The sequence below is a fragment of the Neltuma alba genome, unplaced genomic scaffold (genome assembly GCF_004799145.2).
Source record: "Neltuma alba isolate B1F8T4 unplaced genomic scaffold, ASM479914v2 tig00010471_pilon, whole genome shotgun sequence".
NCBI classification, from domain to species: domain Eukaryota; kingdom Viridiplantae; phylum Streptophyta; class Magnoliopsida; order Fabales; family Fabaceae; genus Neltuma; species Neltuma alba.
Window position 1 is genome coordinate 105,929 of NW_021635359.1, and position 72,089 is coordinate 178,017.

Below are 72,089 nucleotides of genomic sequence, written 5' to 3' on the forward strand. Positions count from 1 at the left end.
TTCAAAAATTTCATTTTCAATTTCAATGCTTCTAAACACATGTTCTTCATATATTCCTACACAAAATCACCTTCTAAATCTATTGAAAGTATCAAAACAACAAAAATCAAACTCTAGGACAGCATAATAATCTTGGCCAAATAGTACCTCAAGAATGCATAAACTGATATCTCTTAAACAACAACATTTAATCATCATCAAACAATTATTTCCTATCCTTTAATCAATGTATCAACTTAATATCAATCATGAACCATCAAGACAATTTGTGCAGCACCAACCCATGGGATTTCCAACCATTAAACTCCATCAAAACCAAGCTTAAAACCATCAATCTATAGAAAATCAAACACAAGATAGGATAGGCATGCTTTTACCTTGATTAATGGCTTGAAATCACTAGGATTCACCTTGTTTTTTCTCTCATTCTTCTCTTCTCCCTCTTGGGCAAAACCTTCTATCCCTAGACTCTCCAAACTAGACTCACTGCAAAAAAAAAGTAGAATTACCAGCGGAACATTTCTAGCGGTTAAATAAAACCGCTATAAATTAAGACGTTTCTAGCGGTTTTACCACAAACCGTAAGAAATTCGTAGCGTTTTGACCCAAACCGGTGTGGGCCCCATAACTTTCTAGCGGTTATCAGTAAACCGCTAGAAAGTAACCGCCAGAAACATTCGTGCCAAACTTCTCGCCTTTATTTTTTAGCGGTTCGGGTGACGAAACCGCTAGAGAATGCAAATCGCCGTTCCATTTTCTAGCGGTTGGATAAACCGCTAGTAATTGAACAGACTTTCTAGCGGTTTTAGCAGAAATCGCTAGAAATTTTTTATTTTTCCCGAGGAGTTGTGACACATGGTTGAATACTGGGGTGGCACGGGTAAAACCGCTAGAATTTTCTAGTGGTTCCTTTAAAACTGCTACAATTTTCTAGCGGTTCCTATAAATTTGCTAGAAAATCGGGACCTATATACCCTCCCACCGCGTCATTTTCACTGTTTGGTTTTTGAAGCGGAGCTCTGCCGAATACTCTCCACGAAGTATATCCAGATCCAGATCTAGATCCAGTTGCAGATTCATATTTTCAGGTAAGAATAGTAATTTATTTATAAATAATTTTTGTTTTTATTCTTTATTTTATTATATTTTTTATATTAATTTTGATAGACTAGCTTAATTTAGTTAGAGTTAATAGAAATTTTTTTATAATAGCCTACTTTTTATAGAGTTAATAGAAGTAGTTTTTTTTTTTGATGAGTTAACAGAAAATTTAGATATAGGAATATCTGTTTTTCAATTAATATTATTTGATATTATTACTTAGAGTTAATGGAAATTATTATTATTTTATATAATTATTTATTTGAATAATTGTTAGTTGTAAAATATATTTTTTAATTTCAATTACTATTTGCTATTATTAGGATGTTGTCGACCAGGGAAGGAGTTGATAGATCCTGATAGAGCAGGACCCAGCGAGGACTGTGGTGGTGGCAGTCATGGTACTGGTGAGCCATTCTCGAGTATTCATGACTACAATCTAAATGAAGAGGATATCTTGAGCTTTATAGAGCACGATGATATCCAGCAGACTGAGGAGGCTCATTTTTGGGAGATGAACAATCCCATAGTGATACTGGTGAGGAGGAGGAGGAGGAGGAGCAGGTTCAGGGGATGAACAATCCCACGGTAAGTATTTATTTAACTTCTTTAAATTTGGTAACTATTTAATTTATATAGAAATTGTTTTAATTCATTAATATATAATTAATTTGTTAATTAAATTTTGCAAACTCTAAGGGGAACAGGTCCTATAGGAGGCTGACTATCACATCCAATATTATGGTAATTAGGAATAAGAAATATTCCTAAATAATTAAGGGCAAAAAATGATAAGGAGAATTAGAAGAATTTTGGTGGAAAATAATTATTATGATTTCCAAGCCAATTATAGAAATTTGACTAATTAAGGAAAATTGGTCAAATATAATTATGAAATAATATTTTCAAGCCTTAGAAAATTAAGAAAAAATAAGGATAATATCCTTTGAGAATTATATGAGATTATAAAATTGGTTTTATGACCAAATTACCCTTACAGAAATTACAAAAGAATTTAAGGTTGATTTAAACCAATTTAAGGGATTTTATTTGGAAAATTCCAAATAAATATTTTTAAGGGGAATAAAATCCTAAGAAAATTCCTATGATATCCCAAGAAATTATAAGAGATTATGGAATTAAATGAAGACCCTCAAGTATCCAAGATTTTTTCCAATATCTTTGGAAAGTGGAAAAACCCTAAAGAAAAGGAATTTAGTTTTCCTTTTTATTTAATTAATGGGAAATTAATTTTGAGACAAAGAGGGCAACTTGGGAAGATAAAAATAAGGAGAATAAATTAGGGATCTGAAAGAAAATAATTACATAGGCCAAAATACTGTAATTATTGAAACGAAATTAAACCCGGAGTCGAAGTGCACCGATAAAGCAAGACTGAAGTCTTGCAATTCAAATGGTTCACAATTAGCCATGTGTCAAGCCCCTAATGGAGAGGATTTGAACTTGCCAAGTGTCATTCCTCAAATGGAGAGGATTTTGACTTTTGGTAATTAATTTCATTTGGATCTAGTTAATTATGAAAGAGAAAGTAAGATTAAAGAGGGTAATGACACTTGGAATTTCATTTATGATGGTGGTTGGGATATTTTGACTCATTAAACAAGCTCATCTCCCCTAATATTCAGATGTTATTTCATGCAAGAGGGGACCAAGAGAGAAAAGAGGGAGTTCAAAGGGAAATCAAGGGAAAAGCTACCAACTTGATCATACAACCAAGGATTCAAGGTTAGTTCTTGGTTCTAAATGGATCCTTGCCTTGTTTTCTTTCTTTGCATGGTTGAAAATTTCTGTTCCCTCTCTTCTTTGGGTGCTGGACAAAATGCTTCTCATGTGGGGAAAGAATTTTTGTTGATCATACTTGCTAGAACACTTCAAAACATGTTAGATCCTAGTAGTTGCAAGTGGTTGTGAGTTGATTTTTGAAGTGTTTTCTTGGTTGTGTACCATATGGACCATTTCGGCCAAGGTAATAAATGGACCTTAGGATGTGTTTTTCAATGTTTTAAGGCTTCCATGGTGCTCAAAATGAAAAATGGTGTAGGGTAAACCAAAAGGAACAAGTGTTGGAAGCATTAAAACAAAAGTTGTAAGTTTGGGTTAAAGAACCCTCTTGGTTCGGTCAAGAGCAACTGAAAGGAGGAGTTTTATTTTCTTAAATCTAAGCATATATTTGGAATCTACATGAAAAACCATGTAGGAATAAGTCAAGAAGCAATTTTTAAGGTTAAAAGGAAACAAGTTCAAAAATAAAGAACAAAGGTGGAAGCTTTAAGGAGCAAGAGTCATATTAAGTTGTGTTCTTGCTTTTACTTGGTTTGGTTAATGAATTTTGCTGCCTTTTTTTTGATGGATTGCCATGCTAGGGTTTGATATTTGTTAAGGAGAAGAAGAGAAACAAAGAAAACTCAAGCTTTTGGAGCAAGGTGGCAAGTTGAACCTAACTACTAACATTGACTTGGCATTATTGATTATTGCATGATTAATTGCTATTATGTGGATGAACTTTCTTGATTGTAATGTGGCTGCTCTTTGCACTTTCTTGCTTTTGCCTTTGCATGATTGAGTTTGCTAAATGATAAGCATGCTAGTTCACCAATAGTAGTTAATATAATTATGCATGTTGATGATGCTTATTGATGATATAGTTGGTTAATTTGCTATTGGGATTTCAATGAAATCTCATTCCCCAAATACAATCTAACATTTTAGGACCTGAAACATCCAAGGGAAAGCTGCAGATTGAGGGTTAAAAGTATGGTATCATACCATAAAAATTAGTGGACATTTGGGTTATGCAATATTATGCTGGGCAGTGCTATAAATTCACTGACACCGCCACCTTTACACCGACGTTTTATTTAAGTTTCCGAACACGTTTAATTACAAAATTTGGTATGTTTGTAGATCACATTCTGAGCTTCATTTTGATAGCTAAAACGTTAAAAATGGCCAACTATAAGATTTTTAATGATTTTTCAAAGTTAATGTTCAGAATCTGAAAAAAGGGTTTTTACCTAATAGACAGAGGTGATTTTTACAAAAACCTAACACTTTTTCCAATGGAATTAGTTCACAAGACTATTTTTTCCTAAAATACATTCAAAGATATTTTTATATAATTTTGAACCACTCTATGTTGATTTTTCTAGATTAAGTTATGAATTTTTTAAGTTAGGCCAGAAAACTGGATTTTTACCCGATGAACAGTGAAAATCCGAAATTTAGCATTTTTGAGATAAAATTGAGCCCAAGACCATCTAATGTGATCTAAACTGGTTGTAATTGAACTCTAAGACAATACGATAGTAAGGAGTAATACTGACAGCCAGAGAGCTATCTATGAGTGGTTGTGCCGCTGAATGAATTGGGACAACCGACCAAAAAAGGTGGCCATCTGTATAACAAGTATGTGCACCTTCTTAGTCAGCAGTGGAACCTGTTCCCCGTTTATGTGAAGGATTGGAAGAAAATCACTCAGGACAAGAAGCAGCAAGGTTGGGAAATGATGAAGGTAATATAAAATTATTATTTATAATTTTTTAATTTAAGTAAAAGAATATATATTTTGTTTTTAAATTATTTAATTGTTTGATTGTAATTTTTTTATTTGTTTAGTTAACTTTTTGTTTATAATATTTTTAAATTAGTTAAATGAATATATATATTTTATTTAAATTACTTAATTGTTTGATTATGATTTGTTATTGCTATAATTTATTTTTATTGATAATATTTTGAAATTAGTTAAATAAATATATATATTTTTTATTTAGATTATTTTATTGTTTGATAATAATTTTTTATTTATTTCATTAATTTATTACTTATAATATTTTTAAATTAGTTGAATGAATATATATTTTTACTTAAATTACTTGATTGTTTGACTATGATTTGTTATTAATGTAATTTTTTTTTATTTATAATATTTAAAAATTAGTTAAATGAGTATATATTTTTTATTTAAATTACTTAATTGTTTGATTATAATTTGTTATTTATTTCATTAATTTATTGTTTATAATAATTTTACATTAGTTGAATGAAAATATATTTTTATTTAAATGACTTAATTGTTTAATTATGATTTGTTATTGCTGTAATTTATTTTTATTGATAATAGTTTGAAATTAGTTAAATGAATATATATTGTTTATTTAAATTACTTTATTGTTTGATAATAATTTGTTATTTATTTCATTAATTTATTACTTATAATAATTTTTTATTTAAATTGCTTAATTGTTTTTCTTTATTTTTTTTAACTACAAAGTAAATTTATATTGGGAGAGGAGTTGAGGGCGGATACGATTAAGAGATTAGGGGTGGCATGGAAGAATAGGAGGGCTGAACTGTGGCGGGAGAAGAAAGGTGACTGGATGAGGCCCTTGCAGGAGATATTGGTAGATATACCTGGTGGAGTCTCGGAGCAAGACTAGTCGAGTTATATTTATTTTAGGATGTCGGCTGACCAGATGGTATGATAATATTGCATTAATTATAATTTTTTATTTTTTCCCATTTGACTAATTTAATTTAATTTTTTTATATTTTGTTTCAAGCTCTTTCCCAGAGAAATACTGGGAGCGTCAGGCATCAGACAATACGTCATAGGGCTGGATCCAGGAGCTTTACTATCACCTATGATGAGATTGTAAGTATTTGAAAAGAAATTGTTAAATGTGTATATTTATTTAATTTGTAATTAATAATTTCTTTCATTTCATTTGCAGAGGGAAAAGACTTGGTAGGAGCGGGGATATACGCCCACCTATGGTGAGATATGGGCGATTCTGTACAGACCTCGAGATGGGCCCGCGTCGGATGAGGTTGAGGAAATGGCAGTAAGTAATTAATTAAATATTAATATAATATCACAGTATAAATATTATTTCATACTAATTAATATCTTTATATTAATTTTGATAGACGCAGATGACTCGGGTCGATACCGAGCTACGTGAATTTCAGGGGTCTACCTTGGATCCCACCACTGCACTTTTAGCGGGTCATGGCTGAGCGCAACACCCTGGCTGAGTTAGCGGGCTCGGTCTTAGACCCACACCGACTAGGTTGCCCCATTCAAGTGGCCTGGCCCTTCATACACTATAGGGAGCTCTCAGGCGAGCACAAGAGCGAAGCGGCCAAGTTCCTCATCCTCAGACGAGCTGCCAGAAGAGCTCAGGTGAGAGATGGAGGCAAGGATGGAGGAGTGTGATCGTCAGTTCCAGTTACAGCTTGACCTGTTGAAGGCAGCTGCTATGGCTATGCATGATGTGGCGATCACTATCGCTCTAAACATCCCGATTCCTGAGATCCCTGACGTATGCTTGCCACCAGTCCCGCCCATGCACGACCAGTAGTCAGTCCCGCCCCAACACAATCAGCTACCTGCCCACCCCCAGCAGAACCAGCAGGAGGATCCAGCAGCCGATGATCACCATGATGCTGCTTCTGCCCCTCATACCTTATTTCCCCTATTTTGCTTGTGTAGGATTTTATTTGGATTTGGATTTTATTATCTTATGTTTTATATGGATATTTATTTAAATTTTATGTTTATTTGCTTACTTTTATTATTTCTTTCTATAATTTTATTTATATCAAGTATTACTTAATATATTGTTGCACTATATAAAACATGCTAAACATATATTCTTTTAACATTAAAATTCATTCTTAGAATATGTATTTTAATATTTAACATATCATGAAATTTTTTAAATTTTATGCATACATATATTATTAATACCTTTTAATACCTATTTATTATTTTAATATTTTTGTAAAAGTTAATACAATAAATATTAATTTATTCTAATAGATATTTTGTAGCGGTTACAAACCGCTACAGAACAAAAATGTTTTCAATTTCTAGCGGTTAAATAACCGCTAGAAAATTCAAATTTCCCTACTCACTGGAAATTCAAATTTCCCTCCTCCCATGAAATTTCTAGCGGTTTACAACCGCTAGAAAATAAACAAATTTCTAGCAGTTAATTGACCACTACAACATTCACTGGAAATTCAAATTTCGCGCTGCCTCGAAATTTCTAACAGTTATAAACTGCTAGAAAATATGTAACCGTTGCACGGCTTAAAACTTCTAGCAGTTTAGAACCGCTAGAAAATGTATAACTGCCTGAATGCAAATTTCTAGCTGTTAAAACCGCTAGAAATTTCTAGCGGTTTATAACCGCTACAAAAGGTTGACCGTTATGTAACTGTTGGCAGCCTCCTTTATAAGTTGAAGAACTCCATCTGAAATTCATTTTAACTTCTCTTTGAGCTTCCTATGTCATATGTTCACAAAATTTGAGCAACATTAGTGATGGATAAGTCGTGGATCAACTTGCACCATTCGACTCCACAATACTTGGCTGGTCTAGACTATTTCTTGGATTTTGCTTTCGCCAATGCCATTGTAAATGGTAAGATTCAATGTCCATGTCCTAAATGTAATTTCAAGAAGTGGCATCCCAGAGATATTGTTAGAGAACATTTGATCTTTAAGCCCTTCCCACAAGGGTATGTATTTTGGCAACTACACAGGGAACGACCAGATATGGTTGCTGAGTTAGTTTCAGTAGTTTCACAGATAGGAGTTTGAGTGGATGAAGCTGATGTCATGAATGATGCTGTGCGTGATGCTTTTGGCGTTCACGAAAGTGAGAATCCTAACGAAGATGAAGTAGAGGGGCCTCAACTGGAGTTTCTTAGAAATGAAACTACTTGGGAATTTATTGACCTCATGAATGAAGCTGACAAGCCTCTTTATTCTGGGTGCACAAAGTATTCTAAGTTGTCATTCTTGGTGAGGTTGTATCATATCAAATGCTTGTGTGGTATGACTGACAAGGCGATGTCCATGCTGTTGGAATTGCTGGGAGATGCTTTCCCTCATGCTGAATTCCCTCCATCTTTTTATGAAGCAAAGAAGATTATTAACAAGCTTGGCCTGAACTACAAGAAGATAGATGCATGCCCAAACGACTGTATGTTGTACTGAGGAGATGATGCAAACAAGGATATTTGTACGAGATGTAAGATGTCTCGCTATAAGTCAATACGAAAGGGGAAAAAGCAGAAGAAGAAACCAGCCAAAATTCTTAGTTACAATTTATTATAATGTATTACTTGTTCCGTCTCTAAATATTCAATATTTGAAATTCTCAATACAATTGATTATAATGTGTTACTTGTTTAGTATTTAAATATTCGATATCTGAAATTTTTAATACATTATTTCTTTAGATACTTTCCTTTGAAATCGCTGTTGCAAAGAATGTATATGTCATCAAAAATGGCTCAGCACATGAGGTGGCATATGACTAAGGAATATCCAGATGGCAGGTCAAGGCACCCACGAGATTCGGAGGCGTGGAAAACATTTGATGCGAAATTTCCAGACTTTGCCAGTGGTCCTAGAAATGTACGTCTTACATTGGCAACCGATGGTTTCAATCCCTTCAGAAACATGAGCACAAGTTATAGTATATGGCTGGTGGTGTTAATTTTATACAATCTACCACCTTAGATATGCATGAAGCAAAGCTCCTTTTTACTTTCCATGATCATTCCTGGCAAGAAAGTACTGGGAAATGATATAGACGTATACCTGTAACCGTTGATACACGAATTGATCGACCTGTGGGCGAATGGTGTTGAGGCCTATGACTCATATGACAAGTGATTATTCAATCTCCGTGCAGCCTTGATATGGACAATAAGTGATTTTCCTAGTTTGGGAACTTTGTCTGGCTAGAACGTGCATACTGGGTTAGCCTGTTCTGAGTGTAATTTTGATTCTATGCCATGTCGTCTTCCACATAGTCGCAAGTGGTGCTTCATAGGACATTGACGGTTCCTCGATTCCATGCACAGATTTAGATTGCAAGGGATTCACTTTGATGGGAAACAAGAGAAGAGAGATCCTCCTAGTACTTTGTCTGGTGTGGATATTTTATGACAGTTAGAAGATGTTAATGTTGAGTTTATTAAGAATGTGGATCCCGAACGACTAGGACAACGATCTTGCGGGACATTTGATGCGTAACCTATACAATGGCCGAAGAGAAGCATATTTTTCACTCTTCTTTATTGGGAATCTAATTTGCTATGACACAGTTTGGATGTTATGCACATTGAAAAAAATGTGTGCGATAATGTGCTATATACATTGCTCAATGAAGCTGGAAAGTCCAAAGACCATCTCGCAGCTAGAAAAGATTTACGGGCCTGAGGAATTCGTGAAGAGGCTTGGCCTGATGAAAACGACAAGTTTCAACCAGCTAAATTCACCTGGACAAAGCAGAACAAGCATATCTTTCTTTCGACGCTAAAGAACATAAAAGTACCAGATGGATATTCTAGCAACATCTCAAGGTGTATTGATTTGCAGGCTCGAAAAGTTACTGGGTTAAAAAGTCATGACTCCTATGTTCTTATGCAACAGTTACTTCCATTGGCCTTGAAAAACACACTTCCTTCTGATGTATCAGTGGTTTTGGTGGAATTGTGTTCATTTTTCAAGAAGTTGTGTGCGAAGGTCTTGATAGCGGAAGGGCTTGATCAGCTGCAAAATAAAATAATTCTTACACTTTGTTACTTGGAGATGATATTTCCTCCATCATTCTTCACTGTTATGGTTCACTTGACTGTCCATCTTGTTCGAGAAACAGAGGTTGCAAGCCCAATTCACTATCAATGGATGTACCCTATAGAGAGGTATAATTGATTATCTTTTTATCCCCGGCCGCCTCTTTAAATTTCACATTGTTATTTCATTTGCTCGTAATTATTAATGGAATATTAACCTGCAGGTACTTGGAAAAATTAAAATCATACGTTAGGAATAAGGCGTGACCTGAGGGGTCAACAGCAGAAGGTTATTCTGGAGATGAGGTCCTAACATTCTATTCAAGGTACTTTGATGACATGGAGACATCTTTTAACTGCCCGCATCACATAGATGATTCTCCTTCTGGTCCTTCCACGTCAACTTTATTTCCTCCTATCAGGAAACCAGTTGGAGGATATGAATTCTTCATACTCACTCCCACAGAGAAACTCCAGGCACACAGATATGTTTTGATAAATTGCAGCCAAGTTGAACACTTCATACAATACGTATTATATAAGCTCACTAACTTTTACACTTTATATTTGTTTCTCACTGACTTTTCTAACAAAATCACTTCACTGTAGTGAGTTTAGAAGTTACCTTAGGCAGCAGCTATGGGGGCATGCGCGTTCCGCTAACATTGATAAAAGAGTCCATAAAGAGTTTCCCGGTTGGTTTACATATCGAATACGTAATGACAACAACCCATACATAGATGAATTCAAAGCTCTTTCCCTCGGTCCGTTTGACCATGCACGAAGGTTTACTGCTGTCAATGGCTTCAAGTTCTGTACGGTTGGACGTGATCAGGGATTGCTCACACAAAACTTTGGAGTTTGCGGGACATTCGGGATGAGATGTTATGCTAGCAGCAATGACAGCGATATGTGCTTTGGAGTCGTCACTTACTATGGAAAGCTAATTGACATCATTGAGTTGAGTTACCAGCTTTTCATCGTAACTCTGTTCAAGTGCTCCTGGGCAAATATGACAACTCCATGGGAACTCGCTACTGACCACTTAGGCATCACCTCTGTTAATTTCTCAAGACTTATTCATATGGGGGAATCTGAAGATGATGAGCCATATATTCTTGCTTCCGAGGCAAACCAGGTTTAATATGTTGAGGACGAGAAACATAAAGACTGGAATATGGTCGTTCACCTCAAGCCACGGGATCTTTATGATATGGGTGATAGTGACATTATTTATGACAACGAACCCTTCCAACCCTCGAATTTTGAAAACTTCTTTTCTCAAGGAGACGATAATTTGGCAATTATCAGGTATATATTTTTTCTTAAATTATTTAAATAATTAACTACTAATTACTAATTTTTTCTAAATATATTATAATTCTAACATAATTTTTTTAAATATCTCTTTTCAGGCAGGATGAAGATCAAGAATAGCAGTTTCAAAAAATTTTATCATTCAAAAAATTTGCCTTTCATAAATAAATATGTATAAATTAAAATTGGTTCAGTTTTTTAAAATGTAAAAAATTACAATTTGTAGCGGTTACATAACCGCTACAAAATTGTGAAATCGCTACAAATACTAGCGGTTTTATAATACGATAGAAAATATAAGGCCGCTACAAAATGAATAAAACGCTGCAAAAAAACCGCTACAAATGTCTCGCTGATCTCTATAAATACCACATCACCTCTTCATTCATTTATCCCATCTCTTTTCCTTCCTCTCCCATTCTTCTTGATAATTCTCTCTTTTTTTCTTATTCTTTGATGTAGTGGTTTTTTTCTCTTCATTATATGGCACGGTGATTATTATTTTATAAGTATTAATATCCTTTATTTGGTTTTATTTATAATTTACTAACATATTTATTTCTCTTCTTCTTTCAGATTTTTCTTCTTCACATTTGTCATACCTTCGTCAATTGATTCAAACACTTCTCAACATAACAGTTTAGGTTCAATATTATAAACTATCTCATCTTTAATTCATCTATCTTATTAAATTTAATTCACTTTATTTGACACAACCATAACTTAATTACTTATTATTCATTACAAAATTCAAATGTATAACATGTAATACATTAGTAATTATACATATTAACAAAAATTCTCTAATATAATCTACTTAATAGTTTTTAAATTTATAATATTATATTTTTTTAATAATCAAACATCTCAATTTATTTTTTTTGTCTGAAATAAACTTTCTAGCGGCTTTCAAACCGCTAGAAAATAAATAAAAGAGGGACAAATTTCGTAAAATTGAAATACCTGTAACATTTTTAGTGGTTAATAACCGCTAGAAATGTTTTAGGGACAATTACAAAATTTCGACTCCCAGCAAAATTTGATTTCCTCTGAATTTTCTAGCGGTTAATAACCGCTAGAAAATTATGGTGCCAAAATGAAAATTTTTATTTCCCGGCAACATGAAATTTCGCTCAGAATTTTCTAGCGGTTAATTAACTGCTATACATTTTTCAGATCTTTCTAGCGGTTCGTAACAGCTAGAAATTTCCACTTCCAGTACTTGTTTTTTCTAGCGGTTATTCTAACAGCTAGAAGTTTTCCGGCGTTTTAACCACACTATGTAGCGGTTCACATAACCGCTAGAAATCCCTTTCTAGCACTTGATTTTCTAGCGGTTTGTATAACCGCTACAAATGTTATTTGCAGCGGTTATAACCGCTAAAAAAAGTTATATTTTAATCGCTACAAAATACATTTTTTTCGTAGTGACTAAAAGAGTAGCCTAAGGGTAGAGGAGAAGATATTTATAAAATCTTCTTATGTCTTAGGTTATGTGGTAACTTGTTTAACCCTTGATTTTTACTATAGGACACATGGCTTCATCTTTTCTCTTCTTCCCTTCCAACACGCCATTTGTCCCTCCTAGATGTCCACCAAATTGAATGCCTCGTAGGGCATATAAGCTCCCATGTATAAAAATTCACATATTTTATTCATAATTCCAATCTTTCAATTCTATCATTCAACAAATTGTATTATTCCATATAGGTTCTCACCCTCCTTAAATGGCCCCATATAGATCAAAAGAATGGGAAAAAATTTGGCCCCACTAAGCTTATGGCTATTACACTGTATAATTTCATGTTATTGGTTAAATTTTTCTTGGATCTTGTTAAATTCATTGTCTCTGAAATTCATTTCCTTGTGTAATAACTTCCTTTTGATAAGGAGAGATTTCTCAAATTTTGTCACATTTTATTTTGCATTATAACTCCTTCAATTGAATTTTTCCTAAAATAAGCCTTTTACCAATATAATTTTCAGATTTAAATAATTTAAAACTAACCTCTACATCTTTAGAGGTTAGGAACAATTTTAAAATTTATAATAACTTCCCAAATAATTTTTCTATGAGTAATTGAGGCCCCTATATATTTTAAAGAATTCAATTTAGCCAATTTTCTCTTAATTAGCCAAAATTCTAAGAAAATACAAAAAATTCCAAAATAAATTATTTTAATCTTATCTTCATCTTCAAATACTGTTCTATATCCTTTATTCTATTTTTCATGAACACCACCAAGAGAGAAAGACTTGATAATACTAGTCTCCTCATTTGGGCTATGAATATTAAGGTTGAGCAAAAACCCAAGGGCCTTGCATGATTCTTTGGTCTTTCATATACAAGTTCAAATTCTTAGCATTTTTATCAATATCCTACATCACCTTCTTGAAATCAATTTGCTACAAATATGTTTTAGTATGGGATTAGATGATAGCATCCTAGGAGGTAGTCAATATTGAGGTCCTAAGGAGATACTCTAAGAATCCCTCTTCGCCTTTTCTTCTCAAAATCCCATCTCCACTATTATATCAAATAATGGATGGTTCAGATTTAATGCTTTATGGTTTTAAACCTCTTCAGTCGTCTCGGGGTTAAATCAAGATAAAACCAAATATAAATGCAATATAGTACACAATCCAGATCGTCTCTCTTGTGGACCCTTTTTATTTGAAAATCTAAGCTAAACTAAGTACCAAAAACATTGAGAGGGTTTTAAAATTGATTTTATTTTATAAAACTACTTTTTAAACAATGCAAATTAGGTAAATCCTAATTACTTTTTTTTTGGCTTTTTAAGAAAATGATAAGTAAAAATATTAATTTGGATTTTAAGGAATTTAATGATGAGATGCTCTTTAGAAATGAACCAATGACTATTCTAACTTGATTAATGATGTGGGAGTAAATCAATTGATAAGGATTGGTTTAGAAAAGTTATTCCTTTTAAATTAATGCTCAACTAGAATACTAATTATTTGTTAAATTCAATTCAAGCATAATCTCTACACAACTAGTATAAAAATCATACTAACAATGAATCAACAAAGGCAAAAACATATAATTAAATATATATTCATAAACACAAGTACTCAAACTTAAAATTACCAATCTAAATCTCAACAATTCTAATCCAAACCAAGAATTACAACTAGCAATTCCAAGTTTTAAACTGCACATAACAAATTTTAAACCAAAAATCATCAATATACAGTTTAAACTAAAGATTAGAATGAGACCCCCCTTTGTAGCTCCCAAGCTCAAGTCATTAAATTCAATCCCAAAAAGCACAGTGAAACTAAGCCGCTCGTTGCTTTGAATCCGGTCACAACGATCTCCATAGATTCAGCAGCCATGAAGAAGTGGTGAGAGTAAACCAGTGAAGCCAAAGGAAATCTGAACAGGACGAAGGAGGAAGAAGGAAGTCTGGTGAAGGAAGAGGGAGCGCTGACAGTAAGGAAGATGAACGGTGATGGTCGATGGTTTAGGGACGTGGAATGGAGAGGATCAAAGCTTGTGAATGTACAGTGTTCCCCGAGGTTTGTGTGTGCAGCGTCCTCCTTTTGATAATAGAAGAAGAGTCTTCAGAGGTCCCACTAGACGACTTGTGTGGCGTCCCTCTCTGCCTTCTTCTGCACAATGGAATCCCCTTTTTTATAAACCAATCCAATGACCTCCAAATTGCAATCTCCCAAAACGGTGTGCAGTGGTCCTTTATTCTTTGACTTATTTTTTTTATTTTTTTTCAGCCTCTAATTTCAATTTGTCCTCATTAACTACAAGATAATTTAACAATATGTAATATCATGAAGCCCCAAAATAATTATTTAAGAATAAATATAAATATATGACAAAAATACGTTTTTTGCTCTATTTTAATAAAATTATTCATTAACTAAAAATAGTAATAATAAATGCAAAATAATATTTTACTTGATAAAACCCCCCAAAAGATACAAAATAACAAGACAAAATAGAGGTTTATCAACTCCCCCATACTTAGACCTTTGCACTCCTGAGCAAAGATACATTAAAACCATGACAAGCACCAAAAAACAATTAGGAAGCTATACAAATTCATGATAAAAATATATATTCCAATCAATGATATCCAACAAGTTAGCAAAACTCATAGTTAAACCAATGCAAAGGATTATTCAAGTATGCAATCAACCATGAAAGTGAATAAATGAGAGAGAGCACTCAAGGATAATAGTGTTTCACTCTTTCTTTCGCTTTTCTCATATGCTCATCTCTTTTTCTTTTTTTTTTTACACTTTTCTTTTCTTTTCTTTTTCTTTTTTTTTTGGTTTTTTTTCTTGAGTTGGCATTCTAACACATTTGTAAAATCAGTAGCAATATCTCAACATAATAGGCATAGATGTGTTAAGATGCTATGAAAATACAATTAAGATGCACATGTATTGTCACTTGCCCAAATAATAACGAAAAGAAAGTGAAGGCTCGAAAAAGTGTGTGCAAGTGGTGTAGATGAAAGTGTTTTGTATTTGAAAAATAGGGATATGAATAAGAATGTCTCAATCATATTCATCATATATCATAATGTAATTAGACTAAGAGTTGAAACAAGTTCTACAGAAAAAAAAACTATGTGGATAATCACACAAGAAAAGGAATTTAGGCTAAATTTCTTCCAACAAGGTTTACTCTCTCAAATTCACTCACACTGGTCAATTAGACACCAAACTAACCACCAAAGCTTAATAAAACTATTCAAACTGCTTCAAACTGCTAACTATAAGAGTATCATAAATCTAAGCATTACATTAAATCATAAACAAGTATAACTCCAAATTGAAATAGTGAAAGTCATTTTCTCTCTTTTCAAAACATAAAGTAGCAAAAATCCAAATATAAGGTATAATGAGCAACAGAATCATCACAACTAGCAGCAAAAACAGCAAGACTCAACGAGTTATAAGACCACAGCAAGCAACAGAAGGACGTAGAAATACAAAATCTTCCCCCACATTTAAATCATGCATTGTCCCCAATGTATAACCCAAAATGTGGAGTAACGACAAGAGAGAGAAAACTATAAGAAGAGATTTTATTGAATTAAAAACAACTACAGCTACCTTTTCCTACTGGATTACCCCTTCCCCCACACTTAAATCAAACAAACATGTTAAACAGATATCACAAGCAATCACAAAACATGGAAAAATGAATCAAGGGAAGGAAGGGGACAACCTAACAAGTTATGGAGGCTTATAACTCGAATGGTAAAGTTGAAGCTAATCTAACTTCACTCGCATCTACTGCTCTTTAGCAATCTTCACCACTGCTTTCTTTTCATGTGGGCAAACAGAAGTGATCACCACAAGTTTGATCCATCGTGCTTTCCTCTCATGGTCTGGGGTCTCGAATTTAGATAACTAGACCCAAATTGACTCATCAACAGCCAATAATTTTGCTCCTTCATCTTTTTTGAACTTCGGATCATCAATAGGAATATCAAGTATTTGGAGATGGCCAATAAGGTGCCTAATGTTAGAAGATGTGAGTCTATACTTTCCTTCTTTTGCCCTTATTTCTTGAGACTCTACACTCTGTACTTCAACACTATTAGAATCACCAGATAAGCCAGGGCTAACTTGCAAGATGGATTCAACAAGTCTGGCTTCTTTGATCCATCGTGCTTTCCTCTCATGGTCTGGGGTCTCGAATTTAGATAACTAGACCCAAATTGACTCATCAACAGCCAATAATTTGCTCCTTCATCTTTTTTGAACTTCGGATCATCAATAGGAATATCAAGTATTGGAGATGGCCAATAAGGTGCCTAATGTTAGAAGATGTGAGTCTATACTTTCCTTCTTTTGCCCTTATTTCTTGAGACTTACACTCTGTACTTCAACACTATTAGAATCACCAGATAAGCCAGGGCTAACTTGCAAGATGGATTCAACAAGTCTGGCTTGCTTCTGCTTCTTTTTGTTTTTCTCGTTGGCTTTGGAATGGGCAAGAGCTGTTATAGTATCTTGTAGGGACTTGACTTCTGTGATCAATTATGTTGTAAGCTCAGATGAGTTCTCAATCCTTTCAGTAGTACCTGCAACATTAACACCTACAATACCTTCCTCAAGATAATTTGAGTTAGAAACAAGAGCAACATCTGATGTAGTAATTTATAAGTACGTGGTGTGGAAAGAGTACAATCCACATGAGCAACTGTGGAGTACTTCACATCACCACCATGCATGGGGAAGGGAGAAGAAAGAATCACATCACCACCATGCATGGGGAAGGGAGAAGAATGGGGTGAAGAAGTGGGGATAGCATATAACCATCAGCATGAGCATGTGTAAGAGATCACCCATGTTCACTAGAAGCATCATCAATCAAAGCATCAATAACACTAACACCAAACAATGAATTATCTTCATACAATCTTTTCATAGAATCTTTAATGTTGAAATGAACATAATGATCTCCCACAAACATAGTAATAGTCCCTCTTGGTAAGTTGATATTAGTATTTGCAATCATCAAGAAGGGCCTACCTAGTATCAAAGAACCATTACCTCTAGACTCACTAGCTATATCCAACACATAAAAATCAGTTGGAAAGACTAGGTCTTTCACTTTCACTAAGATGTCTTCAAGTATTCCATATGGATACCTAATGGTCTGATCAACAAGTTGGAGTACTACATTTGTTGGCTTAAGAATATTAACCCCTAGAGACTCATAAACTGACTTAGGCATCACATTGATAGCAACTCCTAAGTCTAATAATGCATGGGGAATAGTACTCTTACCAATGGTACAGGGTATGGTAAATAAACCAGGATCCTAACACTTGACTGGGAGAGGGGATTTAAACGTAGCAGACACATTCAATCCCAACTGAACCTTATCATATGGCTTAAATTTTCTTTTATTAGTGCATAAATCTTTTAAAAATTTAGCATATTACGGCACTTTCTTAATCAATTGAAGTAAGGGAATGTTAACCTCTAACTTGCTAAACATCTCAATCAATTTATTATCATGTTGTTCATCATGCATTTTCTTTTGTGATCTAAGAAAAGATTGAGGGAAAGGAATATCACTAATTTTTACCTCCTTACCTTTATGTATGATAGTTCCCTATTGGCTTGATTCACCATGCTCCAATGTTGTGCACTTGTCATCTGGAACCACTTTAGTATGGTTCTTCTTCTTCTTGCCTTTCAGTAGGCTCTTTTGTGTTAGCCAACAGTGCTCTTTCTTTAGAGCTCTATGATTTCTTGCTTCGTGTAGTAGATGTATGTAGAGCAAGATCAGCTTCTATTTCTTCATCCACATCCTCTTCATCCTCTTTGGTAAAGCATACTTCCCTTCTGCTTCTCAGAGTAATGGCATTAAGGGCCTTGGGATTGATAACTGTCTTAGAGGGAGGGTATGACTCCACCTCTAGCTCACTCACAGTGTTAGCTACTTGAGTTAGATGAGATGTCACAATATTGTTCTTCAACTCTAACTCTTCCAACTTCTTACAAATGGTTGCATTATCACCTTGCATCTTTTGTAAAATTGTGGCAATGGATGAAAATTGGCTATCATTCAAGGCTTTATCTTCTTTTAACCGGTTATCCATATTGTTTAGTTAGGCAGCCATACTTTTCAACAGTTGTTGGTCTCATTACTCTTTGGTTGAGAAAGTGAATTGTTCTAGAGTGGAATAACCATCCTTAAAGGTTCTTGAAAGTGGCTTGAAGAAGCACCAAGTCTACCAGTTCCCTCTTGAAATTGTTTCAACCCTCTGTTATCATTATCCCTCCAACTGAAGTTAGGGTTCTGTCTCCACCCTTCGTTATATGTGTTGGAATAGGGATTCCATTTTTGGTTTGTAGGGTGTCCCTGAAACATAGCAGAAACTTCTTCATATCTTGAAGGACATGTGTTGCTTATGTGTATAGGAGAACCACAGTAATCACAACTAGGAGCTACCAATGCTTGGGAAGTTCCCATTGCATTACATTGTCTAGGAACCCTTTCACTCTTTAGTTTCTCTAATGTCCTATCAATCTTCTCCATAAACTGCTTAAGTGTATCATTAGAAAAGGATGAAGCAACTTCTCTAACACACTGTCTATCTATAGTGCCATATTGTTGGTCATTTGTGGCAGTCTTCTCAAAGATGTCCCAAGCGCCTTGAGGAGTAAGATCAAGAATTAAACCATTAGCAGCAGCATTAACAGTCCTTTAATAGTATGGCAAGAGACCCTTATAGGAATACTGACCCAATTGTGACTTAGGCAACTGATGATTTGGACACTAAGACATCATGGCTAAGAGCCTAGTCCAATATTCATAGAATGACTCCCCTTTATCTTGTTGTGCTTCGAAGATAGCTTTCTTAAGCTTGGAAGACCGAGAAGCAGGAAAGAATTTCTCAAGAAAAGCGTTCTTGAGTTGCTCCCAAGTAAGTGTAGCATAGTGCTAGGGCAAAGTTCTTAGCCATTCCTTGGCTTTTCCTTCCATGGTAAAGTGAAACGTTCTCCTCAAAAGTTCCTCTACATTTGCACCCTATGGCTTCATAGTGGAGCATACCATCATCATAGTTACAATGTGTCCATAGGGATCATCACCTGAAAGACCAAAAAATTTAGGCAAAGTATTAATCAAGTTACCTTTGAATTCAAAATTAGCATCAAAATTGTAAAAACCATGAGGATCAAAATTCACAGTAGAGTTATTTATTTCTCTAAGACTCCTCTAGTCTTCACCATTATTCCTAGGCATATGATTTTCCCCATGACCATTGTTATCTCCATTACCCCCATTTTTGTTTCCATCATTTTCACCATTATTACCACCATTACCAGTAGGATTAGCCATGTCTAGATTTTGGTTAGGTGCACTAGGAGTATGGTGTTCTAAGGCAAATTCACTTGTACTCTTTTGACCCTTTTTCTTTTTCTTCTTTAATTGTCTCAATGTTATCTCAAGTTCAGGATCGTAGGGTAAGGTTTCTTTATCTCTGGGCATGCAACAGAGAAATTCAGAGCAACAAAGTGCAAAAGCAAGACCCAGAAAATCAAAAATTCACAAGTGTGAGACCAAAATTAAGTGAATCTCAAAGAACCAAATACTTCTCAATGAGTTTTAGCAAAGTATATGTCTATACACTCAAAGAGATTTCAAAGTATCAATTATGAATGCACAAGTATGAATAAAATCCAAAACTTGTCTTTACACTCAAAATTTTGCAATTCAAAACTATCCAGAATCAAGAACCAACCAATTCAATCTTATAAATGCAATAATAACTCACAAGCAACTTGGAGAAATGGTGAGGTAAATCAAAAGCCCAAAATTTCAAGTAGAAAGCACCAATGCAGTAGCAACCAAGTTAGAGACAGCAAGTCAATTGAGAAATTCTAGCACAAAGCAAAGATGCAAAATGCAATGCAAAAGATATGTAAGCAAATATGCTAAAGTCAAAATAAAATTAAGATATTTGTTTGATTTTTCAAAAATTTTCAATGCAATGTGAATGCAAATTAGACTAGACAAACTCAAACACTAAAACTACCAAAAAGTGGCACACGCAAGATTAACCCAATCAATATAAAATTGACACTTAGTTTACTAGAGAGTCAAATAAATTGACTCCCTAGCAACAGCGCCATTGATTTTAAACCTCTTTAGTCACCTCAGGGTTAAATCAAGATAAAACCAAATGTAAATGCAATATAGTGCACGATCCGGATCGTCTCTCTCACGGAGCCTTTTTATTTGAAAATCTAAGCTAAACTAAGTACCAAAAACATTGAGAGGGTTTTAAAATTGATTTTATTTAATAAAACTACTTTGTAAACAATGCAAATTAGATAAATCCTAATTACTATTTTTTCAGCTTTTTAAGAAAATGATAAGTAAAAATATTAATTTGGATTTTAAGGAATTTAATGATGAGATGCTCTTTGAAAATGAACCAATGACTATCCTAGCTTGATTAATGATGTGGGAGTAAATCAATTGATAAGGATCGGTTTAGAAAAGTTATTCCTTTTAAATTAATGCTCAACTAGAACATCAATTATTTGTTAAATTTACTTCAAGCATAATCTCTACACAACTAGCATAAAAATCATACTAACAATAAATCAACAAAGGCATAAACATATAATTAAATATATATTCATAAACCCAAGTACTCAAACTTAAAATTATCAATCCAAATCTCAACAATTCTAATACAAACCAAGAATTACAACTAACAATTCCAAGTTTTAAACTGCACATAACAAATTTTAAACCAAAAATATCAATATACAGTTTAAACTAAAGATTAGAATTAGACTCCCCTTTGTAGCTCCCAAGCTCAAGTCATTAAATTCAATCCCAAAGAGCACAGTGAAACTGAGCCACTCATTGCTTTGAATCCGATCACAACGAGCTCCATAGATTCAGCAGCCATGAAGAAGCAGTGAGAGTAAACCGATGAAGCCAAAGGAAATCTAAACAGGACGAAGGAGGAAGAAGGAAGTCTGGTGAAGGAAGAGGGAGCGCCGACAATGAGGAAGATGAACGGTGATGGTCGATGGTTCAGGGACGTGGAATGGAGAGGATCAAAGCTTGTGAATGTACGGTGTTCCCTGAGGTTTGTGTGCGGCGTCCTCCTTTTATGATGGAAGAAGAGTCTTCAGAGGTCCCAATAGACGGCTTGTGTGGCAGCGTCCCTCTCTCCCTTCTTCTGCACAATGGAATCCCCCTTTTTCTAAACCAATCCAATGACCTCAAAATTGCAATCTCCCAAAACGGTGTGCATTGGTCCTCTACTCTTTGACTTTTTTTTTTTAGCCTCTAATTTCAATTTGTCCTTATTAACCTGCAAGATAATTTAACAATATGTAATATCATGAAGCCCCAAAATAATTATTTAAGAATAAATATAAATATATGACAAAAATACTTTTTTTTGCTCTATTTTAATTAAATTATTCGTTAACTAAAAATAGTAATAATAACTGTAAATTAACTTATTTTAGTTGATAAAGCCCCCCAAAAAGATACAAAATAACAAGACAAAATAGATGTTCATCACTTTATAAAACTATTATTATAGTATTACATAAATAGGAGAGAGAAGATAAACATCCACTTTTTAAAATATTAAATCTTAACCATCCATTTTATAATCTAACAGTGGAGATGAGATTTTAAGAAGAAAAGGAGAAAAAGGGATTCTGAAAGGACCTTGATCCCATCCAGTTGAGGCTTAACTGGCCTTCCAAAGTTTTCAAGGAATTGATAGCTTCAAAGTGCTTACGTAGCAGAGGACATAGATCATTGCTTGAATGATAATATGGATTATTACATATGTCAAGTTAGACATAGTATATGCTAAGACACTCCCAAAACCATCATGGCATGAATTAGTGAGCACAAGAAGAGTCCAAGTTGATGTACAAGGCCCATATGGATTCTAGATTGAAGAATTCAGTTAAAATACCATGTGACAAGCATATACTTTGAAAGATGATCATAAATAACATCCAAGAACCTTCAAGAAGCATTGAGAAAGCATCATTATGCATTAAATATGAATTTAATTTCATTTTTTAAAAATTGTCCTTTTATTTGCTTTGAATAAGACTTTTTGACCAATGATTGTTTTAGAAGATTATGTTTTGATTTAGTTTCTGATTTTTAGATAGTAGACTTGTCCTTAAAGTTTAAGTAATTTTCTTTTCTCTTTATGTATAAATAGTGCCTTCCGTAGTCAAATAATTATTAATACAGTATCATCCCTAGTATTTATATCTTAAGATACTGATTCTAAAGTGTTGTATGATTGCCTATGTATAGACTACATTTTTGTACCTTTATTTTCAGACTTGAATGAATGAGAATTGAGTTTATTTCTCTTTGTATGAGCCTTGCTTGCATCCTTATATTCTTGTGCGAATACTCTAACAATATCAAAGGAGTGATCAACCTTATGGTGTTGTAAAGCTAGAGTTATAAGAGATAGGTTCTTTTAAGGTCCTACCTCAATCATATGTCCCTTCTTTACTTATTTCTAGTTGATATGTTCCCATCCTATCATATCATTAGCTATGAGCTTTGCCCACATCTCGAGTCTAGAGAAAGCATCTCTGAAAGGATTACCAATAGGTGGTATCGAATGGAGTTATCATCAATACCATATTTAAGTGGTTCACTATTAACATTGATTTCAAGGCCCTTCTCATAAGTAGCAACAATATTGCTGTGTTGGCTGAGACTAATTGAGCCTGAGCTCAATAGTTGGCATCGATTAATGCTTCAGAGTTTTTATAAATGGAGGCATAAGTAACAAGTCGATTAGAGTTTTATGAAGGGACACTTCTTCTATCAGTAGTTGTGATCAGATTCACAAAGAGAAAGTATTATGGTACAATACTTTAAGGTATCCTCAAGTCATTATGCCATGCATTATGTCATAAAAGAAAACAAGCTCATAAACAAGGGCAAGGAGATAGTTTTGGGATGATGAAATTTTATGGACTTTATGACAATGTATTGTATTGTATATTGATGAACTTTGATAGAATTTTGTAATGAATAATGAATGAGGAAAACTTGAGATCATGTAATTATGAGGTAGTATTTATGCTTATGAATATGATTTGGTATGGTTGGTTTGTTGTGGCATGAAAAAAAAGAAGGAAAATTCAAGAAATTAGAGTTAAAGGGAAAAAAAGGCCTGAAAATGGACATTTTTATAACACAAAATAATGAGCAAATGGAAGAGTTTGGACCTGAGATTTTACAGACTTATAGATCTTATTTTCATCTTTAAATCAAATAGTAGATCATCAAATTTGGAGTTTTGTGCTAAGAGTTATGCTCTTCCAAAATTGGATTAAAATACTGAAAAATTAAAAAAAACCAAATGAACAGTACAATTTTGCAAATTTTCTGACTCTGTTTCATAAGGATATGATACCAATGAGTATTTTTTTTCTTAAAGAACATACTGCAAGCTTCAAATAGAGCTTGAAACCGTCTCATTTTGATTTTTCTACCAAGTGTTATAAAATTTTCAGTGTTTTGGTTTGGTTTGGTTTGGTCAAGTAGGTTTAGTTTAGAAGACTTTTATATACTCTCCGGTCCTTAATATAAGACCCATTTAACTAATTTGATTAGATTAAGGAAGTTAGGTAAGTTAGTTAATTATAAGAAATATGACACGTTTTTTCCTAAAATACCATAATCATATTTCTTAATACCTCATCTTTCTCTTCTACTTGATTATGGTTGAAAGAATATCCATAGGGGTAATTAAAGATAACTGATAAATATGATAAATGGGTCTTATATTTAGGATCAAAACTAACTAATTGGATTCCTATATTAAGGACCGGAGGAGTACTTAGATTTGCATAAATATTTACATCGGCCGTCCCTTAATCTGTTAGCCACGTTAGGAGCTACCCTATTATTTAGTCTGTTTATCAAGTCTCATCAAATGCATGAACCCAAATAATAATAATAATTATAATTATAATAATTATAATAATATGATTAACATGTAAATTTATTCTAAAAGTTTTTATTTAGAATATTACCTTAAAAAAGTGTTAGATAAAACAATAGTACTCCTTACCGGTAAAAATGCTAACGGCACAATATTATTATATTCTAAAACTTTCGAAGCGACACTGAACTCGATAAAAAATTCAGGATATCATTAATCTGAGCATAAGCTTCGAAGATTTTTTTTTTTTTGGGCCAAGAACTACCAAGAATATCTTCACATAAACGCAAATAACGGTGGTGGTGGTGTGATGATAATCTATTGAATGAAACTTTCATATATTTAAACAAGCATATAACTTTGTACAAGCTACATCAGTGTGGACAAGACGGTGGGCCATTGGAAGGCACATCTCAAGACACCACCCTTTCTCCTCATTCTTCTTCATCTTTTGTTTTTCTTTTGACCAAATTTTCATTTTAAATTTTTCCTTTTGCATTTTCTTGCTTTGATATGACCTATCCATGTAGCAACTGTGTGTGGTATGTAAAGAAGCAAAGCATCAAAATCTTTTCCAATGAATAGAAACGTATTTGTTCCAGCTCTACACTCACAAATTGCTTTGCATCATAATTAATTAGGTCATGATGATCCTTTTTTATATGATTTTGTTCTTCTAGTTATTTCTTTCTCCAGCTCTTCTGCCCCTCCCACTTCTTTTACTTCCTGCACCAATCGTAACCAACTATGGTTAACTCATTGTTCAGCCACAATTTATTTTATTTTCTTTTCTTGTTAACGTTACTTTTGAAATTATATTAAAAAAAAAATTAGCTCAGAACGATGTAGAAAAAACCACCTTTAAGTCTGTGCAGATAACTTCAGACTATTAATTTTATAATCTTTAAATTTCATTTTTGTCTGTATATAACCTCTCATACTTTGAGCTATACAAAGATTAATAATGAAGAAAATTAATAATATGAGAGTTACATGCATAAATGTAAAAATTCAGACAGGTTTAGTTTAAAAATTCTAAAGTCAGAAAGCTTATCTATGTCAGAAAGAAAGAAAAACAAGCGAATATGACCTCTCAAATAGATAAACAATATGGCGCTAAAATTATTGTACTTCCTATTTAATCTTTGAAGATTAATTCATGCATTTCAATATTAAAAATTAAGTTTGCTTAACTTCAAAAGAAAATTATCAAAACAGATGGGTAACTTACTTTCTTCAAGATAAATTTGTTTAAGGTTTAGTTTAAAAATTCTAAAGTCAGAAAGCTTATCTATGTCAGAAAGAAAAAACAAGCGGAATATGACCTCTCAAATAGATAAACAATATGGCGCTAAAATTATTGTACTTCCTATTTAATCTTTGAAGATTAATTCATGCATTTCAATATTAAAAATTAAGTTTGCTTAACTTCAAAAGAAAATTATCAAAACAGATGGGTAACTTACTTTCTTCAAGATAAATTTGTTTAGATTATAAAAATAGAATGAACGTTATATAATTCAATGAAATTTTAAAAAGGTTGAAGTACTTTATTTTTGTCAATAAGGACACCTTTCTAAATTTTAAAAATAGAGGATAAATTTATAGACTTTTAGAAAATAAATAATTCATATGCTAAAGTTGGAGCAATAAATTTTTTTTTTCCCGTAGTGGGATTAATTTACTCATAAGCATCAATATAATATATCTATATAAAAATTATAAGAAACTATATTGTTTATAAATACGAGTTATTTCATACATTTATAAATACGAGTTATTTCAAGTTCTATGCAAATACTTAAAGTCTACCATAATTTTCAGACCTAAAAAAGAAAAAAACAAATGATGGGGCAGCTTACTTACCCTTGGTCCCAAAAATAGCCCATATGGAACCCATTGAATTGAATTTGTCTGTATGGTGAAGCTGAAGAAACAGACACAAAATCAAAGATTGTGAGATCTTGATCCCAACGATCACAACACAATTTTATTTTTATATTTCAGTAAATAAATAAAAATACTCTTGTAAATGCATATGATACCGCTAGGGTAGGATCGCTTACATGGTGAGCAGCGGCCACCCTTCTGAAGTAAGGCACGTTGGCAATGGGCCCCACAGGGAATCTCCTATGCACCAGCCCATCGTGGACAAACATGTAGGCCATCCCGAACACGGTAATTCCCAAACCCTACAGTACGAACAATAATGTCATTACGCTGACTGTTTCGGGGCACTTTCGACATTTCTCATGGGACATAGCAAATCCCAATTATACCGTTAAATTAACGTGATTAAAAATAATTAATCAGAGATTTGGAACATGATTTGTATGACACTTACAGCGCCGAAACACAGACCGGGAACCAAACCCTTGTGGAAGAATCCGTAAGAGAGGAGACCGATCGCTGGCACTGCGTTTATTATTGCGAACACGTCGTTTAGCTCGAACGGCCCTTCTCTCGCCCTATGGTGGGACTGTAATTCAAGTTCAAGTTTCTCAGAGACTTAAGAACTAGTCTTTGGTTGGTGAGAATTTCACAGGAGAAATACAAATTAGAAGGAGGACGAGGGGGAGGATTGTGATTATCTTTTTGATTTTCGAGTCTATTGAGTAATTAATTAAATTGAAATTGGTCAGATAAGAGAGGATTGGAGAATCGAGAGGATAAGAAGCTAACCTCATGCATATGCCATAAGGAGGCATGCCATAGAGATCTATGGGCCCATCTTGCCCAGAACTCCATACCCACCTGAAAATCAGATATACACAGTTGAATTTAGGAACCAGATTTCCCGAAGAACGAAGTTAATTTCAAATTCTTAACCGTCGAGTGATGAATTGGGAAAGAAAAACGGACTCACAGACTCGATTATTAGGGTCCTTTTCTTCCCCAGCTTCGATCTGGATGCTCTGTTTGGGATCCTCCATGAGGACGCAGACGGTGAAGGAGGGAAGTCGTGGGCTTCGACGGGTTGCGGCCCGACGAGGGAAACATCTCAAGGAAGTGAAGAGAAGAGGCGGAGCGGCCTTGGGGAGGCGGTCTGAGGTGTGGAAGAAGCGGATGGGTTTCAAGGTCATGGCGGTGGAGAGTCCTGCCGCCATGGATGAGAGCTCGAAGCTTTGCGAGAGACGTATGTGTTGGGGGGCTTATAAAGCAGAAGCGGATGGGTTTCAACTTTCAAGGTGTGTGATTGTGAATGCTGGAGGGGCCTTATAAAGCAGAAGCTGCATAGACCACAACTTCATATCACAGTCTTTTTGAACAGAAGGTCTGAACGTGCGTGAGTGAATGTATGTGGACTCATTTAGAATTGTAAATTAAAATTAAATATTAATTCAGGCAAAAAAAAAAAAAATGGCTTACGTTGCAACCGAAACAAGTGCCATGATCATTAGCTTAAATTACAATCAAGCCATTCTGCTTTGTTCTTGAAAAAAGGGAGAATTTCAGTAGTCTTACACAAGTCTTTTTGTTTTGTTTTTTTTTTTGACCAGACAGTATAGTCTTGCATAAGTCGCATAATTTTGAATAAAATACGCTAAACTATCTTTTTATTTATATTTAACTTCTAAAATTTACATTAAATGTTAGTTTAATCTTTTAAATTTAAAAAGTACGTTTTTAGTTCTTTAAACTTCACAGCATTAATCTCACTTATGGAAAAATAAGGATAAAGATATGATATGATCAGTATGCGAAGGCTTGGATCTTTTTGCTACTTTCTTTAAGTATAATTCCACATGATACACATTTGACCTAAACAATTCACATTGCTTTTTATTTTTATTGTTAATTGTTATACTTGATCCTTCTCACACTACACCCAATTTTTGTCATGAGTTTATCACTATTTTTAAAAGGATAAGAGTTAGGATTATTATTTTTATTGTGCAGTATGCATCTGTTAAAATGAAATACATGAGCAATAGACCTTACTATTGCTTCAATTAGGCAACCTTTTGATAATTAACTTTAAGAAATGACACTTCTTAAAAATTCGACTTTCCAACAAGTATACATAAGTTGCGTGGCTTATTTTTTGTAGTTTTTTTTAAGTTATCTTTTAAAAAAATTACATTTTCAATTTAAAAACAAAAAATGATAGGAACTAGATTTTATTTGGGTTCCTTTATTCTGAGGAAAATGTGAGACTTAACTTATCGAAAAGTAAAATCTTTTTAAAGAATTAAGTTTTATTTCACTTCAGAAATCCAATTTCCCCTTCCTACCTACCTACTCCCAATTAAGCCAGGCGTATATATGCTTTATGAATTATACAGGAAAAATAAAAAAAATGATAAATGAACTTCTTAACGCTAAAAATATTTCCTGAATTTGAGAAATCCTAATTTAGTCACAAGTGACTAATTTGGCATTTATAAATTTACTAAAATAACTATATTGCCTTTTATTTTATTTATTGTTTTTAAAAAACCAAAGCCCTCATTGGCCTGCCAGTTTCTGGAGTTTCAACTACTGCGGTGACGGTAGTCACCAGAGCTTCGACGATAGGCCGATAATTGGTTGCCAAAATTCCAGTGGTTGGAAACAATTTTTTGAAAAAATTTTACAATTTCAGTATAACGGTTAATAACTTTTGTAACGCTATTAATAATTTCAATATAACAGTTAACAACAAGTTTTTCAGAAAGTTCAACAAATAGTCGCCGAGCTCAGGCGGTCAGAAATAATTTTTTTGAAAATTTTTACATTTTCAGTATAATGGTTAAGAACTTTTGTAACACTATTAACAACAGGTTTTTCAGAAAATTTAACAAATAATATTTTTACAACTTCAATAATGCCATTAACAAGTTCCGTAACTTTATTAACAATTTCAGTATAGCATTTAATAACATGTTTTCTTAAAAATTAAAAAAAATGGTATTTTTACAACTTTAGCAACTACTTTTTTTTTTGAAAATTTTTACAATTTCAGTATAACGGTTAACAGTTTTTGTAATGTTATTAACAACTTCAATATAGCAGTTAACAACAAGTTTTTCAAAAAATTCAAAAAGTAGCATTTTTCCAACTTCAATAATGCCGTTAACAAGTTTTCTAACTTTACTAACAATTTCGATATAGCATTTAACAACAGGTTCTCTTAAAAATTCCAAAAAAAAAAAGGCATTTTTATAACTTTAACAACTACTTTTTTTATTAAAAAAATTTACAACTTCAGTATAACGGTTAACAACTTTTATGACGCTATTAACAATTTTAGTATAGCAGTTAACAACAGATTTTTTGAGAAATTCAAAACATAACATTTTTACAATTTCAGTAATGCCATTAACAAACTCAAAAACCTATTATTAACTGTTATATTGAAGTTATTAATAGCATTACAAAAGTTAACCATTATATTGAAGTTGTAAAAATTTTCAAAAAAAATTGTTTCTGGCCACCAGAGCTCCAGTAACCAATTGTTGAATTTTCGGAAAAACCTGTTGTTAACTGCTATACTAAAGTTGTTAATAGCATTACAAAAGTTGTTAACCGTTATACTAAAGTTGTAAAAAATTTTGAAAAAATTGTTTTTGACTGTCGGAGCTTCGGCAACCAATTGTTGAATTTCTCAAAAAACTTATTGTTAATTGCTATACTGAAATTGTTAATATCGTTACAAAAGTTATTAACCGTTATACTGAAATTGTAAAATTTTTTAAAAAAATTGTTTTCGACCGTTGGAGCTTCGCAACCAATTGTCAACCGGTCGCCAGCTCTGGTGACTGCCGCCGAAGCTTTGGCAACCGGTCAGCTAGTATGGGCCTGGGTTTTTTTAAAACAATAAATAAAATGAAGGCAATATGGTCATTTCAGTAAATTTATAAATGCCAAATCAGTCACTTGTGACTAAATTAGGATTTCTCAAATTCAGGAAATGTTTTTAGTATTATAGAGTTCATTTGTTATTTTTCTGTCATTTTCCCAATTATCTATTTTATTGAAAGAACTTTAATATTTTCCTCTAAGACATCTGAAGCATTTCTAGTTACCGGCATATAATTATTTTCAATCGAATAATAATATATTATAACTATCAATATATTAAGGAAGAAGGCCAAAAAAATTAAAATTTAGCAAGATGTTCCAAACTAGCAATCTAATATAATTATCTAACTTATTTTGGTTGGCAAAAGAATTATCTAACTTATTTTGACTCGCAATCTCCAACGGGGAAGTGGATTGGAAAATTATTCACTTATAATAAATATTATTTAGAAAAAATTGTAAAAATTGTGAAAATTGCAAAATTACAAATCAAGTATTTTGTCAAAAAATTATGGTCATTTCCCATTTAATTGTTGTCAAAACTTGCTGGACCTCCTAATTTGCCACGGAAGGGATTGGGCTTCCAAAGACCACCCTATTGCTCTCATCTCTCTTGATAAATCATCTTATCTAACTTATTTGGTTGGCAAAAGAATTATCAACTTATTTTGACTCGCAATCTCCAACGGGGAAGTGGATTGGAAAATTATTCACTTATAATAAATATTATTTAGAAAAAATTGTAAAAATTGTGAAAATTGCAAAATTACAAATCAAGTATTTTGTCAAAAAATTATGGTCATTTCCCATTTAATTGTTGTCAAAACTTGCTGGACCTCCTAATTTGCCACGGAAGGGATTGGGTTCCAAAGACCACCCTATTGCTCTCATCTCTCTTGATAAATCATCTGCTACAAAGAGCAGAAACACCAACACCCACGCCATTGCTGCTGCACCCCATAATAAGACAAATTGACCATCAATATTGAACAACATAGAGACTCCCAACCATCGTTTCCAATCTTTCCCAACCCAAAGCCACAAGATCACAGCAGAAAAACTAAGAATCCTTGCCAATCCGACCAGATCAGAGTTAATGGATCTAAGAAGCTTACCAAATCATGCTTGACATCAAGAGATAAAAAACCTTTAGAATCATCGATTTTCTCGCTTTTCGTTCATCGCACCATCACCATCAATCTTGAGCATCCTTACTTGATTATTAAATAAGCAATATGTGCATTCTCTTTCTTCATCCACACTACTGATAGTTGCCTCATATCTTATCTTTCTTCTCTTACTACTACACGGATCATTTGACAATCATCATAAAAGGAAAATCGAAAATCCTAATCCCTCCAAAACGAAAATCCCCAAGCCAAACAACCTCCCCTCCAGCTTAAGCGGGGAGAGGAGAGAGAGAGAGGTGCTAGAGAGCAAAGCGCATAAAGGCCCAAACACTCATAGGTAACGGAGAGAGAGAAGCTCCCACACGAGAGAGAGGAGAAGGACGAATAAAAAACCAAGATATTTGATAAAAAAAATGGGAGTTAGTTTAAGAAATTATATTTTGGCTTATAGATATAAAACTTTAGGACTATACTTATATCAAGTTTTTCATAGCTATTATATCAAGTTCTCCAATCACACATTACTGTTTTATTTTTAAAAATATTAACATTTAATAACATTTTATTATAAACCTACAAGGAAAAAAATGACATAAGTATTTTCTAAACTTTAATTTACTTTGTCTTTGAAATTTTTTCCTTAATCTTCCTACCAATTGCAAATATCAAAAGTGGTTTTCCTTAATAAGGATATTTTACAATATAAATAATTAAAAAGGGTATATGCTAGTAAAGTCAACACGCTTTTTTTATGAATGACATATTTATTTAATTTCTTTTAAATCTATGTAAATTAGTTATTTTATTTCTTTTTTAATATTTTTACACTTTTTAATAATATTGAATAAAAAGCATAAATATATCACCAATATTAGTTAGTTTGAATTAATTAAAAAAGGACTCCATATTTCTCAAACAAATTTGACAGTTCAAACTTTGTTAATAAAAAACCAGATCTAAATAAAATTTTACTTTTTATCAAAAAATTTTAAAAAATCCCATAAAAATGCTCTTCCTTATTTGATGCATGTTTGTAGTCTAATTAATATTAAGTTCCATGTAATGCTAGTTTATACCGTTATATTATAATTTTGATAAATTGTGATTTCATACTTTATGTAGAATTTGATTTAATTTGACTTCAAGCTAATTAGGGAGCAACCCATATTTTTAAAGGAATCAAATCATTTAAATTGTTGACCGCCTTTTAGTTTTTGGAAGTTAACATCTCAAACTAGTTCTTTCCATATAGATTTTGTTGAACCGACAAATTTTTTATCCCCAAGAATCCGGTCGTTTTATAGGTCAATTGTGATTTAACCGACACAAGTTTGGTCAAGAATTGAATCGTTTAAGGAGCCAATTGCGAGCCGTATGTGTAGGAGGGATCGTCGTTTTGTGACCTGCCCGCATCAAAAACGTGGCTTCATTGAAGAGCCGCTTCAAGTAACTATAATGCCAACAAACAAGCGACGATCATCCTCATCTCTCTTTCAAGCAAAACGGAAATTTTAAATCACGAAAAGCCACACAAAAAATTGAGAAAGCTACATTTCAAACGGGACAAGACGAAAAGAACCCATCATCGAATTGAAATGAAAAATATCTCCACGGATTTAAGGAATTTCAAGATAATACGTTAATACTTTAGTCGGAGAAGATAGGTATGAATAATCACAATCATAAATTAAGTATATAAAATAAAATTGGAGAAATAGAATAAAAATAAATTGAGGATATATACAAAAGTGGGGCACATACATAACATAGATTATCGTTTATATTTATTTCAAAGTATATTACGGCATGAATATAAATGAGACATTTTGCAGCAAATGATAACAAATCTGATGAAAAAGAGTTGTTTTATTTATTTTTCATTGATATATCATATTGGTAATTGAATTTCTTTTGTTTTTTGTTTTGCCAAAATAGTGGTAATTTAATTTCATTAAACATTAATGCAAGGAATATATGGAAAGCATCAAAATAAGCGAGGGAGCTGCCCAGTTTCGTAAACTGCTCACTTACCTTTGTTTTTTAGCCTGAAAATCTATTTTCTTACTTCAGGTCCCCATTTTATTGGTAAACAGAAATACAAATAATCTACAATTTAATTTTATATAATACAATATATCGGAGATATCGAAAAATAATTATAAACACAGTCGTCATGCATAAAATATTAATTTTATACTGTTTTTATAATATCTTTTCCTGCCAATATTTCTTTAATATCTTACTCAATGAATCGTGGTAATATGAAAAAAACTATATACGAATATAAATCAAACATGGTTCTTTTACAAATTGATTGATGTGCATGTATAAATATATATATATATATATATATCGACATTCAATATATTGATATTGATCGATATCAATGTTATATTAATAGTATTTTACGTGGATAAAAGTGTATTTGGCTTTCTTTGCTTTTGGTTTTGGACACGCATAGTTACTACTACAGAATATACTTTTTATGTTAGTCATTTACATCGATTAATAGATAAAACAATATTAAAAAAAGTGGTGACATTTTTATAACAAATTTAATATTTTTATGTCAATTAAAGATGAAATCAACGTAGAATGAATAATCTATATTGGTTCAAATCAGCATATAAAATCATGTTCTTTAAAAGCTAATTGAAACACAATTTTTAAAACAAAGTTTTAATGTCGGTTATATTGAAAGGTGGGAATATAGGCCAGCCCTGCAAGGTTGGCGGGGGTTTTAAAGGGGGCCGGCCCTAAAGACCTGCAGGCTCTGGCTCGGTTCCGGTTTAAAAAAAATGCTATTTTTCATATTTCTCACATTTTTTATCCAAAAAAATGAAAATGAACCAATAAAATTATTAGTAAAAGACATAAATATGAATAAAATTATTTTACAAATACAAAATACTATTATATAAATATTTATCAACATCCAAAAACATCTAAAACATTAATTAATAAGATAACATCCAAAAGTTTCATCTATAGTGCAAATGTGTAATAAACAAACATTATCATTAATTTTTTAAAACTTCATTATCACTATAATCAATTACCCTTTTTCATAAGTACGCTTTTTTTTTCATAACAAAAATACCAAGTTTTTCTTGTTTATAGGAATTTCACTTTTAAATTTTACAATCCAACTATTAGTTTACTTTAATTTGAAAAACATTATTGAAAATCATAAATTTCTAATTAAATTATAGAATCACAAGTTATATAAGTATAAAAATACTCTCTTATCAAATATATATAGTTTAAAAACATCAACATATATATAATATAAATCAAATCATTATTAAAATCCAAATTAATCATTTTTTAAAAATCTAATTGGACAAATTATTGTCTAAAACTAAATAAATTAAACCATTATGTGAAATTTAATTTTAAAATGATAATAATAACTAAATATTTGAAATATCAATAACAATGTAAGAAATTAATAATATTAAAATTACATATAAATTTTAAAAAAAATATAAAAGGGCCTAAACGGGCGGGTCTTGTGGCCCTACAGGTCCCATTTGAGAGGAAAAATTTCAAGCCCAACCTGACGGACTCGGCTCGTTTTCTCAGCTCTAATTATATTTATAACTTATGTGATTTCTAAGAAAATAGCGTTATTAAATTATTATATTTATTTTTTATGATTTATTTATTAGTATACCAGATTCCAAATTAGTTATGAGTATATCTCATAAATAAAATAAAATAAATTTTATCATGTTACCGGTCTCCATTATTTTCTCCACGATTTACTCCATGATCTCTACTTTGTGAAGAAATAGCATCATTAAAACATTATATTTATTTTTTTGTTATTTATTTTATTATGTATTTATTTTTCAATTATTTATTTCTTAATATATCCTATTCCCATTAGTTATGAGTAGAACTAGTAAAGCAGCTGACCCATCAGTTACAAGCCAGCTTATCCCAAGCTGAGGCTCATGCAGGCTGATTCTAAAAAGATTGCTTCTTGGTGGCTTAACATTCAATCGACTTGAACCCATTAAGGGTGACTTGGCGAAATAGTCGGCCCGCCACATCTTTTTTTTAATTTTTTTTTCATTTTTAAATATTTAGTTTTAAATTTTTAATTAAATTACAAATTTTTATAGAGTAAATTTCCCTTATTTTTATATTTTCAGGCAACTATATAGTTAAATTAATCTAAAAACTTGCAAATATAAACATATAATCTATTTTTAATAGTTATTTTGTTGATATAAAATTGATAAGACAATAAAGAAAATAAGAAATCAAATTTAGAATCAAAGTCTTTAACAAAATATAAAACTATATTTAAATTGAGTGAAAATGATAAATCTTTTTTTTATTAAAATTAAAATGAAACTTGTAAAAAAAATTTTTTTTTCAAAAAGCAAGTTAGCCATGAGGTTGCCAGCTAAAAAAAACCGCATAAAAACAAGCTCACATTTTGCTAACTTAATCCGCAAGCTCAACCCATATTTCTACCTTATAGTTATGAGTATATCTCCTGCATGAAATAAACTTGATAATATCATGTTGTTGCTCTTCTTGAATTTCTCCACAATTTATTTCATGATCACTACTTTCAAATGACTACTCGAATTAGAATATATGTCGGCTTATATTGATGAGCGACGTAATAACTCTCTAAAATTTTAAAAGAATATCATCAGAGCACACGTATGACTATCACGACCCTTGATTATTTTTAATCTAACATTTTATTTTCTCCTCTCCTTCAGCCTCGAGTCTCCTTCCTTTCCTCACTTTCTTTCTCATCCTCTCAGCACACTATTGCCGTATGCGCTACCAGTCTCGACTCATTTATTCCTATGAGATAATTCTGTCCCACTCACACTAGCATTGTCATTGTCCTTAATCTACAACATCGCATGTCATATTTGATTTAGATCAAAGGTTTGACACTCTTGGTTCAGATATTTGGGGGGGGGGTGTTTTACTCTCACCTTTTTTTTTCTTGGCCAATGGAACAATCTCATCTTTAAATCTCTTCCTTCATCGTTTTGAGTTGCATTGTGGATTTTTTCTTCAGATCTAGTTTGCTCTGAGATTTAACATTCCTAGATCTTCATCTTCTCTGTTGACAATGCTTTTGAAGTCTCACACCTTAGATCATCGAAAACTCTTTAGCTTTGATTGTGTTTTTACATTCTATATTTGGTTCTATTTTTCATATGATGTTTCAATAATTTTGATGATCAAACTGCTAATTCTTTTCATTTGTTGTTGCTGATAATGGAAGATGGACTGAAAAATTATCTATATTTTGTTAATAACATTCTATCAGTTAAATTTTTGAACCATCGTATAGCATTTTTAAACTCTCACTTTTTTAACCGGTTCTATTTTTCATATGATGTTTCAATAATTTTGATGATCAAACTGCTAATTTCTTTTCATTTGTTTTGTTGCTGATAATGGAAGATGAGACTGAAAATTATCTATATTTTGTTAAATAACATTCTACGTCAGTTAAATTTTAACCATCGTATAAAGCATTTTTTACATCACTTTTTAACCGATATATATTTTGAATACGAACCACATCAGCTCATATTTACGTCTCTCCTACAACTGATGTGATTTTTTTTTTTTTGCAGTAGTGGGTAAATCTGTTGAATCATCATCGGTTATAAATGTAGGTACCTTCTAGTGAAAATATAACTCTTAATTTGTCACATTGTGACTTGTTAGGAACTAGCTTCCTTTTGTCAGATCCAACTCCTACTAGTCATATTTGGCTTGGTAACTATATAAAATGTTTCAATTTATTCTTTAATTTTATGAAGTATATATTCATTCCTCTAATCCTAACACTAATAATCTCATATCAAATGATGATTTTTTGAAATAATGTTGCATTTGTCAATAGTTGTCAACAATTAAAATTTTAATGTTAGCATTTTTTGTTAACAATGTAATTAAATAACCAAAAAGATACTTCACAAAATTGAAAAAACAATAAGATGAAACTATGTTAAAGGATTAAAAGTATCATTTTGCCTTCTATATATTGCTATCTTCACATATGTGAATAATTGATACATGGAAAACATGGAAAGCATTAAAACAAGGATGGCCTTTCTTCAAAAACTGTTATCTTATCCTCTTTCCAAAATGGGCTATTGAGTTAGCTCATGCCATTATAAATCAAAACCAATAAGGATGGTTAAGTGAATAAAATACAATTGGTATTTTTTTTCTTTAAAAAGAGAAGAAAACTTGGTTAGGTTATGGGATTAATAAAAATTAAACCAAACTAATAAACCGCAAGTGATCTTATCTTGGGCACGCATGAACAAAGTTTGCAATAAATTAATATGTAAATGTGGAAACGGGTGGTTGGTCTTATTTTCAAAAGAACAAATTAATGGATTAACGAAGCATTATTAGCAAAACGTGTGGAGATAATTAGTCCGCCAAGAAGAATAGTTCCAAAACAAGCTGTGTAATGTCACCACTTACCTAACTAGAACTAACCATCATAGAAAAGAATAAAACCAATAAACATATCCTATCATGATTATTTAAAAGCAATCATATTTTTAAAGAGCTAACAATGATAGAAAGGCATTCAACCTCAATTAAGGCTATTGTGGTTAGAAAAAGAAATAACTTATCATCTGTAATCAACATACACTATCGTATAGCACATTCACATACAAACCATATTAGGAAAGATTAGTCATAGTTAACATGGTTACAAAACAACACGCTCCTAACTGATAAATGGGTTAAGGTGTAATTTTAACCCCAATCTTATTTTTCAAGTATAATTTGGCCCCTGATCTTTTTAGTGGTGTAATTTTAAATCTGATCTCTGTTTTTTTTTTTTAATGTAATTTTTCCTCTTAGGGTCAAAATTGTACCAAAGATAAGAGGTAAAATTGCACCTAAAAAAAGAAGATCAGGGATAAAATTGTACTTGAGAAATAAGATTAGAGGCAAAATTGCACTTCTAAAGAATTAGGGGCAAAAGTGCACTTGAGAAATAAGGTCAGAGTCAAAACTACACCTTAACCATTGATAAATTATGATAGTAATTCATATATGACTATCTCAATCAATACTAACAATGACTAAACTTGCAGAAATTGTTGTTACCACATCGTGGATCCACAAATAATTCAATCACATGCAATCTAAGGGTCTCAAGCCCACCACTAGCACTTCAAGCCAGTGTCCAGACAAAATAAGCCAGTGATAGAAGATGCAATATGTTAATAAAGACAAACAGCATAAAAATATGAGAAAGTAGAATAAGTTCCAAATGAATGCAATCCTGATACGTAGGAATATACTAAAAGATTGCATAAAATAAGGTCCAAAAACTCTATATTGTCATCTGCAGCTATTTAAACTCAAGAGTTTTCCCTTAAGATCCTGCTGGTGTATTGCTTCCTGAAAATGGTAAAACAATAGGAGTGAGACAACGTTTCAGGAGCTAAATCCCTACCTATTATGCACACTAGCATGGGCTAATAAGGTGTCCCGGAAATATACTTTTTAAAACAAATATATTTTCACTCAGCAGCTAGAATATGTTAGCCATATTTATTAGCCACTCTCAAAACATCTTGATCAATCTAAAAAATAATATAACTATTATCTTATTCACAAGATAGTAACTTAGGAATTAATCAATCTCAAAAATAATATAAATGTTATCTTATCCATATGCAAGATAGTAACTCAAGAGTCATTCAAATTAAACATACAAGTATAACTCCCAAATCCAACCTTATCTCCACTTTATTTTCACTGACTGAACCCATGGGCTTAGTCTTGCCATATAACTGGGTACTCTTACAATCTCACCACATGAATGATATAAACCGGCCAAAGTCTGTAGAGCACTCAGTGAACCATGGGTTTCCCCTCAAACAACTGGTGGGCTATTGCAGTCCCTCAAAGAACTAGTGAGACAAGAATAGAGGCCAAATATTGAGCTTCGTATGGAGGCCAATACCACGTGGCACGTATATAAATCTCAGTAACTCAAATCATCTTCTTCCCCCACCAAGCTAGATGCACAAGGTTCACAATAACATATTTATATGCATAATCAACTAAATTCTAGAATAATACATGAAAATCATAATAATTAATTTTTAACAACACAAATGATTTTGATCCCTTTTCAAAATAGCATCCCCAAGATAGTTCATACAAAACATAATATGTGTATACAAAAATTGGTTATAAAATAATTCACCAATCTCATACCAGAGCATGCAACAAGTAAAAATTTAGTTACTTAGTTCTCTAACTAACAGTCAAATACAACCAAAGCCCAACCTCGAAAATACCACAATAGGGTTTATATCTATAAACAAAATTAAAATGCTATATCTATAGCATTAGAGTAAGCGACTCACAAAATCCTAGCCTCTGACTTCTTCTCTAAAAGATTTAGCTTTTACTCAAAATTCTAGCTCAAAGGCCTTTTTCTAAGGTTTGGAATGAGAACACACACACACACACACACATATTATTTTAGACTCAATTCCTAGATTTTTCTTAACTTAAATATCCTTTAATTATTAGGTTATATCATTAGAATCATCAAATTCATAATATAGATAGAAAAACCCTAATTTATAACTTATGTTCTATCTTCGAAGGATTTAAATAAATAGATTTAATATAAGTTAAGTTATTCTCACTACAAAATTTAAACTATTGATCTGACCATTGAATTTAATTTTCTATCTATTATGATTCTATTCTCCAAATTATAGCTCAATCTAACGGTAAATGAACTTAAAACACTAATTTACTATTTAGGACTCTATCTACCAAATCTGGAAAAGAAGAAGTTAGAAACGTACCTAATAACTTGTAACTCAGAGATAGGATTGACAATCCAAACATTGAAATTGATGATTTGGATGTCCCAAATGAGTTGACCTAATTTTAATCTGATTCAACGGTTAACAGACTCAAAACTAGTGCTTTTCTGAGGTTGCCTTAGATATGTGTGAAAATTGTTTACTCACTCCAAACTCCACCCACCACCTCTTATATATATAGGCTCCTCAAGCTCTTTCATTCTACTAATTAGTTGATGTGGGACTTCTATATCAAGCTATACTTATTTATTCCTATAATGTCACACACACACACAATTATGATTAATTCAAAAATAATTTGCTTATATTTAAATTTCCATTAACTTGCTACTAAAATATATTTATTTATAAATTTAATTAAATTCTAGGCATAAAAATAAGAATATTCCAAGCTTGTCCCAAAGAGTAGTTAGAGATCATCCTTCAACAGCAACTTCGTGAATTTGGAAAATGTTACTAAGATAAAGATAAGGTGGAGAGACCTACTGAATTCAAATCAAAGTTCGGTTACTAGTGCTCTCAGATTATCAGTGCACTCACGTAGAGCTTAAACCACTAGAGTTAAGACTATAGTGGCACATCAATAGCACGAGGCAAAAAAGAGGAAGTTTCAAATGGTTAGGGTGAGTTACAATTGATAGAGGGAGCCTCGTTATACGGATATGCGTGTTAGTGGTAGATTACACCCAAGAGTAGAGTAAATTGGATGATTATAAAAAATAAGTAACTTGCACAATTAAATAAACTATGATATCGAATACAATACAAGAGTAGTAATATCACCAAAAATACGTAGTGCGTAGAATGAAAAAGTAGAAGAAATGATACACACATGATCTTATCTTGGTTCAGTCTCTCCACTTATTTGCAAACAATCTCTAGGTAATTCTAAGATTTTCTATCTACTTTTTCTTTCAAGATTCGAACAAAATCTTGGCACATCAACATAATTTCACAAGTTTCATCAGGTCACTTATAAAGCCTAATCTATCAAGTTTCGAATAGGTACTTGAGAGCTTATATTCCCAAGTTTCCTTTGGGAACCTATCCCTCCAAGTTTCACAGGGGTACTTGGAAGCTTATCACTCCCTCTTACTAATTATAAGATGATGATCTCGCAACCTTGAGTAACTCTTCAAGAGAATGAAAATTACAACAATGCTTTTTTATATAAAAAAATTTCAATGAGTTGGGTTCCGATGACTTATTAGAAAGAATTAAATGATGTTTATCACTAAGATACATGAAAGTATTTCACAGCATTTAATACAAAAATAAATAAATCAACAAATGAGCACTTGAGTAGTCATGTGTTTCTCTTTTGCCTAATTTTACCTCCATCTTCAATACACTTCTATTTCTAAATCATGGTATTAAAACTTAATCTAAATAGGGGGTCAAACTAGTAAACTGATGAATCAGTTTTCTAGTTGATATGGTCAAAAGTTGTAAACGGTTGTGTTGGATTTTATGGTTTTTTTTTTTTTGCAAAAATCATAAGAGGTTCCAAAGAAAGAATATAATAACAAAAAATTCTCAACGATGAGTGAGCAACATGAATGTTGCTGTCATTTCTTACCGTGGAACATGTCATCAATTTGTTATGAAAACTTTTAGTAATTTCATACATTCTTGGAACATATAGTGACTTTCCTTAATTGTTTCTCTTAAAGTTGAGTTTGAAATGATGCAATTTTGAGTTAAAAAGAAAAGAATAACAATATTGGTCATATTTATGCTTTTGTACTTCTATTTTATCAAAGTGGTTTATACATGAATAATTTTTCATTTACCTATAAACTAATGCCTATTTATTTAAATATTACTCTTGTTAAGATTATATATGATTATTTTTATATTTTTTAATTAATTTATATTAATTTAATGGTGATGGGTTCTAATTTAACCACATTTATATTATATACTCTTTATTTTTTTGCCAACTATATTATAGACTATCAAACTATTATTTTAACCAATAAAATAGTAGAGTATTTATTTTGACTTATCTAATCAGCGGTTCAATTTTTCGGTACCACCTTATAATATGACACATCAAAGCTAGATGGGCCACATTGGGCATTGGCTAACACAACGCCTACACCTAACCAATCAAATTTCTCTAACCTTGCTTTTTCTTATCAAGCAACAAGCCAATCTAATGACTTGGCCGGGTAACACCAAGCCAATAGGGAACTACCAGGCCAGATGGACGTACCCTTTGTAAGATTCCTTAAAGTTTTTGTTTTTATCAAATAAAATGAGGAAAATATCAATGGCGTCTTGGTAATTTCCGGAAGAAACGGGGGCAAGAGTAGAGGAAGAGTGGAAGTGGAGGAGAGTGGAACGACAGATGTGAGTAGGAGAGTAAAGAAGCATGAGGCGGAGTGATTAAGGTCATGAAACGACAAGCAAATGAAAAGCTTTAGGAAGCTAACGCTGTCGTGGACGTCCACGTTGCCTCCTCTTTAGTCTCTACCCACCTACCCTTTTTCAACACGTTGTCGCTTACGCCATATTGGCCATTGGTGCCCCTCACACGGATTGGCCCTACGCCTTCACACGTGGCACTTCCTTAGAGGGCTGACCCTTCCTTTTTGTACCTGAGCCAATAACTAGTGCGGGTCGGTCAATCACCTCACCCTCTTTCCCCCCTTCTTTTTCTCCGTTTCCTTTATGTTGGGGTAAATTACTCTTAAGAGTCCAAGTTTTGTTGTATTTGGATAAAAATATCAGGTCAAGGCACACATTCATGCTTCAATTACAAATCAATCATTAACAAAGTAAAGTTCTCAGTGAGATTCAAACTCTTGGCTTTATGGGTTATAAGCCACTACCTCCGTGCCAACTTATCTTTGTTGGCAGAGATGATATGTTTTTATTTATAAGAGACATTAATAACTTGTTTAAAATTTATAGTATTATCTTCAATTTTTAATATAAGAATTAGTTTGATATTCAATTTAGTTCTATATATAAGATCTTAATTTATTTTATCTATCATATTTATTATTTTTTTCTAAGGTAATCTTTGTAGTAGTTGTACAAGTTAAATATTTTATTAAATGGTAGTTGTAGCAAATACAAATAATTAACAATAGTATTTTAAGAAAGACAACACTTATTTATTATAAATAACTAATTTAACTAATTTTTTTAATTTACTCAAATTAGTTAATTAACTCTTAAATTAAAAATTGGATGTAGTATCATTTTTTCTCTTTAATTATTAGTGACTTTGATTGCATTAATTATCTACCCTTTCACTCTCTTTACATAAATGGCAGGTTGTAATTTTATATATATTTCTTTTAATCAATTTCTTTATTTGCATAAGTTAGTTATTTTTATTTTACTAAAAGGATAGGAGGATGTAATTGTCACGAAGATGAGGTTGTTGATAAACTTGTGAAAAAATCATATAGTTCAAAAAATTTCAATGCGAAAAAAAATAACAATGCAAAATTAGACTAAATTAACCAGAGTTTGATCAATGACTAGACTAAATTAACCAGTTCGATCAATGATTTGCAGAAAAGGCACATCATATCAAAATTTCAATGCTAATTAAATAGAGCTCATAAGATTTTTCAAAGGATTAATATAATTTTTTGTCTTTCAAGTATACTCTCATTTTAGTTTTAATCTTTCAAGTTTCAAGTCATAAGTTTTGGTCCCGTAAAGGATAAAATGGTCTAAGTTTTTATTAGATTATAAAGACTAATGTTATAAATAAAAGAAACTTAAAAAACTAAAAATTTATGTTTTGAAACTTGAAAGACTAAAATCAAAATAAAAATAAATTTGAGAGACTAGAGTTTGTATTAATCTTATTTTAATTTTACTAAATCTGGGTGCTTGGATGTAAGTTTCATCACCACTTTTAATTTCCGTCGTGTCCTAAATTCATCCACAACACTATAACAGGGTGCATGAATTCAAACCGAATGACCGGGACATAGCGGAAGGCACTTTCTCCCTTTCTTCTCTACATATGTTCTATTAATTTTATAAACGTTTGGATTTAAATTACAAATCAATTCATTAAATTGACAACACTAGCTTTCTTTCCCCTCCCCCACACCCAAAATAATATCCGTTCCATAATTTTGGATTATGTTTTTTTTTCAGATTTTTAATTAAAATATTTAAAGAGCATGTGTCTATAAATCCAATCTATTTGAAAAATATTCTCGCGGCGAGTAAAAACGATATATTATGAAAGTGTGCCAGGATATACATATTACATCAATAATGATTTGATGATAGTCAAATTTAGATCAATCAAAATAACTAACTACTGCATGAATAAGCATAAGGGCTTGGATATTTTCTTGTGACAATAATGGAAGTCTTCAAAGTTCCTATTCCTACTTTGGTTGTCATCACTAGTGGAATTTTGGTTACATTTTTGTGACACGCGTCCCATAGAGAAACAAAATGGAGTTCTATAAAAGCATAATGTAATTTGCTACTCCATATTTATTACGAATATTTTGATTTTTTTATATCTTTAAATCAAGCTACTCTGTTGATCCCTTTTTATAAAGAACAATTACCATTCCTCTTTTATTTTTAAATATAAGCAATATTTACAAGTGGTTTTAAATTTTTATAGCAAATTTCCTATTTTACCTCTATTAATTACTCGTTTTAATACCTAATATATTTTTTATCTCATTTTTCAAATCATCTTCTCTCTCCATTCACATTCTCTCTCTTTCATAATTCTCTTTACTCTAATAATTTTTTTATTCTCTTTCTTATATTCTCTTTCTGTTCCATAAATAAGGGTATTTTGGAGAAAGGACTCCTAACTTCTACTTATTTATTATTTTTAACTAATTTTTTGATCTATGTGATAGAGTCCAAAGTTTCTTATAAAAAGGAATAGAGGGAGTAAATAGTTTATTTTGGTTCCACATCTTTATAGGATTTCAATGATGAGAGCTACTACACTGATGAAGAGATTAATTGTATTCGAAAACATTTAACCAGACAATTTTTTCAAGAATTTTATTCTCAATGATACATGAGGTTAAGAGGATTATCAGTTAAAATGTTTAGTTAGTTTTGCTTCAACTAAGTTAGATTTTCTGGTTTTATAACTTTCTTGTGTTATATGATGACTTAAATACATAAAACTCCCTTGTTGGGTCAGTTGCACATTACCTCCCCAACTTTTAAAAGTTTGAATTAAAAATCCTGATATTTTATGTTTTGACTATAAAATCCCTTACCTTAAAATTATTGTTAACTTTAATGGTTTTTACACTGTCATAATTTTTAAATATTTTATTATATATCATATAAATTAAAAAATAACATTTGGTATTTGATGTGTGATTTAAAATATTTTTAAATACTTAAGATAAAATAATTAAAAAAATATAAAATACTTGAAAATATTTAAAATATTTATTTGACAATGTTTTTCCAAAACAAAAAGAGTAAAGAATGCTTATTAAAAAAAAAGGTGTCAACAGTGCTCCCATCACATTACTAGCATTTTTCCTCCCACCAATATTTTTGTTTAATATATTTATATTAATTTGTCAAATTTTTAAAGTATTTTTTTCCTTAAAGATTACAAAAAAGTATAAAATACTTAAAATTACATGTTGAATACCAAGTACTATTTTTTAAATGATATGATATATAATATAATATATAAAGTTATGACATGGCAAAAAACCATTAAATTTAACGGTAATTTTAACTGTGAGGGAGTTTATAATCAAAATACGAAACATAAGGGTTCTTATTTAAATTTTTAAAAGTTAGAGAGGTGATGTGTGTAACAACCCAAATTTTGGCTCATAAGTGCAAAAAAATTGCTTAAGATGTGAATGCTACTAGAACCCTTATGGAAAAAGTCCTGGAGATTCCTTAGAGGGACAAAAAAGAATTCTTAGAGACTAAATTGCATAGTAAACGTTTTCTGAGATTGAGAAAAGAGGAAGATAGAGATTCTAGTGAAGTCTCAAGGAGTCGAATATAAGGAATAGAGGTGATAAAGAGCTAGAGGTTATGTTAGAAACCTCAATAAGAGGATTCTTGAGGCTAAACCAGAACTGGGACCTAAATGTAAATTTGAAAAGTTCTAGGCTGAAATGGGTAGTGATGAAAAGTAGGTCTGAATACTCCAAAAAATTTTAAGAATAATAGGAATGAGGTCTAGATGCTTGTATAAGACTAAAAATGACAAAAATACCCTTGGAAGGAATTTGTAGAACTCCCGGGGTTTTGGCTAATTATGAATATTAGCTGAAATTGAATTATTTAAAATATGAGAAGGCCTCAGATAATTAGAGAAAATTGAAAAATAATATCTGAGGAATTATTACAGGTTTTTAAAAATAATTCCGTCCCCAAAAAGCGAATATGTTGGCTTTAATAGAATTTAAAACATATTTGTACACTACCAGGGGAAAATCAAAATAAACTTCCTAGAGGTTGACTTTTGACTTGAGAAAAATTAGCGAAATTCCCCGTCATAAAATGATAGTATTAGTACGCAAACACAGATTCTCAAAGTTAAGGGCCAATAAAAAGTATTTGATCAAGTTTACCTCGAAATGAATATTAGTAAATATTTTAATAAAAGATAGAGGGAGGGACATTTTTCCCTCCATGGCAAGCCTATATAATGCCATGTGAATTTATTTGAGATGAGAAAAAGATGCCAGAACATGTTCCAAGGTTACCAAGTAAGTTAGGAAAAAGTATTTGATACAACGTAAAATCGTAAAATCGTTGAAGGAATAATCAAAGGTATAAGGGATCACTAATTTCTCCCTATTTTAATGTAAATTTGATGAAGGGACATGAATAGAATAATAAATTTTGTTAAGGATTAAGTTTGAAAAAATAGAATTACGTAATAAAAAATTTGTATTTACCACATATGTGTAATAGGTGGCATATGTGAGGTGGCTTATGGTATTGAATGAAAGGGACACCTAAGAGGTTTAGGTGGCAAGAATAAAAAAGACAAGGGATACATAGCCGAAGAAATTAAATGAATGGCCAAGATCAAGCTACATAAACACAAGATCAAGGGCTAGGATTTTAGCAAAATTTTTATAGATACCTTCCCTCCTCATTTAGGCCAAGTTTTGACCAAGCCAAGGAAAAGGGAGAGGAAACCAAAATGGAGAAGGGAAAAGGGAGAAGAGAAAGAGTAAGAGAAGACATGCAAGATCAAGCCCTAAGACAAGATATATTCATAATATAGTTTTTATTACCTTTATTATTGTTGAGCTTGGTTATGAGTTTTGTTGGATTTTGGAAGCTTGAAACCCCAAGGTATAGTGTTGCAACGAAATTGATTGAGTAAGAACAAGGTGAAATTGATGTTAGACTAATGTTTAAAGGCTTGAAAAGAATAAGAATCAAGTGGTTTTGTGATGAGTTTGTAAGAAATTCCATTTCTCCCTAACTTGTATAGTTTTCTGCCAGACCTAGGGTTTTTAATATGGTTGGATTTTGATGATTTTGATGCTTTCAATATGTTTAGAATGAAAAATTATGTGGGGTAGAGGTGAGAAAGCAAGTTTGGCAGCATTAGAATTGAAAATGAAATTTTTGCCTTAAAACCCTCTAGTGTTTGGCCAAGTTGAGTTGAAGCGGAATGAGTTGGGTTTTGATAATTTTGAGCTTAGAAATGAATTCTACATATAAAATTATAGAGGAATAGCATGGGAATTAATTTTAGAAAGGTTAGAAATCAAGCTCAAAAGTTAGAAGTTAATATGGTTCAAAGAGAACAAAGTATTGATGTTATTAGTTACCATGGCTCTAATGAATAAATGTAAATTATATGTTGATGCATTTAGGGCCATGAGATATCAAGGAAGAGAAATAGGAAGATTTTTTAAGCAATCTTGGTGGTTGGAAGCAAAGGGAGCCAAAGAATGAGAGGAAGCTTAATGTTACAAGATAATGAACTTATTTTTCTTGTGTGTTTGATGTGTATACTTGTATGTTGATATGCATTACGTTATTTGATGATGATATGAGATGCAAATGCAAGTATAATGCTCTATTTCTTTTATGTTTTCTATGGCCATGCATATTAATGTGAAACATTGAGTACGAGAACATGTTATAAATAAGCATGAGCTAGATCAAGTAAGTATGTCATACACTTACATCCATCTTGCATGCATTAATGGTTATGTTCACTACTGAGTGTCTCCCAAATTTCACTCTCTCTTAACCAACCACAATAGGTAAAATGTGCAAGAAGAGGAACACAATAGGTGGCATCAAGAGAGAAGAGAAGATTTGAAATAAAGGGTTGTGGTTTAAATGTATTGATTTCCTCTTAGTTAATATATGAATATATGAGCATGCCATTGATATTATGTGTTGATAAATGGTGTAATTGGCAGATATGATAGAGTATAATACTGTATGGAACTAATGTATGGATTGTTAAAGAGGTTACATGCATGTAGAGAATTAATTATGAATTGTTAATACAAGTAAGGGGGATTTATTATCCCTAAATGAGCCACGAATTTGTGACAGAGTAGAAATGAGGCAAATAAATGAATTTGCCCATGAAATTTGGTGAGCATCTATAGCACATCTAAGCTTTAAAGCAAGTGGTAGATTACTTCAAATGGATGTGTGTGCTAAGAGCTATGACTACTCAAAATTAGGACAAAGAAACTAGAAAGTACAATTTTTACCAAATGAACAGTAAACTTCCATGAATTAACTATACGAATTGGTAAGGGTTAAGTCAAGATTTATATTATTTTTCTATAGAGAATTGAAAGAGATTCAAATAGAATTTTGAACCACCTTAATATAATTTTTCTTTAATTAGTTATCAATTTTTAAAATTGGACTGAAGATCTAGAATTTACTAGTTAATAGTAACTTGAGAAACAAATTTTAAATTTTCAATTTACGGGCTTGTTTCGTGATTTACTTGAACCGTAATGCTCCTAAATGCATACTAAAAAGGGTTTAAGGAAGGATGTTTCAATGTGCAACTGACCTAAAATTCAGGAGAGTTTTGTATATTTAAGTCATTATATGATTAGCTGAATCTTGTATGGAATTAATTAGAATGTTTTTGTTGTATGAAAAGCATAACATGATGGATTTGGTTCTGCTGAATTGCCGTCATTATTTGTAGTCTATTTTGGCTCTGCTTCTGATTTTGTTGCATTGCAGAATTGCAGGTTGAATAAAAATTGTCCATGCAAATATTCCACTAATTTTTTTTAAAATAAATATATGTATATTTTTGTTTGTTTTAGCAGAACAGATAAATATGAAGCCAACATATTCTATCTAGGACAAATATGGAGGGATGCGTATATTTGGTTGTTTTAAAATAGAAGAATATATAATTATTGTCTACTTCTCTTCAGTCAACATCTCCCTCCAAACAGAAGAATATAGGGCTCCATAATAGACAAAAACAACATTTTTTTTTTATAATGTTATAGTAGTAATATGAATATACTTTTTCCCATTACTTTTAGATTGAAATTATTTAAACCAAACCCGTCATAGCATGGGTTTAGAGTTCAGTAGTTAAAAGGTTAGACACTCACTACAACAAAAAGGTATTATTTTTTAGCAACTATCTTGTATGATTTGTAGCATTTTTAATCACTACAAATGACATTTGTAGTGGTTTTACGAAACCAACTATGGTAAATGATTTTATAGTAGTTTTTGAAGCCGTTATGCACAAAGTCAAACTCGTTATAGTATTTTGTAGCGGTTCCATATACTACTATGGATGGTGGAACAATATCACAACACTATGAAGACATTAGTGGCGGTTTAAAAACCACTACAAAAAATAACGAGAAAATTTTTACATTTTGCAATGGTTATATAACCGCCACTAATCGTAGCACAAAATTTTGTTTAATAGGAAATGAAATTTGAATATTAGTAACAGTTTAAGGAATCACTATTAATGTTTAGAGCCAAATTTTGGTTTGGCAAGAATCAAAAAAATTGACAATGGTGCCAATATTTGTAGCAAACTTGTAACCAAAACAAAATTTGAATTTTAAAAAAAATTGGTGCCATTTTAAAAAATTGGCGGCATTTTTATAGTTAGAAATGTTCATTTGATATTAAAAAAGAATCCTATTTAGGTAACTAACATAATTATGATCTAATTAAATATTTATGTATTATATAATTATAAAGTGAAATTTTATGAGAGCCAATTTTTTTTTTTTTAAGATTTAGAATGTTAAATTAAAGTATACTTATATATATATATATATATTATAATTGCTACAAACATGTGTTTTTTTGTTGTAAAGTACTCATATATATATATATATTATAATTGCTACAAACATGTGTTTTTTTTTGTAGAATACTCATATATATATATATATATTATAATTGCTACAAACATGTGTTTTTTTTTTGTAGAGTACTCTCATCAAAAATAAGGGTTTCAATTTTTGAGATCGTTGAGGATCTTGCAGGGCATAGTTAAAAATAGATAAAGCATGTGACTTGGGGATAATTCCCACATAGTTAATGCTTTCCCCAACCTAGGCACACTAATGGCTTATGTGATCGACAAGTTATTAGATTGTATGTGATTAGTTAGTTGTCCTACCCTTCGCTTGTGGGCAAGCCTAACCTCTTGCCTAAAAGTTGCTTATAAAAAATTATTTAAGTCCAATTTTCTAAAATAATAAAATTCTTGATGGTGTAAAATAAAATCTATACATATATATTCATATATATATATATATATTTATATGAGTTGCATATGCTACCCTATGCCCTATGGGCTACACAAGGAGCGAATGATGCAAACAAAAAATTCTCCTCCAACCTATAAACTGGTGGTTCATTCAAAATTGAACTATATGGATAGTATCATCTGTTGCATGTAATGAGTGCATTTCGTAAATAGTGGTACAAATTAAATGACTATTTGAAAGTGTTTGTACGAGGTGAACATTAAAAAGTATCCAAACAATAATGCAAATATTACAGCATAAGTGTAATGACAATTCATTCAACACAAATTCCTAAACATCTCCTTATAGACAATATAAGTTGTTATGGTCTTTAAACTAGTGCCATTTTCGTCAACAATAATATGCAAACCTTCCATTGATTTAACTATTTAGAGTGTAACATATAATTATCCATGAGCAAATACTGGCTAATTGGTAAAAAACAATCTAATATTTCATAAGGATTTCCCTTGACTTTTGTTGGTTATCATAGCAAATGAAAGTGTGATAAGCAATTACATCCTCTTCATATGGAAAGCCACCTACTCTTAGATTCATGTCCATCCTATACAACAAGACTTTTGGTTTGGATTAGATACATTCAATGTTATTGCTTCAATGACATTTCTTTCCAATTGAGTTATACACATTCGAGTCCCATTGCAAAGGCCTAAAGCATGATTAGTGTTTTTCAAAAGCATGATTGGAGTCCCAACTTTCAACACCAACTTGTGTGGTGGTAAACCTAAGCAAATAATTGTATTCAAGAATTTTAGTAGTGTATAAGTTGTCAAAGATATTACTATCTTCAAAAGATATACATACTGTATAATGACTAAGGAACTCATAAGAATCACTTGGCAATAAAGAGTACACGTAATAAAGAGTACAAGTACTCATTCACTTGATTGACATGGTCTATGGTTGGTGCAAGTATTGCTCTATCATTGAAGTGCTCTTTGTTAAAATATTATATTCTCCAAAACATTAGGGTAAGTTGATGACATAGTTGCCTCTATAAGATTTGAAATTGCAATCCCATAATTGACATGACCTAAATGACTATCACCTATGTCCAATAACTATTGAGAAAAACTTTGAAGTTTAAGACACCCTTCTGTGGATGATGTTGACTATGATCGCATGTTTGTTGTTAATTGGAATACCTTGCAATAATCCCACAAGACTAAGAAGCTAATGCATTAACATTAACAATTGGAATACACATGCTCATCATTCATAAATATAGCACTTTCTTTGCAAAAGGAAAAAAAAAGAAACAAAGGAAAATTTTGAGTGGGCCCCTTTTGAAAAAACTTAATTTCTATCAAACTCAAGCCTCAAAATCACAAAAGCATAACAGAAAGTAATAACTCAATGGTATTTGTATTTCATATTTTCGTGTGTTATGTACAGTGAAGCACTATTCCTTATGTAGGCACTTGAGGGAGAATAAGAGGGTGAGCAAATAATAAGGCACGTGCTATGAGAAGAACAATCTAGAAAACTAGTGCTAGGTAAGACCATGTATTGAATTAAGCAATTAGGCCTCAGATGAGTTTTGGGCTTGTTGAGCTACTGTGATATTGGTGCTAACATGTCCTTTGAGTCAAAATGTGAAGGATGAACATTAAGACTCGTTTGTAACCAATTAAGCCGTGATGCAACGAGAGGCTTAGTCAGGATATTTTCCAGTTGATCATGAGACGAGACAATTGCAAGTCTTAAGGATTTGGCTGCAATTCGTTCACGAACAAAGTGATAATCGAGAGCAATGTGTTTTGCTCAAGAATGAAAAACTGGATTTATGGCTAAGTAAGTAGCCCCCAAGTTATCACAGTATAGAACAGGTGCCTCAGGGAGCTGGCTGCCAAGTTCGCCTAATAAATTTTGAACCCAAATGATTTCATATGTGGTAGTGGTGAGAGCTCTGTATTCCGATTCGGTGCTTGATCTAGAAGCAGTGGGCTATTTCTTAGAGCTCCAGGAGATAAGATTAGAACCAAGAAAAATAGCATAACCTTTGGTAGACCGAGAATCAAGTTGAGAACCCCCCCAATCAGCATTAGAATAAGCTTTTAAAGAAGAGGTAGCAGAACATAGAGTCATATGTGTGGACTTATTTATGAGTAAACCAAGATGAAATGTGCCACAAAGGTAACGAAGAATGCGTTTAACAGTAGACCAATGACCCTCAATAAGATGATGCATGTCACACCTTACTATTATATTGACTTAGATTCCTTTCAAAACCATTTTAGACCATATTGGATAGTCTTGGGCTCACTTTTTTACCACAAAAATGCTAAATTTCGGATTTTTACTGTTCATCAGGTAAAAATTCAGTTTTTCTAGTCCAACTTCAAAAATTCATAACTTATTCCAAAAAAATCCAATTGGGGTGGTTCAAAATTATACTTAAATCTCTTTAAGTCCTCTTTCAAGGAAAAATAATCTCATTATCCAATTCGTTATGAAAAAGTGTCAGGTTTTTGAGAAATGCAACACTGTCCATTTGCCAAAAACCCTTTTTCCCAGATTCTGACATTTAACTTTGAAAAATCATTATAAATCATATACTTGGTCATTTTTAACGTCTTAGGTATCAAATTGAAGCTGAGGATGTTATCTTTCATCATACAAAATTTCGTGACTAAAAGCATTTCAGAGCATAATCAAAAAGTCACGTTAATCAGACAGTATCAATGTGCTTACAACACTGTTAGTATAATATGTACATAACCAAAATGAGTTCACAAATTTTTGTGGCTAAACCCCACAAATTAGCCTTCAATCTGCAGCTTTACCTTGGAGGATTCAGGCCCTAAAATGTTAGATTGCATTTTGTGGAATGAGATTTCATTGAAATCCCAATAGCAAATTAACCAACTATAGCACCAATAAGCATCATCAACATGCGCAATTATATTAACTACTATTGGTGAACTAGCATGCATATCATTTGGCAAACTCAAACGTGCAAAGGCCAAAGCAAGGAAGTACAAAGAGCAGCCACATTATAATCAAGAAAGTCCAACCACATAATAGCAATTAATCATGCAATAATCAATAATGCTAAGTTAGTATTAGTAGCTAAGTTTAACTTGCTACCTTGCTCCAAAAGCTTTAGCTTTCTTTCCTTCTCCTCTTTTTCTTCACAAATATCAAACCCTAGAAATGCAATCCATCAAAAAGGGCAGCAAGAATCATTAACCAACCAAGAAAAAGCAAGAACATAAATAAAAAATGATTCTTGATCCATAAAGCTCCCTCCTTTGTTCACCATTTTTGGACTTGTTTCTCTTTAACCCTAAAAATCACTTCTTGATTTGTTCCTACATGGTTTTTCATGTAGATTCCAAATATGTGCTTAGATCTAGGAAAATAAAACTGCTTCTTTCAGCTACCCTTTGACCGAACCACTAGAGGACTTGAACCAAAAATCACAACTTTGCTTTAAAGTTTCCAACACTTGTTCCTTTTGGTTTACCCTACACCATTTCTTATTTTAAGCACCATGGAAGCCTTAAAACATCGAAAAACTCATCCTAGGGTTCAGTCATCAGCTTGGCTGAAAAGAATACTCAAAGAAAAAATCATGAAAAATGCTTTAAAACAACCTATAATCACTTGCAAACACTAGGAACTAGCTTGTGTTGTTGTGTCTTAACAAGTGTGATGAGCAAAACTCCCTTCCCCTCTAAACCTCCAGTTTGGCCAGCCATCAAAAGAGAGAGGAGACAGATTTTTCAACCATAAAAGAGAAAGAAAACAAGGCAAGAACACATCTAGAACTAAGAACTCACCTTGAATCCTTGATTGTATGACCAAAGGTGCTTGCTTTCCCTTGCTTTTCCCTCAAGACTCTCTCTTTTCTCTCCTTTCCTCCCTTGGCCGAAACATGCGTCTGAAAATGGGGAGAGATGAGCTTGTTTAGTGGTCTAAAATATCTCAACCACCATCTTTAATGAAAGTCCAAGTGTCATTACCCTCTTTAATCTTGTTTTCTCTTTCTTAATTAACAAAATCCAAAAGAAATTAATTACCAAAGTCAAGATCCTCTCCATTTGACGAGTGACACTTGGCAAATTCAAATCCTCTCCTTCAAGAGCTTGACACATGGCTCAATATGATCCCTTCGATTTGCAAGACATTAGTCTTGCTTTATCAGTATACTTTGGCTCTGAGTTTAACTTCTTTTCTATAATTACAGTAGCTTGGCCTCTGTAATTATTTTCTGTCAGATCCTTAATTTATTCTCCTCATTTTTATCTTCCTAAATTGCCCTCTTTGCCTCAAAATTAATTTCCTAATAATTAAATAAAAAGGAAAATTAATTTCCTTCTCTTTAGGGATTTTTCCACTTTTCACAATTATTTGGAAAAATCTTGGATACTTCAGGGTCTTCATTTAATTCCATAATCCCTTATAATTCCTTGGGGTCTCATAAAAATTTTCTTGAAATTTTATTCCCCTTAAAAATATTTATTTGGAATTTTCCAAATAAAATCCCTTAATTAGCCTAAATCACCCTTAAATTCTCTTATAAATTATCTAAGGGTAATTTGGTCATAAACTAACTTTATAATTTCATATAACTCTCAAAGGATATTATCCTCATTTTTTCTTAATTTTCCAAGGCTTGGAAATATTTTTCCTTATTTACATTTGACCAATTTTCCTTAATTAGTCAAATTTCTATGGTTGGCTTGGAAAATTACTGGAATTATTTTCCACCAAAATTCTCCTTATTATTTTTAATCCTCAATAATTTGAGAATATTTCTTATTTCTAATTATCATAATGCCAGATGTGACAGATAAACTGGCAGACCTTATTTACTGCCAATGATAAGTTAGGTCTAGTGAAAGAGAGGTACTGAAGACTCCCTACAACACTACGATATAAAGTGGGATTTTTGAAAGGTTGTTTAGAGGTTGTCAACTTAGAATCAGTAGCCATGGGTGTAGACATTGAATGGGCATTAAGCATATTGGTTTTGGCTAGAATGTCCAGGATATATGTCTTTTGTGTCAATAAAAGACCCTAAGGACGATGTTCAACCTCAACACCAAGGAAGTAGTTTAGAGGGCCTAAATCTTTAATAGGAAAGGATGAACTCAAATATTGAACCAGTTCAGAAACAACATCAGAAGATGATCCAGTGAGAATAATGTCATCAATATAAATGAGTACATAAATTTGACAAATTGAGGAGGAGTAAATGAAAAGTGAAGGATCAGATTAGGACACAGAGAAATCAAGATCAAGCAAGCAAGAACTTAACCTTGCAAACCATGCCTGTGGTGCTTGTTGGAGCCTGTATAAAGACCAGTGAAGTTTACAGATGTGACTGGGAAAATCTAGGTATGTGAAGCCAGGGGGTTGACTCATGAATACTTCTTCATCCAGAAAGCCATGGAGGAAGGCATTTTGCACATCAATTTGCCGGAGAGACCAACCCCAGGAAATGGCGAGTGCGAGTATCATGCGAACAGTAATGGGCTTCACAATAGGGGAGAATGTTTCAAAGAAGTCGAGCCCTTCTTGTTGATGAAAACCCTTTGCAACCAAGCGGGCTTTGAGTTGATTAACTGAGCCAGAAGTAGTGTACTTGACCTTGAATATCCATTTGCAACCAATCACATTTTGAGAAGGAGATGGAGGAACAAGCATCTATGTTTGAGTTTGGAGAAGAGCTTGAAATTCTTCGGTCATCACGCAATGCCATTTAAGAGATCGAATTGCTTTTGTGATGGAGCGGGGCATAGTGATCAAGGAGATGGCAAAGAATGCTTTTGACAGAGGCCATAGTATGGCCATAGTATGGTACCATTCATGCAAATCTTGGGTTTGGATATATGTGCCCGTGCTCGAGTGACCATAAGATGGGTAGGTTAAGGTAGTGGAGCCGAAAATGGTGAGGACGACGAGTCAGAAGTAGTAGAGGGATTGGGAGATAGGGAAGAGGGAAAGGATGAAGTAGGTGTCGGCGAGTGTGAGAGAAGGGCAAATTGACAGGTAGGGTGAGGAGACCGTGGGCTTGGTGAATGACGTATTAGGCTTGAAGGATGAGGAGACTGTGGGCTTGTGCACGGTTTATAGGGCTTGGAGGAGGTTGGGATGCAAGTGAGAGATTAGTGGGGTTTGGAAGTGTAAAAGGGCAAGACGACGGTGGAAGAGTTGTTGGGCTGGGAAGAGAGCATTGGGCCTTTAAAGGGGAAGCTGGACTCATCAAAGATCACATCTCTGGACTTATTAAACTTTCTTGTAGACAAATCCAAACAAATATAACCCACATGACTAATACAATAACCAAGAAAAACACAGTGAGTGAATTGGAGTTCAAGTTTTTGTTTGGTGTAGGGTCGAAGGTTAGGCCAATAGGAAGAACTGAAGACCTTTAAAAAACCATAATCGGGTTTAATTTTGAAGAGAAGTTCAAAGGGACACAGGTTGTGCAATGTTGGGCTTGAAAGACGATTTATTAAATACATGGCAGTGGCAAAGGCAGGTCCAGTGTGGTTGAGGAACATGAGCATGTGCCATAAGAGTGAGCCCTTTCTCTATAATGTCTCTGTGTTTCTGTTTAACAGTGTGATTTTGAGTGTGCGTGTGAGGACGGGTGATGTGATGATGAATACTGAGAGAAGGAAGAATGGTGTGGAGGGAATGGAATTTACCTCGCTAATCAGACTGAAGTAACATATTTTGGAATTGAACATATTTTCAACAAGAGTGCAAAAAGAAAGGAAGATAGCATAAACTTCGCTTTTGGATTTGATAGGAAATAACCATATGTATTTGGAAAAATCATCAACAAAGGAGACATAATACTTAAAACCATCAACAGATACAATTGGGGAAGGTCCCCATACATCACAGAAAATTAAACTCAACGGTTCAGTGGAACGATGAGGAGACGGAGGTGATGGTAAACGATGACTCTTGGAGATGCAACAGGCTGGACTGATGTGAAGAGTATGAGATGAAGACACTAGAAGAGAGTTGTAGTTGATAGTTCCATGGACAACATGAGGAGCTGGATGACCAAGACGGTTGTGCCATTGAGAAAGGGATGTGCGTTCACCAAGATGAGTGGAGGGAGTAGTGAGTGTTGACAGAGTGGTGTAGATGGGATAGAGATTATTGTGGCAAGGTCCTTGAAGGAGTATTCTGTTGGTGTAGCAATCCTTTATAGAAAAATGAGAAGAGTGAAATTCAAAAAATACATTGTTATCTAAACAAAACTGAGCAACAGAAAGAAGATTTTTGGTAATATGAGGAACATGAAGAAGGTGAGTTGAGAGGTATTTGCCAGAGGTAGAAGATAGTTGACTAGAACCAAGGTTGTGAATGGGAAGAGGTGCACCATTGCCAACATGAACAGAGTCAGAACCAGTATAAGGAGTAGAACCAAGAGTGAGGTTAAACAGTTGTGAGGTCATGTGATTTGCGGCTCCTATGTCAGGGTACCAGAGGGTATCATCAGATTGGGGAGGAAAACCAGAGTAGTGGGTCGAGATGCTGGAAGGACCAAGGACTTGATACGCATGATCATATAAGTGAAAGCAATGTTTAGCTATATGGCCAGGTTTGTTATAGACTTGGCAAGGGTTGTCTTGTTTAGGTGGGAAGGAGTGTCCTCCTTCTTTGTTTGGACGTCCATCTCTGAAGTTGGAACGATCACTATTATGGTAGTATCGGCCAGCACGTCCTTGAGAGAAGAAGCCGCCACCACCACCACTACATCTGCTTTGGGTTTGGGGATATGAGTTCTGTTGAACAACAACGTTAGCAACAGGGGAAGGAAGGATGGGTGCAGTGGTGTCGGCGAGCACATGTTTTTGTCGTGCTTTAGAGGTAAGGAGATGGCTAAGAACATCTTCAGGAGTGAACTGAGCTTTTAGAGTGGTTAAGACAGTGACCATTGAGTCATAGTTGGTGCCTAATCCAGCAAGAAGATATGTGTTGAAGGCAGAATCAGTGACAGGGCAACCAGAGGTAGCTAGAGAATCACTAAGCATCAAGGCTTTGTTATAGTATTCTAAAATACTTTCATCGCCCTTTTTAAGGGATGTTAGCTGTTGCTGGAGATGAAGCACCTTCGCTTGAGATTGTTAGGCAAAAGAGGTCTCTAAAGCAAGCTAGATGGCACGAGAAACAACTAGTTGATCCATTTCAAACCATTTTAGATAAGCTGGATTGGGGGAACCATCAGGGATTTTGGTGGGTGATGGAGGATTGGAGCCATCAATATAGTAGAATAGATGTTGTCTGTAGAGGTAGGGAAGCATTTGGACATGCTCAACAGGATAGTTGTCCAGCATGAGCTTGATAGTGAGGTAATGGGAGACATTTGATGGGAAGACGGTGGGGTGGTTGGAAGAGGAGGGAGTGGTTGTGGAAGAAGACTGTTGTGACTCACTCATTGTGGCGGAGGCGCACTCTGCTTTGATACCATATCAGAGTTGAGCCTCAAAATCACAAAAGTAGAATAGAAAGTAATAACTCAATGATATTTGTATTTCATATTTTCATGTGTTATGTACAGTGAAGAACTATTCCTTATATAGGCACTTGAGGGAGAATAAGAGAGTGAGCAAATAATAAAGCACATGCTATGAGAAGAACAATCTAGAAAACTAGTGCTAGCTAAGACCATGTACTGAATCAGGCAATTGGGCCTAAGATGAGTTTTGGGGTTGTTAGGCTGTTGTGATATTGGTGTTAACAATTTCCCTGTATCCCAAAAGATTATGAAATTTCACTACAACTTAAAGACTAAAATGAAATAAATTTTGTGGTTAAAAAAATAGCCCCTACTCTTTTCTTTTCTTTTTTATTTTCTTAAATTTAAACCATCACCGGTTGCTAGCATTTGCCCATCAAGGTAAGTCGAAGATCTAGTCGCTTCCCCTTGAGTGACAGTGATCTGCTGGAGCTTCGGACACAAAAATAACATGATTAAACAATAATTAATGGAGATAAAAATAAAAAACGATACAGATAAGTTATTAGTATCCCTTATCAATTTGATCAAGCCATCTCTAAAATATTTCTCTTATATGTGAAACTGGAAAAAATTTATTTTCATGTGATATATTTACACATTAATTATTTCAATTTAACCCTTTAATTTTATATTGATTTTAATTTTATCCCTCAGTTATTCCATATCTTAGCGTAAATTACATTCCAAAATATGTCTTATATACACTTGTATAAGGGTCTTATATTTAGGACTGGAGGAGTATTTAAGACCAGAAGAGCATATAAAAATAAATCTAAGAGACAAGAGTACTCTCACTAAAGTTAACATAATTTTTGGAATATGAAATTTGAACTTTATTTTGATTATTTTGATTTTGGTCCCTCAATTTTTTTAAATAGATAGATGTCCCTCAAATTTCGAACCTATAATTGTAGTCTTTGGAATTTATTTTGCCTTAAAGCATTAGTCTAAGGAGGTGTAATGGTGTTAAAATCTACTAAAATATTATAAACATCATTAAAAACTTAAAATAGTATTGTGAACTCACTAGATGGCATCTAGCTGGATTTTATATGGATAATAGAAGGAAAAAAGAAGAATAGATTTTCAAATGTAATTGTTTATCCCCCGACTTTTTCTTTTTTGTTAATCGTTTTATGAGCTATTCACTATGCTACATTTTGAGAACTCATCCCTTCTGTATAGTCATTCTCTATATTGTATTTTGAGAACCTATTGTTTTCTTTTTCTTGTTATTCACACAATAGCTAGTTATATGTTAAATGGTGAGTCCACATCACCATTTTGGTGTCATTTACGATACTTCAACAAATTTTAACACTATCGCACTTCTAGTTACTAATATTTTAGGACGACCTAAATTTGATAAATTAAAACTATTAGTTTGAAATTTGAGAGGTTAAAACAAAAATGAATTCAAATTTCAAAGACAAAAAATTACATTAACCCAAATACGTTTCACATGTCCATTATTTTTAATTAATTTTTTTAATCTCTATAATTTGATTATTTATATCTTATAAAAAAAATAAAAGAAGTATAATGAATGTATTATTCATAATTTGTAAATAAGGCGACTCATTATTTATGTTTGGTACGTAGAGATCCACATAGTTATCTAAAATGAAGGGTCAGAGGCGGACAAACGCCCACCCAATGTACGACTTCATCGACACATTAAAACAAAAACCTGGGCAACAATTGATGCACGGACACATCGATGCAGGCCATACAGCAAGTTGAACAAAGAATTTGAAATGAATGTGACGAAAAAGTATGGCCCAAATTTGTAGGTTCAATTGTGAGGCACAAATTGAACACGTTGTGCCCCCATAAAATTACAGCGCATCCACCACTCCAAAAAATTATAACCCACGAAACTTTTATTTTTCGAGAAGTTGCGGCAGAGAACATAATTCGCCAACCTTAACAGTGGGACCGACCCACGCTACTGTTAGGGTCCCCCCGCGCGCAGATATTCAAATATACAGATTTGGACTCTTTCAGAATCCACTTTCTCCGCCCTCAGATCAAAATATCAAAATAATGGATGGTTTAGAGGTAATATTTTATAAAATTTTAATTAAAATTTTTATAAATTAATTTTTTGCACTATAGGTATACTTTGTCCAAATTAAATTTTAATGGTTTAAATTTATTTATTTATTTTTTTAGTAATATTATAATAATATTTTATAAAATATTACGTTTGAACCATCCATATTTTGATCTAAGGGTGGAGAAAAGATTTTGAGAGAAAACAAAAAAAAAGATTCTACATATATCTACATGCATACATAGCTTCTTGTTTTTTTTTCCCCCCTTTTTTGGGGTAACCACATATATGCTTCTTCGGTCTTAAGTGTCAGAATTAATGAAGAGTTTTATTGTATTTCTAAATGGAACAACACCTCAATATATTTTGAGTCTCAAATTTATAATTTTCTGTCTAAATTCTCTTTATCCATTGCACATATTAAGAGTGGTATCTAATGCAAATGATTAAAAAGGACATTTTATTAATTACATTTTCCTTAAATAAATAACTTAAACTAATTTTTTCAGTATTTTGAAATTAATTATTTAACTCCTAGATTTAAGGCAGAGTAAAGTATTATGTTAAAATATTTAGATAGACATAAAAATATATTATTAGTTAGTTTATTGAACTATTTTTGTTATATATAACATCATCACTGAAATAACGTAAATTTTTTAATTTATGAAATTATTAACAAAATTGAAATATTTAAAAAATTAAATTAATAATATTTTAATATGTTTTGTATGTATGGATATTGACCAAGGGTAGCCTTTGTATCGTTCTTGCTTTTGCTTAGTAATGTTATTCAGTTTTTATTTTTTATTTAAAAAAAAAAGAAGAATTCTGCTCGTCCCCACTAACTGACTGACTATGCAAACTGGCTCCGTCCCTGCATAACATGTACAACGTTTAATGATTCGTAGCAATCCACGTTAGTTTGATAACAAAACTCGTACATATTGTTTTAACTTATTGTCAACCATTGGCACATCTCTTGGTAAAAAAAAAAAAAAAACATTGGCATACCTTTCTTACTTGGGAAATTTGGTAAAAAAACTCTATTTGAAATTTTAATTGACGAGAAGGATGTGAAAATGTGCAAGTATAAGTATGATTCGTAAGTATAACATATCTAAAAGTGATGTCGTTCGGCTTTCTTGAACTGACTTGAATGGAAAACTGAAAACGACTTGATTAGTTATCTAAAACAACAGACTAATCAACAATAGCTGAGTAGAAGAAATACAATGCGCCTCATGCCAAATCTCCGGTTCTAAGAAGGGCTGAACTCCATTTGGGACGCCATAATAGTCGAATTTAGAATATTCGATGGTACCGAATGACAAATAGTTGCCACAAAAAAAAAAAAGGAAAAAGAACAACAGAGGCAAGGAAAAACCTATTTCTTAAAAAAGCAAACCCTACAAATGATCCATATTACTTCCACAGCCATTAAGAATCCTTAATTGGCCATTATGTCAAATGAATGAATCGAAATCCTAGTGATAAAGTTAGCCACAGAACCTTAAAAATGGAAGCTTTTACTATTTCTTACCTGTGATCTAATTCCTCGTCACAATTCACCTAATAAATGAAACGGCAAGTTACAAAGGCTTGTCAAATTTTGTTGAGTTTATACCAACATTCTCTCAATTCTTAATTGCATTTAAATCTCCATACCCTAACTTCTAATCTAGTCTTACATAGTTTGACTAAAATATCCTTCATTAACCACTCAAACATCTCTTAATTTATGGAGGATATTTTAGCCCCAAAAAAAATCTAAACAAGACTAAGGTGCGTTGTTTGAACAAAGAAAGGAAATTGGAGTAATTTCACTGAAATTTAACACAAGCTAATGTGATTAATTCTAAATGGAAAAATCGTTCTCAGTACCAAAAGACACTCGTGAGGCTGCATGCAATCTCCATTACTAGATGATGTTTTCGAGGTTGCCGTGTTACAATACCATTACTATCTTTTTCCCCCGAATGAAAGGCTTTTTCCTTTTGTTTTTTTTTTTGGGGGGGGGGGGTTTGGGACTTACAATAGCAAACAAAAGCAGAGCACTCTGGCTGCTATGGTTATCTACCTCCACTAACCTCTCGAGACCATGGGCTGCTTTGGCAAGCCAATTGACGCACTCATTAGCTTCCCTATTTAATACCACTTCCAAAGATGAGTTTCGCTGCCCAGTCTTCCAAAGAATTTACTTACAAGTAGTGTGTACGTACAGCTAAGTTGTAAACCTGAAAGGCTTGCGCATGCAAAGCTGCTCAATAACCCCCTCCTCGAATGATCTCTTTACGGGAAGAAGCTTGACTTCATAAAGCTTCGGCCATAGTTTCCCGGTAACTGCAATTAAGGTCAATACACAAAAAGAAAAAAGCATCAAAACAGGAAGAGGTTAAAATCACCCAAAAAGAGTACAAGGGCTGTGCAATTGACTCCTCAGAAAAAATTCTAGGAGCAAAAACTACAAAAAACAGCAATACACAAATTATTGGATGAATTTTTTTGTTTCCTCCTTAATAATTTGATGAATCATTGTTTTTATGCATGATATTTTGACATTTTAAAGGCATAAATAAATAGTAAAATCATGCAGCCTTCCCACAGTTACTCATACTACCCTTTCACTTCCCTTCCGAATTATAGACATCACATGTAACAGATAAATAAAAATTGAATTTTAGGATGGATGAACATACCATATATTCTCATTCCACTAGTTAAATATCATAATAAAAATGTTTGTGCCAGTTTCTAAGTAGAACCATGCATGACTTCCAATGTACCTCTATTAGAAATAAAACAAGAACAAGTTCGAGCTTACCAAAAACTCTCTTTTGTTCACTATCCCATGCTATGCCATTCAAAACATCAATACCCTACAATATGCCAAATATTAGTGTAATGATGATAAGATAGCCAAAACAAAAGTGTAACATCGGTTTGCCTTTTAAAGTTTTTACTTTAATCTAACTTTTGACACAGGCTATCAGAATACAATATGAATATACTATGGTACAGAACAAAATCCCAATTCAAGGAGATAAAAGGGCTCAGGTTACTTGCATTATTCCCAGCTGCAATCAATTCTTGCCTGCATAGAATAGGTAAAAAGCAGCTATGAGAAACAGATGAACCGTCACCCACGTAAGTCATTAAGATAAGCAACATGCATATGCTTAAAAGAATCGATTTATACAAGAAATAAGGAAAAAAAGACCTCAAATTTGGGAGGAGAATCCATCCAAGAACACTTCCATCCTTAGGAGAGATTTTTGCTATGCAATCAGTCTACAAATTAAAACATATCGATGTTGACAAGTCCATCAAGAAACAACAATACTGGGCCATGGATAACATATCTATTGGTATTTTGAAGATGAGCAGAAAAATACATTATTTTCTGTGAATAAAATCATGGGCATACCATATATACATTGGCCCAAATTTCACCATTTATAAACTCCAATTCATTGAGATTGTGTACTTGATGGCCTTTGAAGTGGACAACTTGTTTAGATATAACTGCAAAAGTAAGAGCAAAAAAATTCCAGTGAAAAAATAAAGCAATAATAAACTTATTGAAGTAGCAACAAGCCGTGAACTTTAAAGCTGTATATAGATTTGTAGACATGCGCGTGCACAATCTTACACCAATATACATGGCACTGAAACTAGAATATATAAGCATTGCTTTTGTTTCCACAAAGTGCAACAAGAAAAGGCATTTGTGTCTTGTGTGTTTTGTGTGTGTGTGTGTAGGAGGGGGAGGGGGACCTTTAAATGTATGAGGATCGATATGATACAATGTTGAACTGCCATCACTTCCATACAAGACTTTTCCATCAGTCGCCAGACCCCAACCATCTTTCATCTCATGAATGAATTGCTGTAACTACAGAAAAATAAGGGGGGGAAAGCATTGTATGAAATTTTACTACCAATATCAAATGGCAATTTGAAATCTAGCCATCCTTGTAAAACATCGCAAAAAAATTTAAGAACAAAGAATAAGAGATTGGTAATTCAATTTTGCAGGAAAAAGTCCATAACCCAAAGTGTAATAAAATTCATAAAGACATTACTCAAAAAATTTTATACAGATTGCATCTAAATTAAACTCCCATCAACTGACAACCTAATGTAACTACATAAGCCTTTCGTCACTAGTAGAAACCATGTTAGCTGAATCTAACATACACTACCAAGGTGATATTCTCCTCCTAAATTGTAAAGAAAAATAATATAAATTTTTAATTAATAAAAAGGCACAATTCAAGGTATGATCTTTCTGCCTCAGATTATATTACAGATATTTTCAACTAATATTACTTATATTACCATCTGAAAAATCTTTCAACTTTCAAGCTTCAGGTTTGAATATTATTGGCAATAAAAAGGGAGCAAATATAGTTAAAAAATGGTTTTCTGTCATTACAAATTAATAATACATTCTAAAAATTAAGTCCAATACTCCAAAGAGAATATCCAAATAACAAGCAGTTCCCTTTTTTACAGTGTCTATTAGATTCAGATCATAAAGAGCTCCCCAAAAACTACATAAAAGAAAGAAAATTACAAGAGGGGCAAGGTAAACCACAAACTTTGCTTAAATTATCCCGATCATATATGAAACCAGTTGTCTGCAACCAGGTCACTTGGTACAGCCTACAAAAAGAATTATTTTATTCAATTTAACACTATTACCATGTGTAAGGGTAAAATTAAAAAAAAAGAAACAATAATTCTGTAAAGATATGCAGGTAACAATATAATCTTAGACATTCAGAAGAAATGGATTGCGAAACAGCCTGAAGAACGAATCACTGAATCATCTCAAGCAGTAAACATTGGTAAAGAGCTGATGTCTCAAAAGGAGTGCCTATCAACTTTAGAGCCAACACAAACTGAAAGATGATCAGAAGTAAACCTAGAGATTCGCAATTGGACGAGAATAAAAGAATGTGTTTTAGCATCATTCTTTTTTGTCCTCCATGCATAGATCACTCATCATGGGGTGCCAAAAATGTAGCAGTTTCTAAGTGTATGAAGAATTTCTATAGCATTTTCTTCATAATTATTTCAAGAAATAATACTGGACAATGAAGAGGAAAGAATACATGATCAATGAACAAGAAGTGCCCTTCCCTTTAACAAGGAAAATGAAATCAAGAAGAGAAACATGAGGTATTTTCCATTATTTTTCCTAACATCTAGCATTTTTTTATAAAAGAGACGATGAGAATGAGGGTGAAAGAGTATCCTCCTAAGAGAGGGTCATATATCAAGAACTTTAAAAAAATTATCTGTTGAAGACGTCATGAGCCTGGGCCCATAATTAAGCTTTCTTAGTTTTAAATATTATTAGATAGTATCAGCTTTTGTTATCTCCTTAGATAGTGCGAGTTTGATTCTGATTTGATTGTGCTTTGAAATATTTGATTTATTTCCCTTTGATTATGTAATATGGCCGATCCTAGTGAGAGATTTTCACCTAGGATAAGTGCCTTTAAATATTGCTTCTAGCTATTAAATAAAAATTCAAGTTTCATGGGCAACATCTTCTACATGTATCAAAGCATCGCTGATCACCATGATCTGATTTAGTTTCGGATTGGATACACCAGGCTAGGGTGGTTCTTCCTCCTCAACGCACAAGGCCACTGCAGCCAGGAATCCAAGGATAAGCCATCAGGTCCCGATCGATACCCAGTCCACTGCAATTACGGATCACAGACTCAACGACCAAAACTACCTATAGTGGTCTATCGGCATGAGGTTATACATGACCAGAAAAGGTAAACTTGATTATCCAACTGGAAAAAAGCCTGGACCTACACTTACTGATTCATCATATGGAGAATGGGAAGACGAGAATTCAATGCTCTAGTGTTGGCTCTTAAACTCAATGACACCAGAAATTAGCATAAGATTTTCCTTGTTTTAATCAGCCAAAGAGGTTTGGGATGCCGTGCGTGACATGTTTGCTTTGATCAAGAATAAAGTAGCAATTCTTGAGATCAAAACCAATCTTGACAACCTTGAGAAAGGTAATCTTTTAGTTACTAAATACTGGACTAACTTGCTTATTCTATGGCAACAGCTAGACTGATGTGAAGCGCTTGAGTGGTCTTGTACCACTAATGCTCTGCTGTATGCCAAAATAAGAGGAGGAAAAAAATCTATAAATTCCTGCTCGGCCTTGATTCTAGGTATGACGTGACACGAGGATGCATTATGGGACAAGACACACTCCTGATTTTGCGTTAAGTCTTCTTCATCATCAAACAATAGGAGAGTAGATTAGAGCTCTCGGCCCCCAAGCAACAAAACTCGGTGACGTAGAAGCTGGTGTCTTTTATTTAACAAGAGGGCAACCAAATAACAACAATGGTAAGAAAAGCAATAAATGGTGTGAACACTATCAGAAGGCAGGCCACACCAAAGATGTATATTGGAAAATCCATGGCAAGCCTCCAAACAACAAAGGAATGGGAAGCAAAGATGGCAGAGCATTTGCTACCAAAAAAGGGTCTAAATTAGAAGTTGATGACGAGTAAGGAAGACATAGAGTTTCTAAGCAAACTTTTAAACAAACAAGATACTTGTTAGGCGTAGAACAACAAGGAAAGTAATAGGAACTGTACTTTATTTTCACAAGACCCCCATACATTAACTAATATTGTTTACTTATACTAATAACCTTCTCTAACTAATCAATCCTCTTAACTAGCTCTAACTCTAAAAACCACCATGTAACAAATACACCCGCCCTTAAAAAAAAAAAAAAAATCCTCGTCCTCAAGGATTAATACAATTGTTAAAAAGAAAATACATTCAAGATTGTAAAATAATAGTTGGAACTTAGGACATTAAGAGGTGCCCTAAAAAAAAAAAAACAAAGAAAAAGTCTTCAAAATCTATTGATGCCACAAGGCCGCCTCTAATGCATTATATACTATCCAATGTCAAAAGCCCATGAACACTAAATCAAGGAGAGGCCTATTTCCATACCCCAAATATGCTCAGCTCCTTTAAATCCATAAAGGTGCTTATAGTCCGAAATGAGGCACTCCTCATCCTTAATGGGAAATAGTTAGACAGCAGTACCAACACAATGCCTAAGAACACCAAAGAGATACTTTGCATGTGAGACCGGAGAGTCGAAGAAAATGCAGTGACACCAGTCAAAGAAAATGCAGAGCTTCAAACACCCCGCCTATTTGCGTGCTTGACCATATCAATGTAAAATTGCTGTATTGCCACCATATGAGCATTAGAACTCAAAAACATGGAGGAAAATTTAGGCTTGATGTATAAATCCTCATTGAAGACAAAGCAGCACCAAGTCAACCTTGTTACTATGACGGTTCCAACTATTAATTCTTCTTCTATTACCCTCTGGCTGTTCCATGCTAACCAAGATAGTGGCTTGAAGCTTCCAACGGTGCCATGTGAAGTCTCCATCCCGAGCCAAAAATGGAAATTTAGTGTGAAGCACCCTTGAAGAAAGAATGAAAGGGAGGATGGATTTTTGTCCCCACTTGAAGCAAATGGTGGCTTAAATTCACAGCTAGAAGAAAGGCAACAAACATGAAAAAAGAAGAGTCTAAATTTTGGAAATTCTGTTGCATGCTATAGAATAAGAGATGTGCAATCACTGAAGAGTGGACAATGTTTTCTCCAAATTGCCTAGGAATTTGACTATTAACCTATGCCATCTGGTTTACACTGTAATATGAGTAAATCTGTGATTGATGAAGAAAATTCCATGACCTATGACTTGTGAGCTATGATTTAAGATTCAAAGCCAAATTCAAATATTGGCTTATTTGAAGCCTAGTGACCAGCAACTTGTGAGAGGCATTCATGGAGAACATAGGGAGTGGCTCTTGCAACTTGGGTTGAGCCAGCAGCTTGAGTAGCTCTGAAAGCGGGCCTATTTTTGGACTCAATAACAATGATGGCCTGAAACAATTCATACTCTTTAGGGTGGCAGGTGAATAACGACGGCCAATAGTCAGAGGATGAAGTCGCAAATGATGAACGTGTTGGCAAGGACTTATGAACAAAGAGTAGTGGAGGCGTCTTATGGTTCTGCAAGTTCATCTTACAGCTAATAAACATCAACGACAAAGAAAGCTTGTGTTCTCAAGTAAGTTTGTTCTTGTGTAACGCTTGAATCGATTCCAAGCATGATTCTAGTTCCTTCCATCCTGAATCCTTAGCTGGGTGATCCAAGATTCTTTCACCTTTTTCTTCTTCATCTTCATAGTAATCCAAGATTCTGTCACATTTTTTCTTTTTCATCTTCATCGAAGTTCTTCAATTGCGCCATTACTTCTACGTTGGATTTATGTTCTGTTTCTGGTCTTCCGCATCATTTTTAGCAACATCGTCACTTTCAGCAATTCTGTTCTTGTTTGAATCAGTTTCTTGCATTTGCTCATTTGTGTCCTCTAGCAGACATGTTTTCTGTCAGTTTCATAAATGTCAGCAAGACAAATGGCCGAGGGAAGGCTGCTTAGACCAAAGCATCAAACCGTATGTTGAATCTTCGACTAAAGGCCATTAATGAATACTTTGATGGTGGTGGACTGTAGCAGATGCGTAAATCATAAAAGTGCTTCAAATTGTTTTGCATAATCCTTTATCGTGTAGACATGCTTCAGCACAGCTAACTCAATAACAATGGGCAAAAGACTGGCTCTGATGCAATTGTTAGGCTTAGATCAGCGAAAGTAATAGGAAACTATATTTTCACAAGACCCCTATACATTCAATAATATCATCTATTTACACTAATAACCTTTTCTAACTAATCAATTCTCTCAATTAAATCTAACTCTAATAACCACAACATAACAATACCCAAGAGGCCCTGGTAGCTACTAGTTATGTGGCATTCACAGGTAAAGCTATCTTAGCCCTTAAAGCTAATGTGCATCAAGATAATATGTGGATTGTTTATTTAGGCGCCATTGATCACATGTCCAGTGATATTAATTTTGTTCAAAATATAAAACCCTGTCCTTATCCCATGTTTATCACAGTTGTTGATGGGGAATTTGTCAAAGTACATGGCATTGTTGAATTATGTTTATTTGGCAATTTAATTCTGGAAAATATTTTATATGCACCTGATTTAAAGTGCAATCTCATACTACCTCCGGTCATTAATATAAAACCTTATTTGACTTTTATTTTAGTCCTAAATATAAGACTTCAATCCACTTTGTCTCTCATATTTATACATTTTTTCCCAATATAGTCTTTCTAATAATAATAGTTCTAACCAATACACTTGATTAGTAAGGATATTTAGGAAAGACAATACCTATTTATTGCTAATAACTAACTCAACTTCTTTTCTTAATCTCCTCAAATTAGTCAACTAGCTCTTATAAATAGGATCGAAAGTAGTATTAGTTAGCAAGGCTACCTTGGCTCATTTTTGTAACATAAATATTTTTGCCTCTTACTGTTCGTTTCAAGACCTAGAGTTAGGGAAGAGGATTAGTGTAGCTAAGTTACTAGAGGATTTATACTATGTGGCCGATCAACCATGGCTGGATAAAGCATCTCTAGGAGGAAACTTAGTGGCTGCTTCTTATGTTTCTATTCAGAATGATGGAATTTTATTGTTACATTATCGTTTAGGCCATCCAAGCTACAAATCTATGGCAAAATTGTTTCCAAGTTTGATGAATAAAAATTCTAGTTCTTTTTCCATTCCTTGTGAGATCTGCTAGTTATCAAAGCATACAACACATACATATCATGCACAAACTCACCATGCCTCTCAACCTTTTGATCTAATACGCTGGGAACCCTCACATGTCACACATCTCACCCACACAAGATGATTTGTCACGTTCATTGACAATCACACATGGGTAACTTGGGTATATTTGTTAAAAGCCAAGTCTAATCTGACACAAAACCTTCAAACCTTCCACAAAATGATTCAAAATCAATTCAATACCTCAGTAAAAGTCTTGCGGAGTGACAATGGCACTGAATACCTTAATTCTACCCTAAAATCCTACATGATAGAAGATCCACATCAAGTTATTGTACTATGGTGTAGGGAAATCTAGTCACATGAAGCAAAAAGCAGACAGTAATCTCTAGAAGCAGTGCAGAAGCAAAACTAAGTGAAGAGTTGTACATACCCAGAGTGCTAAAAGAGTTAGGGATGACACCTAACACAACCATATGATTAAGATGTGATAGCTTGTCAGCAATTGGGATGGTTAGAAATCCCATTCATCATGAATGAACCAAGCATGTTGACACTAATAAGCACTTTATCAAGGAAAAGAAAGATTCAGGGATTATTGAAATATCACAGGTCTCATCACATTGTCAGATTGCTCGTTTGCTCACCAAACCATTAGCAACACCTCTTTTCAAGGAATTCAGAGGCAGGCTAGGTATGATTGACATCATATTCGCC

At 32.9% G+C, this 72,089-nt stretch overlaps 2 protein-coding genes across 6 annotated transcripts in view; both read right to left on the reverse strand.

Annotated features, from left to right (window-relative positions):
• Positions 1–24,835: 24,835 nt before the first annotated feature.
• On the reverse strand, positions 24,836–27,727 carry LOC114756744 (beta-carotene 3-hydroxylase 1, chloroplastic-like). Its single transcript, XM_028945676.1, is given in 7 exon segments — positions 24,836–25,247; positions 26,388–26,417; positions 26,419–26,448; positions 26,588–26,713; positions 26,866–27,000; positions 27,204–27,299; positions 27,380–27,727. Coding segments are annotated over 7 exon segments (750 nt in total). The 5' UTR covers positions 27,629–27,727; the 3' UTR covers positions 24,836–25,163.
• Positions 27,728–63,451: 35,724 nt separating this feature from the next.
• Positions 63,452–72,089, reverse strand: part of LOC114756748 (glutaminyl-peptide cyclotransferase) — an 11,233-nt gene continuing 2,595 nt past the window's right edge. Inside the window, exons 5-13 of one of the 5 annotated variants that reach the window (XM_028945680.1) lie at positions 68,985–69,098; positions 66,235–66,298; positions 65,408–65,525; positions 65,058–65,155; positions 64,851–64,921; positions 64,697–64,724; positions 64,455–64,509; positions 63,868–63,973; positions 63,452–63,774 (exon numbers count right to left, since the gene is read on the reverse strand). In XM_028945680.1, coding sequence (XP_028801513.1) covers positions 63,579–63,774; positions 63,868–63,973; positions 64,455–64,509; positions 64,697–64,724; positions 64,851–64,921; positions 65,058–65,155; positions 65,408–65,525; positions 66,235–66,298; positions 68,985–69,098 — 850 coding nt within the window. In that variant the 3' untranslated portion in view covers positions 63,452–63,578. Of the gene's footprint in view, positions 63,775–63,852; positions 63,974–64,454; positions 64,510–64,696; positions 64,725–64,850; positions 64,922–65,057; positions 65,156–65,407; positions 65,526–66,209; positions 66,299–68,984; positions 69,099–72,089 lie in introns of all 5 variants that reach the window. The other 4 variants (XM_028945683.1, XM_028945681.1, XM_028945682.1 and 1 more) reach the window with 4 other exon arrangements.